The sequence below is a fragment of the Malania oleifera genome, chromosome 7, assembly GCF_029873635.1.
Source record: "Malania oleifera isolate guangnan ecotype guangnan chromosome 7, ASM2987363v1, whole genome shotgun sequence".
NCBI classification, from domain to species: Eukaryota; Viridiplantae; Streptophyta; class Magnoliopsida; order Santalales; family Ximeniaceae; genus Malania; species Malania oleifera.
In genome coordinates, this window is record NC_080423.1 from 77236149 (window position 1) to 77308237 (window position 72089).

A 72089-nucleotide genomic window follows, 5' to 3' on the forward strand; every position below is an offset into this window, starting at 1 on the left:
GACACATCAAGTCAGACTGTCCTTTACTCAAGAAGGATAAAAAGAAGAAGAAGGGAGCCATGAAAGCTACATGGGATGATTCAAGCTCAAGCGAAACAGAGAACGAGTCAAGAAAACAAGAGATAGCGAATATGTGCTTTATGACAAATAATGAAGAGGCACATTCTTACTACTCCTCATCAATGGAATTTAGTAACAAATCTTGTGATGAATCTTGTGATAGTATGCCCTCCTATAAAGAACTAAAAGCTGAGTTATTCTCTTTACATAAAAGGTTCATCAAAGTCTCCAAAAGAAACATAAACTTGAAAGAACAAAATGAAAAACTAATGAAACAACTTGAATGTTCTAAATCCATTGAAGAGGAGAAAGAATCTCATATTGAAAAGTTAGAAGAAAAAATAGAAGATATGACTCAAGAAATAGTCAAAATACAAGTAGATGATCAAAATAAAAAAGATTTAGAAATAATTGAACTTAAGAAGTCAATAGAGGATAAAGAGAAAATCATTTATAAATTTACCAAAGGTAAAGAAAATTTCTAAAAAAATGATTGGACAACAAAAGTTGCATGGAAATAGAGAAGGAATCAGATATAATGGAAAAACAAATAAAAGAAGTAAGAAGTTAATCATGGGATATTTTGTTAAAGAAGCAAAGTACTATGCTAGTACTTCCTCAACCAATATACATGAACATACTACTTGCTACATGTACAGGAATAAAGGACATATGATGTTTAATTGCCCACTCAAAAGGAAATATGTTAAAGTTCAAAATGAATGGAAAGTAAACAATGGAACTAGAAATAATTCAAAGAAAGTTAGGAAGATTTGGGTTCCTAAAACTAACACCATGAATCCTTCATTGTAAGTGTGCTTTAGGACAACACCATCAAGGGAAAAGTGGTACTTGGACAGCAGGTGGTCAAGACACATGACCAAAGATAAGACCAAGTTCACCACACTAAAACAAATAGATGGGGGATACGTGACCTTCAGTGACAATGCCGAAGGTAAAATTATTGGCATTGGTAAAATAGGTAAAGAACCCTCTCTTACAATTGATGTTGTGTTGTTGGTAGAAGGTTTAAAACATAATATTATGAGTATTAGTCAATTAAGTGACAAAGGTTTTGAAATAATTTTTAAGAAAGACAAATGCATTATTCAAAATCCTGAGAATGATGAAACCTTATTCACAACTCATGGGGTAAATAATGTATATTGTATAAATCTTGATAACCTAGTTAATCAAAATGTGACATGTTTGGCTGCCATGAATGAAACTAGTTGGCTTTGGCATAGGAAACTAGGACATGCAAGCATGGACCTATTATCTAAACTATTCAAGAAGAATTTAGTAAAAGGATTACCAAATACAAAATTTATAAAAGATAAGATTTGTGATGCATACCAAAAAGGAAAACAAATCAAGACAAGTTTCAAAAAGAAGAAGTACATATCAACTAGTTGACCCTAGACTTATTTGGTCCTACTAGAACACAAAGTTTAGGAGGCAAACAATATGCCTTTGTAATTGTAGATGATTATTCAAGATACACTTGGGTATTATTTTTAGCAAATAAAGATGAAACTTGTAACATGTTAATAACTCTATGCAAGAAATTACAAAATGAAAAAGGCTATAACATAACTAACTTTAGGAGTGATCAAGGTAGAGAGTTCAAAAGCAAAGATGTTGACAAATTTTGTGATGATCATGGTATAAACCATAACTTCTCAGCACCTAGGACTCCACAACAAAATGGAGTTGTTGAGAGAAAAAATTAGAACTCTTCAAGAAATGACAAGAACCATGTTAAATGAAAATTATTTATACAACTTGTTATGTTATAAATTGGGTGTCTATTAGATTAAGTCTAGATAAAACACCTTATGAACTATGGAAAGGTAGAAGGCCCAACATAGCTTACTTCCATGTATTTGGATGTAAATGCTTTGTTCTCAATAATAAAAATGATCTAGGTAAGTTTGATGCAAAATCAGATGAATGCATTTTCTTAGGATATTCTACAAATAGTAAAACCTATAAGGTTTATAATAAAAGAACACTTACTATCGTTGAATCCATGCGTATAACTTTTGATGAATCAAATCACTCTACAAAAGAAATTAAAAATGATGAAAGAGAAGATATCTCACAAAAAGAAGAAAATCTTGAAATAAAAGAAGAAAACAAAGATGAAACTTCAAATTAAAACCCCATAGAAAACCAAGAACTACCAAAAGAGTGGAAATATGTTAAAAGTCATCCAAAAGATCAAATTGTTGGAGAACCATCAAAAGGAGTAACCACTAGAGCATCATTGAAAAATATATGCAACCACTATGCATTTTTATCTCAAGATGAACCCAAGAACATTGAAGAAGCCTTAAATGATGATTCTTGGATTATGACTATGCAAGAAGAACTAAATCAGTTTGAAAGAAGTCAAGTATGGCAACTAGTACCTGAACCCAAAGAACATTCAATCATAGGAACTAAATGGGTCTTTAGAAATACAAAGGATGAAAATGGGGTAGTTGTTAGAAACAAAATTTAGGCTAGTAGCACAAGGTTATAATCAAGAAGAAGGTATCAATTATGAAGAAACCTTTGCACCCATAGCAAGAATGGTAGCAATAAGGATGCTCCTAGCCTATGCAACCCATAACGATTTTAAGCTATATCAAATGGATGCAAAAAGTGCATTCTTAAACAGATATATAAATGAAGAAGTTTACATTATACAACCTCCAGGTTTTGAAAACACGAAAAATCTCAATCATGTATTCAAGTTAACAAAAGCTTTGTATGGTTTGAAACAAACTCCTAGAGCTTGGTGAAAGACTAAGAAAATTTTTACTCAAAAATGATTTTTCAAAAGGAAAAATAGATAGCACTCTATTCATAAAAACTAAAAATAAAGATACACTAATAGTACAAATCTATGTTGATGATATTATATTTGGTGCAACACATGAAGAATTATGTAAAGAATTTGCTGCATATATGCAAAGAGAATTTGAAATGAGTATGATGGGAGAGTTGAATTACTTCCTAGGGTTACAAATTAAACAAGCTAAGAATGGAACATTCATAAATCAAACTAAATATATTAAGGATATGTTGAAAAAGTTTGATATGGAAGAAGGCAAACCCATAGGAACCCCCATGAGCACCTCAACAAGCCTTGACAAAGATGAAAAAAGAAAGCAAGTAGATACTAAACATTACCGAGGAATGATAGGAAGCCTATTATATCTAACAACAAGTAGATCCAACATCATGTTTAGCGTATGCATGTGTGCTAGGTTTCAATCAGCACCCAAGGAATCACATCAAATAGCAGTTAAATGAATACTTAGGTACTTGCTTGGCACACTTGATCTAGGTTGTTGGTATCCAAAGGGAATTGATTTTGAAATGATAAGCTATTCAGATGTGGATTATGCTAGGCATAAAATAGATAGAAAGAGCACTAGTAGGACTTGTCACTTTCTAGGACACTCACTAGTCTCTTGGTTTTCAAAGAAACAAAATTTCGTGGCATTATCCACAGCTGAAGCAGAATACATAGCAGCTGGGAGTTGTTGTGTCCAAACGTTATATATGAAACAACAATTAAGAGATTTCAAAATTCAATATCCAACAATTATAATAAATTTTGACAACACAAGTGCCATAAATATTTCAAAAAATGCTGTATATCACTCAAGAACAAAACATATTAACATAAGACATCACTTCTTGAGAGATCACATACAAAAGAAGGAAATAATTCTAGAATTCGCGAATACAAATTATCAATTAGCGAACATATTCACAAAGCCACTTTTTGAGGATCGATTTATATTCATTAGAATAGAATTAGGAATGATGCATGTTTGAGAAGTTTCCTGAAGAAAAGTTTTTTAAAATCTGCTTGGCAAGCGACTGCCACCTGAGTGACAGGCGACTGCCATGCTACTAACTTGGTGCCTTTTGGGTTGACAGGTGCCTGCCTCCTTATGGCAAGTGACTGCCACACGGCAGGTAAAGGGTTAAAACCCTATTATTTCTCATTTTAACAGCCCTTAGGCGCCTGCTACGTCTCCTCTCACTCGAAATCCTCTCATTCCTACTCTTATTCAAAGCCTATTTCTCCTCCAAATTCATCTAAAATCAGAATCCAAACTCAAAACCTGCATCATTCTCACCAAATTTCTAGGGTTTCTAAAATTCAAATCTCAAAGCAAACATGCCATGAATACATTCGATTGCTAACAAGGGTGATTCCTCCTCCACACACATCAACAACAATGACAGTATAAAAATGTTTAGTCACTCCTCAAGCCAAACTTCTCTATAGAAATCAAATCACTTCATCGGAACCAATTCTAGGCAAAGTAATTGATGTTAAATTTTTCAATTCTAATTTTCCTGAAATCTTAAAGCTTTTTAAATAAATTGGATGGGAAAGGTTCATCACACATCAAGCCAACCACGTATGAAAACTCTTCAGCAGTTTAATGCCTCAGATGTATTCATGACTGGTCTTTGAATAAGTTGATCTAGGGTGATCTTTGTTGGATATGGCGAGTAGGAGAGAAGATGCTAGGGTTAAGGACTCGACAACTCACAAATAAGCTGGATCCTTTGTCAAACTAGTCCACTCCATATAATTAGCGCTTGGTCCTTACAATATGTGGGATGTTTGATCATGACACTCCTCATATATGAAGAGTAAACCCATCTTTTGAGTGTTTTCAAGAGTCTACTAGTGAGGCTGAGTCAAGACGACTATTCTGTAGGTGTCCTTGGATGTCCTAGGTGTAACGAGCCATACACTTTACACAAGTCTGGTGAATCTCACTTATTTATATTTGAATTTATATGGCTACGTTAACTCTGAATTATAATTTATGGTTGACTTTATGTGAGGATATTGTTCTTAATGACTATATAATGATGAGACTTGCTTCGAAGTTGAGTGCACAGCAGAGTTGTCAAGAAATGAGCTCACGTGTAATTTGGCGATATTCTTGTATATGAAATATCATACCTGTGTTGCATGTGTATTTTCATTCTATGTTCATTGAAACTGTGTTTGTGGGTATCACTTTGGAAACCATCACGAGGCTAGAACTCGTCCACTAGGACCAACCTTGGGGTTTAAAGCCTTGTTGCATATGGTAAATGCAACCATGTTTCCCATGAAAGAGGAGGTAGATAGGATTTGGTAGTTTTCTTAGTTTTTTCTTTGCTTGAGGACTAACAAAGTGTAAGTTGGGGGATGTGATGAGTCCCTAAAATGCATGATTTTAGACCCTCATTTACCTATGTTTATCCTGATTTTATTATTTAATTACTTAAAGTTATCATTGTTCAAAGCTATATAAGGTTTGTTCATATTTTCAAGAAAAACAAGTTAAGACCAAGGAAATGGGCGTACGAGAAGCTAAAGGAGAATTTGGAGGCACACAAAGCTCAAATCAGATACTTAGCCAAACTCCTAAAGCTCCAAGTCATCAAAGGACAATAAGGCTCTGTTCGACGAAGTGGTGTGACCAGTAGTATAAAGAGGTGACTAAGTTTTTACTCGTAGGTTCATAGGTTCAAAATGAGGAAGAATTGCTGCAAGAAGCGACCAAGTCTTCGACCAAATGACTCTCTAGGGAAACCACGTCAAAATACAAAGCAAGAACTAAGATCAAAATTACCAAGAGCCTCAACGAAGTGTTTGACTAGAGAGATCATGAAGGGCAACTATGTCGAGTACCTGAGATTACCTGAAGTTTGAGATCCTGCAAGCCTCGACCATCAACTCAACTATGAAGACCCCATGGTGCTACTGAGTCAATAATGCTGAAGGTTCAAATCCTTGTTTTCCTAGGAGAATCGACCAAGGCGCCCACAAGGGAAGCATGGGAGCGACTTGGTCGAGAACAACAATCTTTTGCGCGAGATTTGTTATGAACTTTCCTAAACTGAAAATCAAACCTTGTAAACCCTAGAGTCTCTAAATGATCGCTTGAAATATAAGCTCTAGGTTACTCTTTGGCCTCTACTAGGTTAGTGACGGTCTTAAGATGTCATTGAGAGCCATTGTAAATTAGTTAGATTAGATTTCAATTTTTGTTTTGGTTTGTGTATGAAGTGCCTAACAGCTTGTGACAATCGGCGGCGTTCATGTGCTTTCCGTGTATATTACATGATCATTCTCGTGTACCTTTTGGCATTAGTGACAGACGTTCTGAATACTAAAGGGATGATCTTTTACATGCTTTCTCTTTACCGCTTTCATTTAAATGCTTTCCTTTATCGCTTGGTTGTGATGAGTGTCTGGTCGACAAGATAAGCACTTCTACAGCTTCAGTCAGGTACATGCATTAGGCTACAGTATCCAACAAAGGTTCTCATGATCGTTATGATAAATTATACTCCGGTTCTCGACCATGCTCTAGACGATTGGTGCACCCTTGCTACTCTATGCCATCGAACAGATTCTTGGATTGTTTAGTCGGGTTCCAAGTAGTTTAATGCGACAAACTCACTGAACTTAGATTACACAAATGATGAGTCCTTAAAATGCATGATTTAGGGCCCTCAATTACCTTTTTATCTATCTCCTTTTATTATGTATATGCCCTTTGTTAACATAGCTCGGAGTTATGCAAGGTTTGTTTGTGTTTCATGAAAAAAACAGGTTGAAACCAAGGAGTTAAGGATTACGAGAAGCCAACAGAGTATATGGCATACTTAAAGCTCAAATCAACTACTTAGCCAGGCTTCTAGAGCCTCAATGTACCGAAAGAGGAAAAAATACTTTGTTCGACCTTGTGTTGCGACCAGCTACTACAGGGGCGACTAAGTCTCAAGCTACAAACTCCAAAGTTCATACTAAAGAAGAAATACTGCAAGGTTTGACCAAGTGATCAACCAAGTAACCCTCAAGGGCAACCAAGTTGAGATACTGAAGCCTACTAAGCTCAAAAACACCAAGAATCTTGACCAATTGTTCGACCAGAGAGACCATAAGGGGCAATTAGGTTGAGTTTCAAAAGCTGAACTGAAGTTAAGATACTACAAGTCTCAACTAGCAGCTCAACCAGCAATACCTTGAGGTGCAACCAAGTCTAGATATTGACCATCAGCTCAACCAACAAGACCTATAGAGGTGACCAGTTATAGATCTCAACCAGCAGCACTGATCAGGTCGCGACCAGGGAAAATAGGGTGCAACCAAGTCGAAATTGACGATCTTCTGCACGAGATTTTTTCCAGAACTTTCCTATTTTGAAATTTAAACCTTGAAAATCATTTTGGATATAAATATTAGCTTTGAATATGTTCTTAGAGTTCCTCTTTGGCCTCTCTTAGGTTAGTGACAGACCTAGGATGTCATTGAGAGCCAAGTTAGAATAGGAGTAGTGTAAATTTCTGGTTTGTGCATGAAATGTCTGACGGCCTATGACAACTGGCGGTGTCTATGTGTTCTCTAGTGTATATTACATAATCGTTCATTTGTATTGTCGCGACGTCCCGGGAGCGCGTGTGCCCCGGGCGGCGAAATTACAATCATTTTAATATTTTCATGGAAAAACATGGATATCAGAGTCGCCACTAACCTTTAGTGCGGTTAGAACACATGATTACTACCCCGTTAGGGGTAGAATCGGTCTACATTACCAGAGTTGGGGCCGGGAGTTCGGTTACGCGAGGGGAAGGTACGAGCACCCCCTACGCGCCCGTTCTTACGAACGGTACCTAATTAATTTGAAATTATCCCTAAGTTAATCTAATAATTCTTTAAATTATTCCTTTTTATGAATTTATAAATACATGTAAAAAATAAATAAATAAATATATATATATATATATATATATATATATATATATTCCCTCAGAGCTTAGGGTACGTGAAGCCCAAAGGCTAATACCCCCCACAATTAAATCATAGGGGTATACCCACACAAAAATACTTACTAAAATAATACCAAAATATTATAAATAATAGATATCTCAATACAAAATATAAACATAGGATATAGTTGAGAATTCCATAAATATGTGAAAGCAATATCCCTAACATATTATAATGATAATATATTACCTGCAATAATAATACTACTATAATAATAACACGTATATATCTCATAATATTAATAACACATAAATACCAATATGATATTATAATACCACTTTAATATATATATACATCATAACATGTAAATATTAATACTATACCATAATAATACTACTAGACTAATAATACATATATGTCATAATTTCACTAACTATACAATATGATAATAATATATCTTAACAAATAAAAACCCTAACTATAAATAATCAAAATTTTAACATAACTCTAATAAAACCCTATTAATATTGACAATAAAGGAAACATGACAATAAATCAAACCCTAGAAGTTAAATATAAACAAACATGGAAACAAATAAGACGAAATTATGGCATTTATACAAATCCAAAAATAAATATACAATGATATGGAAATAATCAAACCCTAAAAAATTCAACATGCAATAAAATGGAAATAAATCAAAAATCCTTAAAAATATGTGCTAAGAATTTGGAAACATAATAAGCCCTAAAGTTAAAATGTGATAATAATATGGAAACACTCATAACCCTAAAATTAATAAACGGTCTATATAGAGGCAATCAAATCCTAAAAATATTAATAACATGCTAATTATAATAACGATGATAATAACAATAATAAACAATATGCTTGTATTTATACATAAACAATGTTCTTAATACTACCAATAATGTACAAAAAATATAATATTTATACTAACACAATTCATCTAATAGTTATACTAATAAATTAACAATGATATAACCAATACTAGTATACAAACCAATAATAATATTAACAATGCCAATAATAACATTATTACTTTCAGTGCTATACAAACAATATAATATTAACACTAACATAATAATAATATTGTGAAATAATAATATCATAACATTACTGTTGATAATAACACACAAATAAAACCATAATATTGCTAATAATCATATGCAGAGAATAATAATATTTAATATGATCAATATAAGAGAAAATATATATATATATATATATATATATATATATATATATATATATATATACCTATTAACACTAACAGTAATATATATATATATATATGTATATATATGTGCATAATATAAAAGAAAATATATATATACATATTAACACTAACAGTAATATATATGTATATTTATATATATGTATATATATGCATAATATAAAAGAAAATATATAGATACATATTAACACTAACAGTAATATATATGTATATTTATGTGTGCTGTGTGTACTATAGTGTGCGTGAGTGTGTGCAGAGAGCAGGGAGACTCACAGGGGCGGCTCACGGCTGGGTGGTTGTGAGGTTCGGCGGTGGCTCCCGAAGACGACTGCTGTGGTGGCTGCCTGCTGGGTCTTGAAGGTGTAGCGGCTGTTGCCAGCGGTTCCCTGTGCATGAGGTGAGGGTGGCCGTCGCCGGAGGACTCTGGTTCGTGGGCTGTGCGGCTGCAGGAGGTGGCTCACGGCAGCAGTGGAAGCAACGGGCTGCTGTGTTGTTCGGATCTGTTGTTGTATGCTCGTAAGAATGGAGATTCTCTGCAGCTGTGGATGGTGGTGCAGCGACCTGAGGGTGGCCGGAGACGATGGTGATGGTGAGGTAGCTGGGTCTCCGGCGGTTGCAGAATGGTGCTCGCCGGGGTTGGTTCTGAGGTGGTCGGTGATCCTGTATGGCCGGAATAGTGGCAAGATGGAGTTGCAGAGGTCGCCGGTGCTGGGAGCTCTGGAAGGCTAGGTGTTTGCCAGAAGGGTGTCGTGTGGGTGTTGCAGTGAGATACTGGTTGGAGCAAGGGCGGTGGAGCAAGCCGTGAACCTGCTGCAGCTGTAACTAGAGTAGGGGAGAACCTCTTTGCTGCTGCTGGTGTTGGAGCGGCCGGAGAGGGGTTCCAGGAAGGTGGCCGGATCTGGAGACTACTGGAGTGATCTGCTGGCTGGAGCAGAAAGGGGGCCTGCAGTTCTCGGCTGGTGATGGCAGAGAATCAGAGGGAGGAAGAAGAAGATGGTTAGGTTTTTTTGTGTGCCTCCGCGCTGCGCTGTTGCTGTGCCGCGCCCCCCCCCCCCCTAGCCGTGTGCTCCCCTTTGCCATTATATTAAAAAAAAAAAAAAATCTCAAAACCCTAAAGCAACTTCCTTCTTTGATTTTCTTTTTCTTTTTTTTTATTCTTTTATTCTTATGGTAATAATGAAAAAGGAAATAATAATAATAATAATTATCATAATAATATTAGTATCAATAAGGTAATAATAATAATACTACTACTAATAATAATAAATAATTATAGTAAAAATAAAAACTAAGATACTATTGGTAAAATAATAATAGTATTAATATTAATAAAAATAAAGTAATAATACTAAAAATAATAATAGCCAAAATAAGATACTAATGCTAATAATAATAATAATAATAATAATAATAATAGTAATATATCAAAAACAATAAAACAAATGAAAAATAAAAATAATTATAGTAAAGTAAAAATAAAATAAAGATAATCAAAGTACTAGTAATAATAATAAAAGTGAAAAATAATAATAGTAATGATAAAAATACTAGCAAAATAATAGTAAAGTACTAATAATATAGGAAAATAATAATAATAATAATAATAATAATAATAATAATAAATAAATAAATAAATAAATAAAATTAAAAAAAATATACCCAAAATAATAGTAAGGTAACACTAATTATAATACTAGTAATGAACAATAATAAATAATACAAATAATTATAAGAAAATAATAATAATAAAAATAAGGTAATAATAATAATATAATGAGAAGGGACTCCTTTGTTCTATTTGGTTAGGGCAAAAATAAGGTGTCTACAGCTGCCCCTCTTTGTAGGCTTAGTTGCTTCAATGTAACGGTAGGAACTCTCCTACGTTTTTGTAGCAACAAGCCTGCAAAGATAAAAGACACCTATTTTAGCCAAGCCATTCAACTCTCTATGGCTTTTCAGGTTAATCAAGAGTGGTTTATTTCTGCCAACCAGAGACGATCTGCACTAAATGTAAGAATCCAGGTTGAGGTACACAGGGATGGCTTGCTGCGAATGTAAGAATCCGAGCCGTAGGGATACGATGATCTAGCCATGGGACACAATGATGGCTTGCTTCGAATGTAAGAATTCGAGCCGTAGGGACACGATGATCCAGCCATGGGACACAATGATGGCTTGCTTCGAATGTAAGAATCCGAGCCGTAGGGATACGATGATCCAGCCATGGGACACAATGATGGCTTGCTTCGAATGTAAGAATCCGAGCCGTAGGGACACGATAATCCAGCCATGGGACACAATGATGGCTTGCTTCGAATGTAAGAATCCGAGCCGTAGGGACACGATGATCCAGCCATGGGACACAATGATGGCTTGCTTCGAATGTAAGAATCTGAGCCGTAGGGACACGATGATCCAGCAATGGGACACAATGATGGCTTGCTTCGAATGTAAGAATCCGAGCCGTAGGGATACGATGATCTAGCCATAGGACACAATGATGGCTTGCTTCGAATGTAAGAATCTGAGCCGTAGGGACACGATGATCCAGCCATGGGACACAATGATGGCTTGCTTCGAATATAAGAATCCGAGCCGTAGGGACACGATGATCCAGCCATGGGACACAATGATGGCTTGCTTCGAATGTAAGAATCCGAGCCGTAGGGACACGATGATCCAGCCATGGGACACAATGATGGCTTGCTTCGAATGTAAGAATCCGAGCCGTAGGGACACGATGATCCAGCCATGGGACACAATGATGGCTTGCTTCGAATGTAAGAATCCGAGCCGTAGGGACACGATGATCCAGCCATGGGACACAATGATGGCTTGCTTCGAATGTAAGAATCCGAGCCGTAGGGATACGATGATCCAGCCATGGGACACAATGATGGCATTCGAAGAGAATCCGAGCCGTAGGGATACGATGATCCAGCCATGGGACACAATGATGGCTTGCTTCGAATGTAAGAATCCGAGCCGTAGGGACACGATGATCCAGCCATAGGACACAATGATGGCTTGCTTCGAATGTAAGAATCCGAGCCGTAGGGACACGATGATCCAGCCATGGGACACAATGATGGCTTGCTTCGAATGTAAGAATCCGAGCCGTAGGGACACGATGATCCAGCCATGGGACACAATGATGGCTTGCTTCGAATGTAAGAATCCGAGCCGTAGGGATACGATGATCCAGCCATGGGACACAATGATGGCTTGCTTCGAATGTAAGAATCCGAGCCGTAGGGATACGATGATCCGAGCCACCTCAACCAGTAACAAGATATGAAAGCAAAGTTTGGAAAGTTGTTACTCTATTTTGAAAATGCTCTTGGGGTAAAATTCGAATGTCAATGAATGAATCCCCTATCTTATGGGATCTGTTGCCCCAGTCCGAAATAAATCAACGTGTGTCCGGGGTCAACTTGCCCTAGTTTTCCAAGTAAATCAATGTGGGCTTGGGGTCAATTACCCCAGCTCATAATTAAACACAACAAGAATCTCCCCATCAAGGATGTCAAATAATCATTCGAAAGCTCAAGACAAGTGTGAAGGGTGCTCTATTGCAGCTTGTGATGCTAGAATGCAATGATATGCTTCTATATGTATGCATGTTGCTAACTTGTGATTATATGTATGCATTTTTATTTTTTATTTTTTGTGTAATATATGAAATGCATAAGATGTATGGTAATGCATGAAATGCATGACAATGCATGAGATGCATGAGGTGTGTAGTAATGTGTGAAATATAGGATAATGCATGAAATGCAGGACAAATGCAAAAGATGTATGGTAATGCATGGAATGCATGGCCATGTATGAAATGCAGGGCGATGTATAAGATGTATGGTAATGCGTGAAATGCATGGCAATGCATGAAATGTATGACAATGCGTGAAATTTGAGGTAATGCATGACAATGCATGGATCTTTTCTCCCAATGACCTCATCTTTGGTCTCTACATGAAATTCGCCACATTTAAATGGATTTGTAACTGATCTTGGCTTAATCTTCTTTATTCATCCAGTCATGAAAGTGATTGACTCAACTCAAAAAAATCACAAAATCTGCCCCAGTTAAATGGACCTATAGCTGATTTTGGCCCCGCTTTCATATTCCAATCTAATAAGAAGGTGCTTGAACGGGACCTACTGAGACTCAACTCGGAATTTGCCTTAGTTAAATTCATCTGCCACCGATCTTGACTCTATTGTTGGATTCTCTTTGAAACTTGACATAACATTTGCCCCAGTTAGGCTGCTCTTTCTCCACAGGTATCTTGTTGTAGAAACTACTAGGGATTTTGAAACCTTTTGACTATCTATCCTCTTTTAACATTCTGAAGAGTAGGAAGGTTTCCTTTTTTCTTTTTTCTTTTTTCTTTTTTTTTTTTTTTTTTTTTTTTTAAGGAACGATGAATGATTATGCAACTATGACATCAACTTGCTAAATCAGAAGACCATCCGCACAAAATAAATGTTTTACCATGTTTCAATGCTATCATAGGGACAAATTCATACCAGTATTCAAAAATCGTGTAACGTTGATTTCCCAGCCTAGACGACTATCCTTCTCGTCAACTGCCCCTGTTTCATCAACCCATGCTTTGATCTCAAGATGGTCTTTAATACTCGGGACGAAACGTAGGCTTAGGGATGTAGGTTTTCAGAATAAAAGAGAAACTAAGGTTCAAAAATACCACCCCAAATAATGTTTTATGCCCCCAGTTCGAGTTGAGGCACTTTGCAAGATGTTGACCGAACTTGTTATTAAAACAAGCTGCCTACGTACCTTTTCAGGATCAGGTCATTACGTAGTTCAGACTCAGTATTGAGTCTGACAAATCATTAGAGACAACAATGTATACCAATCTGGTCAGGACTTTAATTTGGACCTTAATGTAGGCTAAGGATATGGGTTAAAGAAAAAAGGAATTACATAAAGCTCAAAAATCACCAATTTCATCAAGGGTAATTTGGTCAAAGATCACATATGTAGTAAGTCCCTTATTTTCTTTCTTCTTCCTCCTGCTTTTCTTTTCTTTTTTTCTTTTAATCTTCTTTTCCTTTTTTTCTGCAACTTCCACTTTTTCTTTTATAAAGAAATCTTGTCTTCATTTTCATTTGAACTTCAATTGGGACCAATCTTTTAAAAACTGCCCCAGTGTGGGGTGTGATCCTTCAACAGGTTAATCAAGGAATGAATTTTTCAGGCTCAAAAGGGTTGTCAAGGGATTTCTTCTTTTACTTTCTTTTGGATAGCAGAAAAATGGTCTGCCATCATTTTGGTAATGACTATTGTCTCAAATGATTTGCCAAACGCTAAGGGACCCAAACCCAGGTTGAATTCTTGGTGATCTGACTTTTAAGAAAAAGATGGTTTAACATTCAGGCTCAATTTGGTTAACAAATGATAAATCATTGTTTGGGTTCTTTTAGGGATAACTGGTCAGCCAAAGAGGGTCATCCATCATTTGATCAAAACATGAGTGATTAATTTATCAAAACAGTGCAGCCACCTTGTTGAATTCCTTGGAAAGTAAAAAAAAAAAAAAAACTTCTTCATAACCTCTGAATTCAATGATTGTTTCGTCCTTTAACATCTCTTTCTAGCTCATGAACACTGGCAATATTACTTTCCCTATTCCGGCATGAAACATAAGCAAACAAAATTTGGCAATTGGACTTATGATAAAAGTGAGATAACGAACTGCATATTTATTGAATATAGAAACTATTCCGAGACACAAGCGTCCACGGACTACAAAAAGCAAATGACAATGGAAAACAAAAGAACATCAATTGAAAAGGATTAGATAGTCAAAAGTTCGGTACTCCATCACTTTAGCCTCGGCGGATAATGACTGAAACCATTGATTTTGGGAAGCTCCCTGATATGTCAACTACTTCCTTCCTCGTGTTTGGGCAAAGGATTCACCTGGACTCCTGGTTGCTTGTCATCAAAAGCTAACCATCCTGCGTCTCTTAACGATTGCACCTTATGCTTGAAAGCCCAACAGCGGTCAATAGTATGGCCAGGAGAGTTAGCATGGTACTCACAACGAACCCCAGGATCATACCATTGGGGAGGAGGGTTCGCAACGGGCATCCCAGGGATTGCAGATACCATCCCCTTTTCCCGCAGCTGAGGAAATAATTCGGCATATGTCATGGGAATGGGATCCACCCTTCGGAAGTTTCTGGTCACAAACCTGTCTTGTGTTTGCTGATTCGGTGGACCAGAGTGAACAATCTGGGGCCTTGTGCCTGTATGCGCCGTTTGATTTATCATGGGCTCAAAATCAAAGTTTCTCTTGGGCCATTGGTTCCCACCTCTGGTATACTGATTCTTCCAATTAAACTGCCCCTGTATCATTTGTGCTTCTTCCTCCTTCTTCCTATTAGTCCACCTTTTACCTAAACTGATTTCCGAGCCACTATCCTTGACTAGGCCTGCCTTGATATCACCTTCAATTCTTCCTCCCGCAGCCACAATATCCATAAAATCATGGGGAGTTGCTCCCCTAAGGTGCGAACAATAGGGGTCTTTTAATGTGCTTGCGAACAAGGAGATGGCCTCTTGGTCACTCACCGGGGGGTCCACTTGGATTGACATATCTCTCCACCTGTAAGCATATTCTCTGAATGTTTCGGTGGATTTCTTCTCCATTTCTTATAGAGTCATTCGATCAGGTGCCATTTCCGTCACATGGCGGTAGTGAGTGATAAAGGCACTAGCCAAGTCCTTCCAAGTGCCGACCCGAGCCTTATCTTGTTGAATGTACCAACGGATAGCGGACCCGGTCAAATTGCTTTGAAAGCAATGCATCATTAGTTTTTCATCGTCCGAGTAAGCAGCCATTGCTTGGCAGTACATCACTAAATGTGTTCGAGGGCACCGGGTCCCGTCAAACTTTTCAAAGTCTGGCATTTTAAACTTTGGCGGCAGGGTGACTTTAGGCACCAAGCAAAGGTCATTTGGATTAACTGAATCGAAAGTATTAGAACCTTCCACTGCTTTTAAGCGCTCTTCTAATACGTCACAGCGACGCTCAGCCTCAGACTTGTTGATCCCCATATCAGAAGGTACTAATGGAGGAGTTCCTACTACTGGAAACCCCTGTGCTGGCATAGTAGGGATGAAAGGAGGCATATTTGGCGGTGGACCCCCCATGACACCAGGTGGCAGAATTGATGTTTGTCCATGATCTGGGGTGAACCCTGGGGGATGAGTGGGGTCCACATCTACTTCGGGATCAACATGCACTGCCTTTCCCTTGTTCATCAGTAACTCCAGAACCTTACTTATCTTGTCATTTATTTCTTCTTGTCCTTGTTCTAGACCCAGGACTCTATTTTCCAATTGTTCACTCATTTCTCTCGCTCTTCGCATGATATTGTACTGATGCGTGGTAGTCTCAATTATTGTTTTATGTTACTCAAACCACCTCTTTGATTTGGAACTGAAAACCAAAAAATTTCTTCTTAGAATCATGAATGCACAATTATGCATGAGTGAATGTGTTTTGATGCATGATCAGGGTATGTAATAGGTTTTTATGCATGGATGCAATTAATGTACTTATATATATAAACAAAGATACAAACGTGCATGCATCCTATCGTGCATGACTATGTATGAAATGAAATGCATGAATATGATGTCCTAAATTACTACTTAGCTAGAATTCTAGAAAAATCCCACTAATGAAACGGGTCAAGATTAACATGACCATTGATGGGCCACGATTTCAATTTAATTTCTCCCTTACCCATTCATTTCCTTGATGATGGTCCATGTATCTCAGATTCTATAAAGGGTCAAATTATGTTCTGAGATTGGGGTTGACCCAGGCTAGTCAACCCATTGGATTCATTCAATGTGGACTTGTGGAATTTAGTGTGCACTTGGGCCTCAAGTATTTTAAAATATGGGCTTCGAGCTATTTCATGAAGGGTTAAGGCCCTAGTTGAAAAGGAATTGGGCTTGGATTACTTGAAAAAATATTGGCCCAAATTTTTAGGCAATGAGGTTGAAGTCCTCTTTTGAAATCTGGGCTTGCACCTTTTTGAAACTTAGGCCTGGGCCGAGTTTTTGCTTAGGAAAAGGTCAGGCCCAAGTTTGTTTTTAAAGAATCGGGCCCCAGTTTGTTTTTAAAGAATTGGGTCCAAGTTATTTGGAAAGGGTTGGGCCGACCCATAAAATGCTTGAGCCAAGTTCTTCATTCTTTGAAAGGATGGGCCATGGTCTCTTTATTGGGCTTTTTCAGAATACAAGCTTAGTATGTAAGTCTAAAATGAATACATAATGCATGGTATAATACAAGGTATCTCACAACATATATACAACATGCTATACATAGAGAAGGATGTGGCTCCCTGTCCCAACCCAGGGTAGGTACGTATATACAGGGTTTTTTATGGCTCTATCCTAGTTAAGGGAAAAACTATGGACAAGTACGTGTGGGTAGGCTCTAATCCCTATTGACAAAAAGGTCCCCAATTTGAAATTTCATCCTCCCCCATAGGGGTCCGGACAAAACTCGCACTGAGCGGGGTGGTTCGCGGGTCCCATCAAGCTTAAGCTACGAAGGGACAAACGCTATTACACCCCTATCTAATCTTAGCAGGTAAAGCTCGGGTATAGAGCGTGAGAGTGTGTGAATTTAAATTTAACCTAATCCTGCTATCCCCACATTTATTCACATGCTATAAACAATATGGAAACAAGATATCTACAATTAATATATATATTCAAAAGATAAGGAAACACAATATATCCAATTAATATGTTTATTCACAACAAATTTGGAAACAAACTATTGTCAGCTAATATGCTTACTTAAAAAGAATATGGAAACAAAATATTTACGATTAATATACAAAATATCTATAATTAATTTACTTATTCAAAATATCTTACAATTAATATGCTTTATTCAGAATATTTGGAAACAAAATATCTATAATTAATATTCACAAAATTAGGAAACAAAATATTTTTAACTGATTTTGGTTATTTACAAATTATGGAAGTAAAATATTTACAATTAATCAAGGTTATTTATGAATTACTATATTTACAACATAAGGAGTAATTAAAAGATTCATTAAATTTGAACTTGGGATAATTTTCAATTAATTAATGGCTCGACTCTCTAAGTCCCCAGCGGAGTCGCCAAGCTGTCGCGACGTCCCGGGAGCGCGTGTGCCCCGGGCGGCGAAATTACAATCATTTTAATATTTTCATGGAAAAACATGGATATCGGAGTCGCCACTAACCTTTAGTGCGGTTAGAACACATGATTACTACCCCGTTAGGGGTAGAATCGGTCTACATTACCAGAGTTGGGGCCGAGAGTTCGGTTACGCGAGGGGAAGGTACGAGCACCCCCTACGCGCCCGTTCTTACGAACGGTACCTAATTAATTTGAAATTATCCCTAAGTTAATCTAATAATTCTTTAAATTATTCCTTTTTATGAATTTATAAATACATGTAAAAAATAAATAAATAAATATATATATATATATATATATATATATATTCCCTCAGAGCTTAGGGTACGTGAAGCCCAAAGGCTAATACCCCCCGCAATTAAATCATAGGGGTATACCCACACAAAAATACTTACTAAAATAATACCAAAATATTATAAATAATAGATATCTCAATACAAAATATAAACATAGGATATAGTTGAGAATTCCATAAATATGTGAAAGCAATATCCCTAACATATTATAATGATAATATATTACCTGCAATAATAATACTACTATAATAATAACACGTATATATCTCATAATATCAATAACACATAAATACCAATATGATATTATAATACCACTTTAATATATATATACATCATAACATGTAAATATTAATACTATACCATAATAATACTACTAGACTAATAATACATATATGTCATAATTTCACTAACTATACAATATGATAATAATATATCTTAACAAATAAAAACCCTAACTATAAATAATCAAAATTTTAACATAACTCTAATAAAACCCTGTTAATATTGACAATAAAGGAAACATGACAATAAATCAAACCCTAGAAGTTAAATATAAACAAACATGGAAACAAATAAGACGAAATTATGGCATTTATACAAATCAAAAAATAAATATACAATGATATGGAAATAATCAAACCCTAAAAAATTCAACATGCAATAAAATGGAAATAAATCAAAAATCCTTAAAAATATGTGCTAATAATTTGGAAACATAACAAGCCCTAAAGTTAAAATGTGATAATAATATGGAAACACTCATAACCCTAAAATTAATAAACGGTCTATATAGAGGCAATCAAATCCTAAAAATATTAATAACATGCTAATTATAATAACGATGATAATAACAATAATAAACAATATGCTTGTATTTATACATAAACAATGTTCTTAATACTACCAATAATGTACAAAAAATATAATATTTATACTAACACAATTCATCTAATAGTTATACTAATAAATTAACAATGATATAACCAATACTAGTATACAAACCAATAATAATATTAACAATGCCAATAATAACATTATTACTTTCAGTGCTATACAAACAATATAATATTAACACTAACATAATAATAATATTGTGAAATAATAATATCATAACATTACTGTTGATAATAACACACAAATAAAACCATAATATTGCTAATAATCATATGCAGAGAATAATAATATTTAATATGATCAATATAAGAGAAAAAAAAAAATATATATATATATATATATATACCTATTAACACTAACAGTAATATATATATATATATATGTATATATATGTGCATAATATAAAAGAAAATATATATATACATATTAACACTAACAGTAATATATATGTATATTTATATATATGTATATATATGCATAATATAAAAGAAAATATATAGATACATATTAACACTAACAGTAATATATATGTATATTTATGTGTGCTGTGTGTACTACAGTGTGCGTGAGTGTGTGCAGAGAGCAGGGAGACTCACAGGGGCGGCTCACGGCTGGGCGGTTATGAGGTTCGGCGGTGGCTCCCGAAGACGACTGCTGTGGTGGCTGCCTGCTGGGTCTTGAAGGTGTAGCGGCTGTTGCCAGCGGTTCCCTGTGCATGAGGTGAGGGTGGCCGTCGCCGGAGGACTCTGGTTCGTGGGCTGTGCGGCTGCAGGAGGTGGCTCACGGCAGCAGTGGAAGCAGTGGGCTGCTGTGTTGTTCGGATCTGTTGTTGTATGCTCGTGAGAATGGAGATTCTCTGCAGCTGTGGATGGTGGTGCAGCGACCTGAGGGTGGCCGGAGACGATGGTGATGGTGAGGTAGCTGGGTCTCCGGCGGTTGCAGAATGGTGCTCGCCGGGGTTGGTTCTGAGGTGGTCGGTGATCCTGTATGGCCGGAATAGTGGCAAGATGGAGTTGCAGAGGTCGCCGGTGCTGGGAGCTCTGGAAGGCTAGGTGTTTGCCAGAAGGGTGTCGTGTGGGTGTTGCAGTGAGATACTGGTTGGAGCAAGGGCGGTGGAGCAAGCCGTGAACCTGCTGCAGCTGTAACTAGAGCAGAGGAGAACCTCTTTGCTGCTGCTGGTGTTGGAGCGGCCGGAGAGGGGTTCCAGGAAGGTGGCCGGATCTGGAGACTACTGGAGTGATCTGCTGGCTGGAGCAGAAAGGGGGCCTGCAGTTCTCGGCTGGTGATGGCAGAGAATCAGAGGGAGGAAGAAGAAGATGGTTAGGTTTTTTTGTGTGCCTCCGCGCTGCACTGTTGCTGTGCCGCCCCCCCCCCCCCTAGCCGTGTGCTCCCCTTTGCCATTATATAAAAAAAAAAAAAATCTCAAAACCCTAAAGCAACTTCCTTCTTTGATTTTCTTTTTCTTTTTTTTTATTCTTTTATTCTTATGGTAATAATGAAAAAGGAAATAATAATAATAATAATTATCATAATAATATTAGTATCAATAAGGTAATAATAATAATACTACTACTAATAATAATAAATAATTATAGTAAAAATAAAAACTAAGATACTATTGGTAAAATAATAATAGTATTAATATTAATAAAAATAAAGTAATAATACTAAAAATAATAATAGCCAAAATAAGATACTAATGCTAATAATAATAATAATAATAATAATAATAATAATAATAATAATAATAATAATAATAGTAATATATCAAATACAATAAAACAAATGAAAAATAAAAATAATTATAGTAAAGTAAAAATAAAATAAAGATAATCAAAGTACTAGTAATAATAATAAAAGTGAAAAATAATAAAAGTAATGATAAAAATACTAGCAAAATAATAGTAAAGTACTAATAATATAGGAAAATAATAATAATAATAATAAATAAATAAATAAATAAAATTAAAAAAAATATACCCAAAATAATAGTAAGGTAACACTAATTATAATACTAGTAATGAACAATAATAAATAATACAAATAATTATAAGAAAATAATAATAATTAAAATAAGGTAATAATAATAATATAATGAGAATGGACTCCTTTGTTCTATTTGGCTAGGGCAAAAATAGGGTGTCTACATGTACTTTTTGGCATTAGTGACAGATGTGATGAATGCAAAGGAATGATCTTTTACATGCTTTCTCCTTTGTTGTTTTTCTTTACAACTTTGATTTACTACTTTTATTTATGGTTTAGATTTTAATAATGTTTAGTGACAAGATTAGCAGCTCTATTGCTTCAGTTAGGTACACGTATTAGGCCATAGTCTCCCATAGAGGTTCTCGTGCTCATTTGTTATAGAGTATATTCCCATTCCCGACCGTGCTCCGAACGGCTAGTGCACCCTTGCTACTCTATGCCATCAAACGCCTCCTTGGATTGTTTAGCCGGGTTCCACTTGCTTAGTATGGTAAACTCACTAAACGTAGAGTAAGCAGAACAACATCCTAAACTATACTCATGTCTAAACATTGCTTTGTAGAAGTAGAATTATTATAGATTTACATGCTTTCATTTAAATGCTTTCCCCTAGTTAGATAGAAAACAACACCAAAAATCTCATCTTTTTATTTCTTTTCATAACAAGGCTTTAGTAAACTAATTCAAAAGAGGTCTCACAACTGCACTTTAAGTCTCCATGGATCGATACCCGACTTTCCCACTTTCTACTGAGCTTGGGATTAATTAGGTTTTATAAATATTATTTTTGATAGTTAAGGACCCAAGCCTTGGCGAGCCTACTAGAAAACAACATCCTAGGTGTCATTCATGATTAAGCATTGCTTTGTAAGAGTAGAGTTAAGTTAGATTTACATGCTTTCATTTACATGCTTCCCATTAGTTGATAGAAAATATCCTAAAAACTATTATCTTTTACTCTTCTTTTACACAAGGCTACAATAGATTAATTTGGAAGTCGTTTGATAACTGCACTTTAAATCCCTAAGGATCGACACCTCATTTCCCCACTTTCTACTGAACTTGGGATTAAGCTAGGTTTTATAAAAGTATTTTTGGTAGTTAAGGACCCAAGCCTTGGCGAGCCTACCAATAACTCCAAAACTATTTTCAAATTCATAGAGGGCCAAAACAATCTTGATAGACTCCTTGGGGTTTAGAGAAGTTCTCTTGATAAATAAGGTCTCGGTTTTAATGGAATTGAAAACAAGAGGCAGAAAAATCTTTATTTAGGACATTTTGTTCATGAATCAAAATTGTACATCCCTCCTAAAAATTCATTGTGGCATGTAACATGTTTTAAATGTAAAATAAAAGACCACATTTAGTTTGACTGCTCATTTAAAAACAGATACGTTAAAATTAAGAAAGTGTGGAGAGTCAAAGGTGAATCAAGTACTAACCCCTATGGACCCATGAGAATTTGGGTACCAAAATTAGTTACCTAAATATTTGTTGCAGGTGTTCTTGAGATCATCTTCCTCCAAGAACAAGTGGTATATGGATAGCAGGTGCTCACAGCACATGACAGGTGACAAGGCTAAGTTCGCTTCCATCGTACCCAAAGAAGGAGGATTTGTAACCTTTAAGGGCAAGATCATTGGAGAAGGTAAGGTTGGTAAGGAACCTTCCTTAGTTATTGATAATGTGTTATTAGTAGAAGGTCTAAAACATAACTTGCTAAGTATAAGTCAATTGTGTGACAAAGGGTATAGGGTGTCTTTTGAACATGACAAATGCACTATGGAAAATAGATCTGAAAAATAAAATTTTGTTTACAGCTGATCGTCATGAAAATGTTTACACCACTAGTCTTGATAACTTTGCATCTCATCATGTTACATGTTTTTCTGCTATTAATGAGGCCAGTTGGCTTTGGTATAGAAGACTAGGGCATGCTAGCATGGATTTACTATCAAAGCTTGTGAAAAAGGAATTGGTTAAAGGCATACCTAAAACACCATTTGTGAAAGTTAAAATTTGCGATGCATGTCAAATGGGTAAGCAAACGAGATCTAGTTTCAAGAAAAAGAAAATTATTTCTACTACTAGGCAACTTCAAATGTTGCACTTATACTTATTCAGTCCTACTCAAGTTCAGAGTCTAAGAGGGAAATTATATGCATTTGTAATTGTGGATGATTATTCTAGGTTCACATGGGTACTCTTTCTTTCATATAAAGATGAAACTTGTGAATAATTTACTAGACTTTGCAGGAAAATCCAAAATGAAAAGGGGTACAAAATAACACACATCAGAAGTAATAGGGGAACAGAATTTAAAAATGAGGGTATTGAGAATTATTGTGACATAGAGGGTATATCTCATCATTTCTTGGCACCTAAGACTCCACATAAAAATGGTGTTGTTGAAAGAAAGAATAGGTTCTTACAAGAAATAGGTAGAACAATGCTAAATAAACATAAATTACCCAAATATTTCTAGGCCAAAGCAGTGAGCACTGCTTGCTACATAATGAATAGAGTTTTGATCAGGCCCTCTCTCAATAAAACTCCCAATGAATTATGGAATGGTCGTAGACCAAACATCTCCTATTTTCATGTCTTTTGCTATAAATGCTTTGTGCTAGGGATAATGAACACCTAGGAAAGTTTGACTCGAAATCTAATGATGGAATTTTTCTAGGTTATTCACTTGACAGAAAGACCTATAGGGTATTTAACAAAAGAACATTGACTATTATTGAGTCTATCCATGTAGTCTTTGATGAGTCTAATCTTTTTTTCTAGAAGAGCTTATGAAGATGATATTGAAATAAAAATAGGATTAAAACAACTTTCCATTGAAAATAATGTAGATAAGAATTCAGAAATTAGAGATGCATCAGTTGAGGATAGTAAAATTGAAAGTGAGGTTCAAGAACTACCTAGAGATTGGAAATTTGTAAGGAACCATTCTATGGAACAAATCATAGGTGAGCCCTCAAGTGGAGTTGCCACACATTCGTCTTTGAGGAATTTAGTGAGTCATTTTGCATTCTTATCTCAAGAAGAACCTTAGAATATGAATGGAGTCATAGAGGACGAATCATGGGTTATGTCCATGCAGGAAAAACTAAATCAATTTGAGAGAAGCAAGGTTTGGACCCTAGTTTCTAGACTTGACGATCACACAATTATTGGAGCCAAATGGGTCTATAGAAACAAAAAGGATGAAAATGGAGTAGTGATTAGAAATAAAGCTAGGTTAGTAGCCCAGGGTTATAATCAGGAGGAAGGTATAGATTTTGAGGAAACATATGCTCGTGTAGCTAAGATGGAAGCCATTCGTATTTACTTGCTTTTAAAAACTTTAAACTGTATCAAATGGATATTAAAAGCTCACTTTTAAATGGCTACATCAATGGGGAGGTATATGTAGAACAACCTCCAGGGTTTGAAAACCACTAATTCCCTAATCATGTCTATTGCTTGACTAAAGTCCTATATGGATTGAAAGAAGTTTCTAGAGCTTGGTATAAGGGGCTTAGTGGTTTTCTCCTAGAAAATGGATTTACCAGAGGAAATATTGACACTACACTTTTCATTAAATCTAAAAATGATCATATGCTCCTTGTGCAAATATATGTTGATGATATTATCTTTGGAGCTACAAATGATAAATTGTGTAATAAGTTTGCCAATTGCATGCAAAACGAATTTAAAATGAGCATGATGGGTGAACTAAATTTCTTTCTAGGCCTTCAGATCAAACAAACTAAACATGAGACATTTATTTTCCAATCAAAACATGTTAGGGATTTACTCAAGAAATTTAACATGGAAGATGAAAAATTTTAGGAACACCCATGAGTTCTTCCACAAAACTTGACAAAGATAAGCAAGGTATACCGATAAATGTCAAGCTCTACCGTGGTATGATTTGCTGTCTTTTGTATCATACTACAAGAAGGCCTAATATTATATTTAGTGTTTGTATGTGTGTTATATTTCAAGCTGCACCTAAGGAATCCCATTTGTTAGCGGTTAAAAGAATACTTAGGTACCTTGTTAGAACTATTGAATTAGGATTATGGAACCCTAAGCATACCTCATTTGAGATTGTTAGTTACATAGATACTGACTTTGCCAGCAGTAAAGTGGATAGAAAGAGTACTAGAGGCACTTGTCACTTTTTAGGACAATCTCTGGTTTCTTGGTTTTCCAAGGAACAGAACTCAGTTGCACTATCCACAACCGAAACTGAATATATAGCGGCTAGAAATTGTTATGCTCAAATACTTTATATAAAGCAACAACTTATGGATTTTGGATTGCATTATGACACGATTCCAATAAAATGTGATAATACTAGTGCAATTAATATCTCAAAGAATCCCATCTCACATGCATGAACCAAGCACATAGAAATTAGACATCATTTTATTCGTGATCATGTGTAAAAGGGGGATGTGGCACTTGAAATCGTATGCACTAATGAACATTGGGTCGACTTTTTCACAAAACCTCTTCAAGCGGATAGATTTATACAAATTAGACGTGAATTAGGCCTAATGCATAGTAGAGAATCTGTCTAGAGATAATGGAGTGCATAAACTGAGGGGGGTGCAACTTAACTTAAAATACTACAGCTTTGAAAACTTATATTTCTCACACTTTTATGTGAGAAAGGTATTTGATGTCTAAAATGAATTGGATGTTTATACTTATGAATATTGGATGTACTATCATTATTGCATGGATTTTCTTGGACTATATTAGATATTATGCATGCTCGATTTGAATGATATGCCATATTGAATATTGCCTACTCAAATAAATCAAGTTTTTGATGCACATTTTTTTTGGGAAATGCTCTACTTTCAAATGACATGCTGCCAAAATTTCATTAAAATCTTCTCAAAGTTATGTGTTTTAAAGGCTTTAGCCCTTTTGCTGATGCCAAAAAGGGGAGAAGTATGCAAAATTTGGGTAATTCTTTTGGAATAATCTATCTTAGCGTGATCTTTATTCTCTACGTACATGCTTGGTATCTAAGCATATTTTTCAAAACTTGAACTCAATTTTATTTAAGATTTCTTCTATTATGCATATGCTTGAACCATAAACGATAAATTTTATTTGAATGCATAGTCTCAGGAGGAGTCTTTTTTGACTTACCCATTTTTGCTTATTGTATTTGTCATCATAAAAAATGGGGAGAATGTTGACACTATGAGCTTGATCCCGTTTTGATAATGACAAGTCACGTTATTTCTTACTTATGCACTAAGCTCCTGAATAGGGTTAATCCTTAGCACGCATGGATGGTAAGGACATAAAAAAGTCATAAGGACCACAAAGATCATATCACATGATTGGCTCCTGAAGAGCAAAAGGGGATGAACACAAATTTTCTTTATTGTAATTGCCATTCAATTTTTGGTCTAAAATATTTATGGTCTATAATAATGCATTGCATGAATGATAGGATCTTATGCTCAAAAGACCATAGAATGACCTTAGGAACCAAAACCTCTTAAGATAAAGGTCATAGCTTATTCACACATCATTGAATAAGTTCAGAGATAAAAACAGGGTAAAATATGCATCTTCAAAGAGCCCCGGTCGATAAACTTTTTAAGTTCAAATCACCTTGGCCGACTGACGTTACTTATTGAAAATTTTTTTAAAGGGGCTCGCGTGACCATCCTATTTATCACACATCTTCCTCGTCCGACCGAATAAAGATTCCAACCCGACTCATTTGCCTCAGCAGACCAACTCTCAAGGTCTAAAATTTACCGGCCGGCCGAGCATGATCATTCGAGTAACCAAACCTTCAGATAAGCAACTGAACCTATGATGGTTTGGAAAATCACCCTGGCTCAGCCAACTAACATAGTGATTGGTCAACTGAACCCTTAAGTTCTTTCAAAATTACTGTGTCTGTTCGAGCGACCGAGCCATAGCTCTGGGCGACCGAACCTCTTGAGTTAGCATATTTTTACCGCATTAAATAGGGATTAATTTTAATTAAAATTTTTCAAAAATTCCCTCAGTGTCCCTAATGGTCCAAAATTAAGGGAATTCTATATATACCCTTCATTTTTCCAGATTAGCACAAAAATTAGCATTACAATTAGCGAAAAAAATTCTCTCTGATTTTCTTAAACTTCCATTGCTCATACTTCGTATTTTTCAAGCACATTAGTCATTCTCCTTTCACTCTTATTTGAAAAATCATCTTTGAGGAGAATTATTGTTTATACTCCTTGCTTGCAAACTAATTACAACTTGAAAGAGAGTTTGATTTCTTATTGCTATGCAGACTTTCATACATCATTCTTGAAGCTTATTACTCTCTAATCTTGCATTATCTGAAATTGATTTTTTGAGAGTAAGCTAAAGTTATTCCCGTTATTTTTTATCATTTGGGAAGAACTCTAATTTGCTTTTGAGTCTTGGCATTCTTATTTCCAGATTCAAGAGCTTGCTTGTGCTATTTGATAAAATACGTTTTTACAAGCTTAAACCCAATCCCGGTTGTGCTTAATATTCAAAAAATATTTGTTGAGATATTCGCTTAGAAGTTCAAAGTCCTTTGATTATTTGTTTTTTGAATATATTAACTTGAATCAAAGGTATCACTCTCACGTATATACAAATATATATATATATATATATATATATACACACACATTGGTTGAGAGTTGACATACAGCTTAACCTAATCTCACTTGAGCATAAATCTCTATTATCTGTGAGTGTACTGATTGTATTAGTACATATTTTCTTATTGGAGAAGCACTAATATTGTACACATCATTTGAATATCTGTTATAATTTAGGCGAGGCTTGAGGTGGGTATTCTCCACCCCTTTCAGGATAGGTTGTAAAGGTTGGGGTCAGCCCTATAAATTTGACCAAGGGTATTCCTCGCCCAATAAGGAAAGGCTTTGTAATTGGTGCTACTCTGCCTGCAAGTGAGAAAATTTTTAGTGGAAATCCTCCTGCTTGTTAGCTCAAGGTAGAGACATAGGCACTGTTGTCGAACCCCAATAACATATCTAGCGTCATCTCGTATTTTGCTTGCTTTACTTTTTGGTATTTACTTGTTGATATATATCTACTGAATTTATCTTTGAATACAAATATGAGATCAATTGAAAATACCTGAAGTGAATATTTGTGCACTTTAATTACTAATTTATTTATCTGATTTTTAAATACAAGTTTTAGACAGACCCTAGGTTGTGGTATATAGATTGCAAAATATTTGACCTAGATTTTTTTTTAAAATCTCCAATTTACCCCCTTTTGTATTTACACTAAAAACAAAAGGAAGAGCACAAGCGGCACATATCATTTCCTAGGACAATCTCTGGTTTCTTGATTTTCCAAGAAACAGTACTTAGTTGCACTGTCCACAGCCAGCGCTGAATATATAGCGGCTGGAAGTTGTTATGCTCAAACTCTCCACATGAAACAACAACTTATGGGCTACAAATTGCGCTATGACACTGTTCCTATAAAATGTGATAACACTAATGCAATAAATATCTTAAAAAACCCCATCTCACACTCATGAACTAAGCATATTGAGATTAGACAACATTTTATTTGTGATCATATGCAAAAAAGGGATGTGACACTTGAGTTTGTAAGCACTGATAAACAATGGGCCAATATATTCACAAAACCACTTCAAGAGGATACACTTATCCAAATTAGACATGAGTTAGGCTTATTGCACACTAAGAAAGTTGCCTAAAAATTACTTAAGTAATTTTTGAGAAATTAAGCCTATCCCGTGATGATGAGTAGGGTGCATAACTTGGGGGGAGCATATCTCCTTGTAATCTCATAACTCTAAAAATTTAATTTTCTTAGGTTCTTATTTATCCATAATGCACCGAATCTTTAAATTTCTTTGATGGATATGTATTATCTCTTGACTATAACATGAACTGCTTTGGGCTATACTAAATTGATTTGATATATTGGATTGCATGCTTGTATAGAATGCCATCTGCATGGCTGATGCAAAACTTTATGACTTGCATGCTAATAGTTATTTAGGAGACATGCATGCTAATTTGAATGGAATGCCATTTGCATGGCTTATGCGGAACCTTGTGTATGCATGCTAGTAGTTAACTAGGGTATTGCATAATGAATTAAATGATCATATACAGGCATACATGCTATCTAGTTGACTGAAGTTATGACTCCATAAGACTTACCTTAAATTTTGAATGTTTAACAAGTCTTATGTAGTGTCGAGCAGTGACCATGTTCAACACATAATTTTATCCTCAGTGGTCACCTATATTGATGCTGTGAACAAAATTGCAAAATTTCGTTTCAAATAGCTAGGATTGCTATCTATTTAATGTCAAAAAGGGGCAGTTCTTCTTTTAAGCTAAGGGATTCTTTCAATTCTCAAATACTTTTACACTTAACTTAGCCCTTTTTCTGATGACAAAAGGGGGGGAGAAGGTTTATGAGGAGCAAAATTGCAAATTTTTTTAATATGCCCTACTTCTTAAAAATTTCAGATAGGGCAAGTATCTAAGCTGCATTGCTTGAACTAAAATGCATGTTAAATAACAATGTCTTCCTTCTTAGATATGCTTGAGTTGCATTGTTTTAAATTTATGCATATTGTAAGGGGAAGCCTTTTCAAGCTGAACCAATCTTCGTCGTGTGTTTGTCATCATCAAACATGGGGACATTGTCAGCTTTTTTAGTCCTATCCTTGCTTTGATAATGACAAATCACAAGTATTTGATGTGTGCATTTAGTACTTGAACAGGTTTATATTTCAGCATGCACATAGAGTATAGATAAAATGGAAGCCATGAGGCTTTTAATGCTCATATCACCTAACGTATTCCATGAAAATTGAAGAGCAAAAGAGTGAAGACTTTGTTTATTTCAATTGTATTGCATTTAGTTTGTATTGTAAATTCAGGTCTTGCATGATTTGGTTTAATGCTCAATATAGAGCATAGAAAAACCTTAGGGGATCAATCTTTTCATGGAAAATCTATTTCATAAAATTCTAAACTCATAAGAAAAAAAAAAAGAAAAAAAAGGTTTGAAGTGCTTATGAGGTCAAAAAAGGGCTAAAACTCATTTTTTGTAAAGGGACAGTCGACCAAATGGTCAAGCCTAGTCGACCAAGCATATTTTCCAAAAGGGCCAGTTGATCGGACCTCTAAGCCTTATTAACCAAATTGACCAAATAGCCAAAACTTGAAATTTGTAAAGGGCCAATCGACCGAACCTTAAAGCCCAATCGACCAGACTTCACACAGCTGATGATCCAACCGACTGGATCATGTGCCCAGTCGATCGAAACTTGCAAAATTGGAAAATCGCCTAAGGCTAGTCGACTAGACCCTATGCCAGTCGACCGAAACCCTTTAGTTTTTCCAATTTCAAGCATAAAATGGTCATAAAATTCAAATTATAATATTATTTTAATAGGCCAACGGTCACTTAACGGCTAAAATTTAAAATTCTTTATAAATACCTTGCCCAACTCTCTTTAAACAACTTTTGATCATCTTGCATATACTCTTGAATATTTTGGGCATTGTTTTTCACTTATCCATTCAAAAACAAAGAAGCATGTTTTTCTCATCTACTCTTTCATTTGAAAAAAAAATCATTTTTGAGAGAAACCCTAGGTTCTCCTATACTTTTGGTTTTGAAAATTATTTGTGTAGAAAAAATTTAATACTCTTTAATCTTTGAAGAAGCCTTTATTGTGTATTTATATATTACATTAAAGATCATTTATTATCATCTGCTCTCATTTATTTCAAAATATTTTTTTAAAGAGAAACCCTAAAACTCTATTGAGCTTAAATGTCATCTTGTGAGAGTGCCTATAGATTTACATTGTACAACCTAGCTTTTTGAGAATCACTCATTTGTACACAAAAATTTCTTTATCATTTGTATCCTTGCGATACGGGTGATGAGCAGTGCTGGGCGTGGGGTATCGTCTTGAGAGGAGGGCTTCATCCTATTGAAGGAGTGTGCAAAGGGGGGGGGGGGGGCTCCACCCGAGTGAAGGAGTGTTGTAAAAGGTAGCTCCGCCTTGTTAAGGAGCGGTATAGTGAAATCCTCAGACGGGTTACCTTGAGGTGAGGACATAGGTAGAGTTGGCCAAACCTCGTAAAAAATCCTTGTGTGTGCTCTCTCTTCCCTACACTTTTTAATTTTCCACACTAGTATGTTTATGTTTAATTTATTGTGATCATCGTATATGTTTAAATATTTGCACAGTTAATTTTTGTATTTTTGATTGTTTAGAGAAACCCTAGGCTTGCGATATACTGGTTATGGTTTTCAAAATTAGGGCAAAAGTGACCTAGATTTTTAAAACTTCCAATTCACCCCCCCCCCCTTTGGGAATACACCAAAAATCACAAGTTATTTAAGTCAAAGGGGGTAGTGATGACTAATGCTTGGGAAGTGGTTTGTGCTTAAAATTTCAAAATCCTAGTATATGCATTTTCTATGCTAAGAAGTTTAGAGAATTAAGCCAATATGAGAAATTCAAATGATAAATTGAAAATGATTTTTTAGTCGTATATATCAAAATGATTGGTTAAAATATGAAACTATTGGCTATAGCATGCTAACCTTGAACTCACAAGGAATGAGATAATATATGCTTGAATGGGACATTAGTCTCCACATAATTCATATCATTCCTATGAAATGTTCAAAGTAAAGGTTAAGGGCATAACTAGCTAAAATATTTGGAACCTTGTATTTCAAAGATAAATAACATAACTTCTTGAATCAAATCTCATAAGCATGCTTTAAAAAATTCACTTCCAATGAAAATTTTTTTAAATGTTTCTTAATGCTTAATTCATGCTTATATATATGAAAATATAAAGTTAAGCATATTTTGTCCATTACACAAGTTTGAGCTGGAGCACTAATGCTTCATCAAAATTCAAGGAGATTGATAAACTCATCTCCGTGCTAAGAAAATTTAGTCTTCACTACAAATTCAGCGTATGAAGCTCTACAATGTAAATCCCTCTCAATCATAAGCATTGATCTTCATAATCATTTCTAAAGTCTATTAATGCTTGTTGAAATCTATTCATGATCAATTTAGATGCATCTAATAAGGGATTTAAGCTTCTCATTAAGCAAATTAAATTATTCTCTCTGTGCTTAAAATGTAAAAAATTCTCTAATTATAGTTCATGCAAAAGTCCTCTCTTCCATAAGGAAACTTTACCAAACCATGATCAAAGTCGATAAAGATTCATCTTTTTATTGGTTCGTTTCCTTGCTTAATATTGTGAACATAAGATGGTGATTAGTAGAGTGCATAACTGAGGGGGAGTAGTAGTTTTAAAATTCATCTGATAAACACTTTATGATATTATATTTATTATACTTTGTATGTATAATGCCCTTGTATAGCTCTAAAGGTTTACTAGCCATATCTTGCTTTATGTTTAAACATATTTTATCGATGGTTTATATTCTCTATTTTGGCCTGAACTGTTATTGGGCTATATTGAATTGTTAAATGTCATCTGCATGGCTGATGTAGACTTGTGAAATGCATGCTAGCAGTTGATTAGGTTGTACTGCATAATGGAAAAATGAACTACTTACAAACGGCATGCTGCCCAATTTTTTGTTAAAATAGATTTTTTTCTAAGAATATTCTACATTATATACACATTTTCTATCCTAGGAAAATTTAGTTCATGGGCACCACTTGGTCTAAACCTTAGATTCTAAACTTCATTTGGGACCTAAATGGTTAATCAGGCTACTTTGAATTCAACATTACATGCCTCGATTAAAGTCCATAGACTATGGGAAAATGCATAACATAAGGGAATTATTGAACCTCAATAGCATAGCTATTGCATGATTATTTGGGTATAGCATTGATGGCTATCATATGTGTCACGACGTCTCAGAGCGCGGGTGCCCCAAGGTGGCGAACTAAAAATTGTATGTTTTATTTTCGAGAAAAAATTGGAATGGAGTCACCACTAACCTTTTAGTATGGTTAGAACATTTGATTACTACCCAATTAAGGGTAGAATCGATCTACGTTACCATAGCAGGGATCGGGAGTTCGGTTACGCGAGAGGAAGGTATGAGCACCTCCTACATGCCCATTCTTACGAACGGTACCTAATAAATCTTTATAATTACTCCCTTTCGTGAATTTATGAAATACATATGCAAAGAAATTAATCACACAAAAAAAATGTACATAATATATATATATATATATATATATATATATATATATATATATATATTCCCTCAGAGCTGGGGTACGAGAAGTTTTAAAAAGCTCATACCCTTTTTTTTAAATCATTAGGATAAAATCAAGCAAATATTTGATAATAAAAATAAACATAATAATTAAATAATAATAATAATAAGTTAATACAAATATTTAATACTAAAAATAACACAATTCATGATATTAATTATAAACATATGATATAAACCAAATAAATAAAAATGAGAATAATAATAATAATAAATATTAATACCTTGATTAGTAATGTTATATTACTAAAATTAAAAAAAAAAACATTAACCATAATAAAATGCATAATTCTATATATACTGAAAAATAAGACAATATTAACATACTAGACATACATAATATTAAACATTTAAAAATAAAACATACTAGATATATTAATATACTAAAAATAGTTGATACCAAATATATTAAGATACTAAATATATTAATATACTAAAAATAGTTAATACTAAACATATTAAGATACTAGAAATAAGTATTACCAGATACAAAATATTAAGAATAGTTTATGCTAAATATATTGGGATACTAAATATATAAATATATTGGTTTTTTAAGTCCAATCTCTGTTTTGATACTGACAAACACAAGTGTTTCTTATGTGTGTGTTTTAGTGCGTGAACAGGTATTATTCAGGTCACACATAAGATCAAGAAAATATGGAAACCAAGGGAGGTCTTAAAGCTCAAATATAGCATATTCCATGGAGTCAAAGAGTAAAGAAAGAAGAAGAAGACATATTTCAGTTGTATATGCATTTATTTTTCTATATGGTTTGTAATATATTGCATCTGCATTCATGATACGTTTGGATGCTCAGTAATGCCGTAGACAGACCGTAGGTTGATCAAATGACTTCGGTCGACCAACGCTAGGTTTTTTAGGGCAAATTAATATGCATGGACCTTAAATAGACCCTAGGTCCCTGCACTTAACTTTTAACTGAAACAGGACTTAGGCTTTAGTTTGTGAGGTTTCGGGCGACCAAACCCAAGCAAGTCATATTGCCTCAGTCGACCGAATGGTTGACTGGTTAATAAGTTTGACTTGGTTCGGGCAACCGAACCAAATTGAACTGAGTGTCCCCGGGCGACAGAACCTTAGAGCGGTCACTTATCACCTTCCTCGGGCGATCGAACTTAGGACCAGGTGACCGAACCTTAGACTTTTGGAAAATCGCCTTAACTTCAAACAACCGAACTTACCCTCGGGCACCCAAACTTAAAACTTACCTTTTCTATTTGTGAGTGTTTGGGCAACCGAACCTATGGCTCGGGCGATCGAAACTCTCTGGTTGCAAATTTTTTATTAGGGTAATTAAGGTTAAAACTTAATTAAAACATTTCCAAATTTTTCAATAGGTCCCCAAAGGTCATAACTTTTAAAAAAACTATAAATACCCCTTCATTTGTCAAAATTAGAAACTTTGATTAGCCAATTTTTCTTTCTAATTTTCTTTTAATCAAAGTTCCCCCAAAACATGTTTTTAGTGCAAAAATATTTTATGGGGTAAATCTTATACTCTCCAACTCTCTCTATTATTCTTTGAAATATTTTTTTAAAGAGAGTATTTTAGTTGGACATTTTTTTTTTAAGTGTGTTTTCATTGTAAAAATCTTTTAAGCTAAAAACCCTAGTTTTCCATGAATTTATTTTTAACATCTTTACTTTAAAAAATATCTTGAGGGTTTAGAGATCTTTGAAAATTACTTATTGCATATTTCATTTTTGAAATCAAAGATCATATAAATCTTTGATGTGCTTTTCATATAAATCATTTTCAAAGATTGCAAACTTTATTTGAAAAACACCCTTACTCTACTGAGCATACATTTCATATCATACTAGAGTGTTTGCATTTAAGCTTAATGTGTACATTTCTTCTTGTATGTTTTAGAAACAATTTTCATATACAAAAATGTTTTCCATGTACTGGTTGGGTTCAGCCCGTAAATTAAAGTAGGGAGTCTCAGCCCCGTAAGTGAGACTAGTTCGGCTCAGCCTAGTAATTGAGTTAGGGATTTCCTCACCCCGTAAGAAGAGGATGTAAATGGTTTCTGATCCACTCGTAAGTGAGCAGGTATAGTGGAATCCTTGGGGTTATGCCCAAGGTGGGGACGTAGGCTGGTTTGGCCCAACCTCAACAACAAATCTTGTGTCTCTCTCTCTCTATCTTATTTACATTCCTGCACTTAAATTTCAGTATGTGTATGAATGTTTGTTTAATGTCATAATTATTTTCATACACGCATTTGATGTAAATAAAATATACTGCACACGTGTATGTTTACTTTCACTGTTAAAATTATTTTACATGTACTCGTGTACATTGAATGGGATATGATATGTGGTGAATCGGTGAAATACTTAATTTAGCCAAAAGTTTTTAAAACCCAATTCACCCCCTCCCCTCCCTCTTGGGATCACACCAATTCCAACAATTGGTATCAGAGTCTGATCACAATAAGCTTAGCCGTTATTTGCATAAAGATTGCAACAGCTCATTTTTCGGTGTATCCTTGTTTTGAGGGTCAATATTTTGCAAATTCTTTACTGCTTATATTATATAAATTTTACTCGTTTGATTATTGAAAATGCTTTAGTAAAATCCATTGATTGGAGGATTTGGAAAGTATTTGTCGAATTTATAATATCCCATCCAAAATGTTTTTCAAAATGCAAAGTTTTCCAAACCTGAAAATAATTTTGAATTTGCATGACATTGTGTTAATGCATATCATTTGAGTGTCATGCATATCTTTATCTTATGCCTTAGCCACTTACATTCTTGCAAAGTTTATGTTTTTTCTTAATGCTAAGGATTTTGGGAACCATTAGTGGTATTGAAAAATTGAGAGAGAAAATGACACCATGTTGACCTTATGGGTCATTCCCAGTTTTGATAATGACAAATACTCTGGTATTTAATGGTTGCCAAGTTTGTGTGCAAGTTCTTATTGGAAGATCATATTGATGGCGCATAGCAACTTGAGGAAAATGAAGACTCATACTATTTTTAATTGTTGCAATCTATATTTCATTTTGCTGGGTCTATAATAATAATCATCCAATGTCTGTAATAATCTGCATATCATGCATGTAGGATTATAAGCTCACGACCTTAGAAAGACCTTAGTGATCACCCTTTGGTCAACTAACGCCAGATTTTTCTGGTAGGATAGAAAGATCTTAGGTCCCTAAACAAATGTACAAACAATCCCCATATCACTTATATAATCAGGGGAATTAATTGAAGCAAAAAATTGGACTTAATTAAAAATATGTAAGATGTCGGGCGACCGAACCGAAGGAGTTCAAAACACCTCGGGTGCTTGAACTGCTAGAAAGTCAGCAAGTTGACCAGGTTTCAGGCGACCGAACCTAAAATGAATGTATCGCCCTTGGCGATCGAACTTGTGTCAGGGTACTTTTTCACCAACCTGGGCGACCGAACTTCAGAGTTCAAAATGATCATGGGCGACCAAACTTGTGAGTTCGGTTAACCGAATGTTGAATCAAGCACCCAAACCACAGACAATAGGAAAATCGACTTGGTTCAGCCAACCAATCCCAGACTCGGGCACCCAAACTTCGAAAAAGCACTTTTTTGGTTAAGTATGTTCGAGCGACCGAACCTTGGGTCGGGCACCTGAAACCTCTCAGGTTGCTTATTTTAAAATTGAGTAAATTAGGTTAATTTTCTTATATTCTTTTAAAACAAATGTAATAATACCCTATATGTCCGCAACGGTCATAATTTACCCATTCTCTATATATAGGGGCTAATTTGCAAAAATTAGTGGGGATTAGTAAATAGGATTTTCCAAAAACTCTCTCAAATTTCCAAAACTCTATTTGTTCTTTCCAACCCCATACACTCATAATACTTCCATTCCTTTGAGAAATATAGCCTTGTGAGTGTTTATTGTTTATTATATCGTGCTAGAAACCACCACTTGTATATTACACATTTGATTTTCATATTGAGGGTTGAGCTAGATTTTTTCTCCGATTTCATTTGATAAATCTTTGGTTAGGAAAAATCATATAGCTAAGTGAGTTTGCATTATCATTGCAATACTCATTTGGGCTTATACTTTTGTGTGCAAAAATATTTTACAAAGCTAAATTTCAAACAACTCTTGTGCTAGATACATTTGAGAAAATATTTTTGAGTTCGTTTGAATATTATTGCTAGTATCATTGAAACACAAATATGATATTGAGATTTGATATACTTTGCTTTCAAAGATTAGCTTGTTAGAACACTCTGCGCATATTTGAGATTATACATCTTATTGAGTGTTGATTGCATACATAGAGCACTGAGCTTATAGTTCATACATACTTGAGGTGCATTGATATATTGTGCGTAGTGGTATATATCTGCTTATGTAAGAAGCATTTATTTGTACGAAAAGTTTTATATCATTTGTATTCCAGGCGTGGGCCTAAAGAGGGAGATTAGCCCTATGGAATAGTCTCAGATTAGCTTAAACCCGATTAGGAAAACTAGGTGCACCATCCTGGTAAGGTGTAGGTTAAGGTCAACCCCGCTAATTAACCTGGTTGTAAACGGTGCCACTCCACCTGTTAAGTGAGCTTATAGTGTAATCCTTGTGCTAGTGTAGCCAAGGCGAGACGTAGGCAGTTGGCCGAACCCCGATAACATATCGTGCATGTACTTTATATTTTGGTAGCTAATTTTCCACACTTTCATTTTCAGCACATGTATGTACTCTGTTTAATGCATTATATGATTTACATGTGTTAATTGTGTTTATGATTAAATAGCTGAGATGCGTCATTATAGATCATGAATCCACTATCTCCTAATGGAATGGTCAAAACTGGGGCAATGACTAATCGCTGCTTCAATTCCTAAAAGCTCTACTCGCAATTAGCAGTCCACTAAAACTTCATGTTCTTCCTCATAAGTCGTGTCAAAGGGCCCAATAATCTACAGAATTCCTCTACGAACCGGTGATAGTATCCTACCAACCCCAAGAAACTTCTAACCTCATGCACGTTCTTTGGCCTCGCCCAATTAATTATCGCCTCTATTTTGACCAAGTCTACTGAAACACCTTTCCTGGACACTACATGTCCAAGAAATGCAACTTGTTCCAACCAGAATTCGTATTTCTTAAATTTAGAAAACAATGTCTTTTCTCTAAGTACCTGAAGTACCAGCCTTAAATGAGCTTCATTGTCTGCAGGGCTTCTTGAATAAACCAAGATGTCGTTGATGAACACAACCATGAACTAATCTAAGTACTCATGGAACACCTTGTTCATTAGGTCCATGAATGCCATAAGAGCATTAGTCAAACCAAAAGACATAACTAGAAATTCGTAATGGTCATACCTAGTGTGGAAAGTCGCCTTTAGTACATCTTCTGATTTAACCTTCACCTGATGATACCTGAATCGCAGATCGATCTTGGAGAAAACATGTGTGCCTTGTAGCTAGTCGATTAGATTATCAATACGGGATAATGGGCACTTGTTCTTTACTGTCACTTTATTGATTTCCCTATAGTCGATGCACATCCTCATCGACCCATCTTTCTTCTTTACAAATAACACCGGGCACCCCAAGGTGATACGCTCGGTCTAATAAACCTCTTGTCAAGCAGTTCCTGTAGCTATTCCTTTAATTCTTTTGGTTCAGCTGGAGCCATTTAGTATGGAGCCTTAGAAATCGGTGTCGTCCCTATAATTAAATCAATGGCAAACTCCATCTCGCGATCAAGAGGCAATCCTGATAAGTCCTCTAGAAAAAAGTTTGAAAACTCCCTTACCACAGGAATATCCTCCAGCGTAAGTTCCTTCCTTGGTGCTTCTTTCACATTCTAGGTACACCTGGCATCCCTATAGAAGTAGCCTCTTTGCCTAAATAGCTCAAACTATCTGTGGTGCAGAGCGCACACATGACCCTACAAATTTAAACTCCTACTTACCAAGAGGTCTGAACACTACCTCCTTCCTGTGGCAATCAATACTCGCGTAACTGGATGCTAGTCACTCCATCCCCAGAATGACATCAAAACCATGCATGTCAAAAACAATCAAACTAGCAGGCATCATTCTCCCTTAAGTCTCCACTGGGTAGTCTCTAATCACCTTACTACATACTACAACTGACCCTATCGGTATGACCACCCCTAACTCAACATCTAACAATTGTGTTTCTACCCCTCAAAATTTAATGAACCCCTACAGTACAAAAGAGTGTGTCATTCCTGATTCAAACGACACAATAGCTATATTTGAAAGCAAATAAATGTTACCTGTTACAACATATCCCACATTCTCGGCGCTGCCTGGACTTAAGGAGTACATCTGCGCTTGGGTAGTGCCCCTCTAGTAGTTCCCGTGCGGTGCTTGGTTACCTCCTCAATACTGATGCTATAGGGGTGCATTATTTAATGTTGCGCATCAACCCCGCACCATATGTCCGACCCTAAGGCACCGAAAGCATCCAACTGATCCGCCCCTGCACTCGCCTCAATGCCTTTAATGGCATTTGGGACAAGCTCAACGTGATGAATACTCTTGATGGGCTCAATGTCCCATCTCCTATCATTGGCTAGTAAAATTCCCAGCCCTCCTCCATGTCTCCTGACTGGTGCTGGTTTGAAATCCCTAAGGCAAGGGCTTCTTCTTTAGATGCACTACCCCCCCCCCCCCACACTCCTGTAAACTGACCTCCACTACCATGGCCTTGTTCACCAGTTCAGAGAAACTCTAGGCCAAAAATGCCACCACCATGTAATCCCTACCTCAAACCTCTCGGCATTCTTCGACTCATCTGGGACCATGTGTGAAGCGAAGCGAGATAGCTCTACAAACTTGGTCACGTACTATTGTATGTTCAAGGGCCCCTGAGTCTGATTTAGGAATTCCTCCTCTTTAGCTTCCTAGGTGGTAGCATGGAAATACCTATCGAAGAATATCTCCCTAAGACGGCTCTAAGTAATAACCGTAGGTCCCGGCCTTTGCTTTTTCACCAGCTTTACCACTCTCCACCACTGCTTAGCCTACCCCACCAATTTGAAAGTAGCAAACTGCACCTTCTGCTCATCCATGCAATGCAGCACACTCAGTAGTTCCTCTATCTCCTAAACCTAATCCTTAATTGCGATCAGATCTGCTCCTCCTGCAAATGTCGGTGGACTCATCCGAGTGAATTGCTCGATGGTGCAACCCCGATCAATCGGTGGTTGATCCTGTCCTTTGGGGTCCCTCCATATGTCCTTCCTAACCTGTCATGATATACCCTGCAGCACCGCCAAGGTATCAACATCCTCCTCACTGGAAGTCTCCACATGATTATCCCTTTCGGCATCAATGTTCTTTCCTCTGGGATCCATCCTGAAGATAGGATAGAAATAGACTTAGAACTTCCACTTTTATCATGTTTGATGCAAGTATTGAATGAAGAAGCTAATATAACATATAAGTTCTCAGGTTAAAAGTCCATTCACATGGTCCTACCATAAAACATTTGACATATTTTTTATAGAGGGTCCCAAAATTGTTGACGGAAAACCTAAGATACAGCAAGCCTATTTTGGAGAAAACTGTTGACGGTTTTATATTTCCCCTAGGAAACCATCGACGGTTTGCCTCCTGCAAACCATATTACCCCTTTTGCTTGTATATCCTCAGTCATTTCAAAGTATCAGCCCCTAATCACAGTACCGACACTACACACATACTCAACTGACCTAATGTTTCGACTCACATATCCAAGTTTCAGTCTCTCAACCTAGAAACAAAACCATCGATGGATTTACCGTGGTTTTCCTAAAATTGTCATTCCAAAAAAAAAATACAAAAGATCATCAAAGGATCTCCGCCTCTAAGCTTCTAAGCCAAAACCCAACCTAACCTACCCACTCCTATCTTTATCTTATCTCAACCTATACTCTAGTAATCATCAACAATCAAAGTCTACAGAACCTAACAAACGATCTCTGCCTCTAAGCTACTAAGTCAAAACCGAACCTAACCTACCCACTCCTATCCTTACCTTATCTCAACCTATACTTTGGTAATCATCAACCATCAAAGTCTACAGAACCTAGCAAACCTAGGCTCTAATACCACCTATAACGCCTAAGCCCACCACGTGGGACCCGAGGTACTACTTTCGTAATATCTGTATTCCTGATACCATAATCATCATATAAAATCTGTGGAAATAATTTAAACATTCTCAAATACATTACCAGAGTTCTAAACTACCATCATACATAGAGGACTCCAAATACCCATATTACAAACCAAAAAAAGAAAGAAAACTATCTCAATCCATACCAACCACTTACTACTACTACTAGATAATCGAAACTCGGCCCCCTTAGCCAGCTAAGCACGATCCTTGGCACCTCTTGAAAAGTCAAATGATCAATGGGTGAGACACCTCTTAGTAAGATGGATTAAGTTAATATCAGGGTATGGCCAACATGAGTTTTAGTAGAATCGGAAAATATTCATTTCTCCATTTAATCAAAAATAGCATTTGCATAATTGTACTCACACCTCTACAGTTGGAAATACACATTCATTCCCATAGTATAAACCAGTTCGATTAATAGATAAGACTATTTACATAAATTCACATATATGTGTAGAATACACCCCCTGTGACAAACGACATGATTAACCCCCATGACAGGTTGTGTCGCCCAAAGGCTGGACTTAGCCTGGGTAATCAACCCAAACAAAATCAAAGTAACCATCTGCAAGTACATCTGCAGGCATTTGTTAGCCCAGCTGTAGGTCCGATGGCCTTACCACTTCTTGGTCCGGACCCCAAAGAAGGTACTACAACACTTCGCAAGCCAACTGGCTGAGACCCCCTAAGCTTCCACTATAGTGTGGTTGCACCTAGCCAAAAAACTCACTAGCAATGGTACTGTACTCTCAATACAACCGATCCTTAGGGTTCTTAAACCATATCATGCAATTTAAGTAATAAAAACTATAATTTAAGTCTCATTTTCATCACTCAGTAAAAAATCTACCATATCACAACCTGGCATACTGTCGTCATATAAAAACTCGGCATAGCGCTGTCATATCAAAACCCCAGCCTATAGCCATCATATCATACTTCCAATACTTTCCATAACTAGTATAGATCCCAATGTTGTTGTAATAGCATACCAATACTCAGGTTCAGTTACACAATACAACAATGTAGATTATTCTCATGCCACACAATTTTACTATTAAAACATAATCAAATAAACAACTGGAACACATTTCATAATAGACTTAGTTTGCTTTGATGAAAACCAGGGCCTGATCATCTCCATGGTTCAATCTACTTAACATATATATATATATATATACATAGTTATAGGTTTTATAAAAATGCAGATGATCACCCCTCACTCATTTTGTTTCCCAATTTACGTGTATGATAACAAAACCTACAAATTCAACCGTTCAAAATCCTTCACAAATTACCATATGAAAATCCCATATTTACAAACTTAGTTTATACGGTTGGATTTCGAAACACCAACTGAAACCATGAATATACATACATATAAAGTAGTTTAATCAGTTCAGTTTCAATAAAAACCTGACATAACTTAATTCCCTTACATGTTCTTGAAAATAAGTCGATTGTATTCATAAAATGGGAAACCCTAGCTTTTGAACCTGCCGCCGGAAGTGAGCTGGTAAGCCAAGAGAGGAGAGAAAAATGATCGAGGACTGATGAAAAACTCCGAGTGATCTTAGAGAGAGAGAGAGAGAGAGAGAGAGAGAGAGAGAGAGAGAGAGAGAGAGAGAGAGAGAGAGAGAGAGAAATAGAGAAAGAGAGAGAGAGAGAGAGAGAGAGAGAGAGAGAGAGAGAGAGAGAGAGAGAGAGAGAGAGAGAGAGAGAGGAAGAGAGGGAAATGTCAAGTTATGAAATAAAATACATTTCTTACTACTTAAGTAAGCTTTCCTAGAGGAAAACCGTCAATGGTTTTCTTGGGGTTCCTGTAACTATCGACAGTTTGGCAGTTCAGTGCTCTCGGTTGTTTGTAGCAGTTGACGATTTTTTCTTAACTCAGTCAAACCGTCGACGGTTTGGGGTCCTACCAAACCGATTTCCTTTTTTTCTATTCTTTTTTCTTATTTTTCTTTTCTTTTATTTATTTTCTTTTCTTTTCATAGTTCGAGTCCCTACAAAGCTTATAGAGTTGGGTTTACAAATGAGTAGCAAAGGTTCTTGCAAGAGTTGTCGGCGATTGTGGGTTTGGATAAGAAGAGTGTAGTTGTGGTTCAATTTGCAAATGGTTGTCCCAAGGATGGAAGGAGGTCATGTCTGGTTATTCAAATTTGGTGAACAGTGGGGGGAAATGTGAAAATTTTGGTGGTTCTAAATGGGTATCGTTCTTTATGTTGGAGTATTGTTAATTAGAAGAGAAGCTTTTTTTTTTTTGGGTTCATTCAAAAAGTGGTCAACCAATGAGAAAAGTTAGTTGAGGAAGTTGCTACTGAAATTGTTGAACCATTGCATTTGGGGTTCAACCCACAACATGTTGAGTTAGTTGATGAAGTGAAATAGTTTTGGTCTTTGTTATTCATCTTTTGCATTTTAAAATTTGAGGTTGAATTCTTTCTGATAATGGAAAAATAATGCAGTTTGTTACCAAGAGATTATTATTAACTTTCTAATGTCAACAATACATTCGATTATTTATTTATGGTGATTTCATTGGGGGCAAATCTTTGAAATTCTAGAATATTATTGCTTAAGAAGCAAGATTTTAGGTTATTTAGGAAATTGATATTTTTGTTTAATTAGTTTGCTTAATTCAATTTCCTTATCCTCCAAGCATAAGTCTATGAAGGCCCGCATACATCATTTTTTAGGTATTGTAATGAAGAATTAAAGTTTTTGGATAATGATCCAGTATCATTGCATGTAGGAAAGTTTCTTTGCCTTAGAGTTATGTTTTCGTACCAGGGGTTTCCAAAATCTTTAGTGAGGTGATGCAAGATAACGAAGGTTTTGGATACCTTAGTTTAGGTAAGTTTTCTTTTCATATATCCTTAAATCTAATGTTACAAAATGAAGCATCTATTATAAGGGTCATGGAGGTGCACCATTTCTTTGTGTTTCAGAAGTTGAACTAGAAGTCAATGATAAGGTTTTGGTTAAGAGTTATTTTGCAAATAAACCAATTGTACTAGGGAAGACTATAAATGTGGACAGAATATGCAGACATGCATTTTAAATATTGGTGGGAATGACTTCCTAGTCAACTATTTAACATGGATATTGTGGATTATGATGTAATACTATAAATGGAGTGGTTATCTATTTATAGTGGTTATCTATTTATTATACACGTAATTGATTGTTTCTAAAAGAAAGTAGTACTCAGAGATCCAAATGGAGTGACGGTTTTCTTCCAACTAACAAGCTCTCATGTTTGATATCTTGAGTGCTTGTGAAAGGATGGAATTTGGGCACATGTCTAGGGTTTGTAATAGTAATGAAAGAAAATACACAAGTTAATGAAATCCAAACGTCTTTTACCCATAGTAATAAATTTCTAGATATTTTTCCAGATGATTTATCGGGGCTGCCTCCAAAAGGAGATTGAAATTAATATTGATTTGGTGCTAGGACCAAAGCCTATATCGACTGCTTTATATAGAATGACATTAGTTGAACTAATGCAACCTAGAGTGCAACTAGAATATCTCCTCGACAAGGAATTTATTCGATCTAGTGTATCACCATGGATTGCACCCGTGTTATTTTCTAAGAAACATAATGGGTCCTTGAGGCTATGCATTGATTATTGGAAGTTGAATCAGGTTACGTTAAGAATTGGTATCGACTTCCAAGAATTGGTGGACTGTTTGATCAATTCGAAAAATCCCAAAATTTCTAAAGATTGACTTACAATCAAATTATCACCAATTGAGATTTGGGAATTAAACATCCCAAAGATGGAATTTAGTACATAGTATGATCACTATGTGTTACCATTTGGGGTTACCAATGCACCTTACATTTTCATGGATATGATGAAACAAATTATTCAACCATACTTGGATCAATGTATTATAGTTTTTATGGATGATTTTTGATATATTCAAAGACTCAAGAAGAGCATGAACAACATTTGTGATTAATTTTACAAACATTATAGGAGTATCAGTTATATGCTAAACGGGAAATAAGAGTTATGGACAGTTAGTGTGAAATTTTTGGGTTATGTCATAATCAAAGAATAGTTATCTATTGATTCTTCTAAGGTTGATGTTGTATGAAGTTGGGAAACAGCTAAAAATGTGGCCTAAATTCATTGCTTCCTGGGTTTGGTAGGGTATTATCGTAGGTTTGTACAGAATTTTTTCTAAAATGTTTGTGCCACTGATCAAGTTGACAAGGAAAAGGTGGTTGCCTAGGGATCATGACACCTAAAGCCTCACAAGTGCAATTACCTGACTCATGACTTGGAATTAGCTGCTATTATGTTTGCATTAAAGTTGTACCGTTCATACTTATATGGAAACAAATTTGAACTGTAATCAAACGATAAAGGCTTTAAATACATCTTTATTCAGAAGGAATTTTATTTTTGGAGCTAAAGGATGATAAGGGGGTGGTTACTAGGGATCCTAACCGTATTGTAATTTGGTTATTGACTTTATAGGTACCATTTTTGAAGAAGGATTTAGAATATATTATCTGTGAGAGAGAGAAAGATTATGTTGTTGTTAGATCTTTAGGAATTGGAAATGAGAATTAAAGTTGTCGAGTGTTGGTGCTGAAGCAAGGGGTATTAAACCAGGATGTCTAATCCATCGGTTCATGTCAGTTATCAGTTTTTAATAAAGTTGTTTACAAGATTAACTCAAAACTTGTTGGGTTAACGATGGATTTTATTTGGGGTATATTCAACAAATTTCGAGGATAAAATTTCTATAAGGAGGAGAGAATGTAATGATTCCAAAAATAATATGCATGGAAATGTTAAAAAAATTATTATTATTATATTAAATTAAATTAAATAAATAAATAAATAAAATAATGATATAAAACTTATTTGTGTGTGTGTGTGTGTGTATATATATATATATACAACATTTATATATATAATTATATATATACGTAAAACTTTCCTGAAACTTCAAGAAAGTTTCAAATTGGATTTCAATTAAAGATTTGAGCCCCCAAAGCGGTACACTCCATCTCTCTTGTAGACACCCTATTTTTGCCCTAACCAAATAGAACAAGGGGTTCCCTTTTTGTTATTATTTTATTATTATTATTATTACTTTCTTATAATTATTTTTATTATTTATTATTATTATTAATTTACTATAATTATTTTGGATTATTACTATTGCCACTACTATTTTTACCATTACCTTATTATTACTATTATTATTATTATTATTATTATTTTCTTCAAAATTAATACTTTATTATTATTTTTTTATTATTTTTATTATATTTTATTATTTTCCTATATTACTAGCATATCTATTATCATTATTATTATTTTTCATTTTTATTTATTATTACTAGTACGTTTATTTTATTTTTACTTTACTATAATTACTTGTATTTTTCATTTATTTTTTTGTATTATTATTATTATTATTATTATTATGTTATCATTATTATTATTATTATTTATTACTTTTAATAATAGTATTATTATTTTATTTTTATTAGTATTAATATTATTATTATTATTTTATCTTTATTATTTTCTTACTATAATTATTTATTACTATTTACTATTTAGTAGTATTATTATTACCTTATTGATATTTGTATTATTTTGATTATTATTATTAATATTGTTTCCCTCTTCATTATTACCAAAAGCATAGAAAAATAAAATCAAATCAAATCAAAAAGGGAAGGTTTGTTTTAGGGTTGCCAATTTTTTTTATATATGAGGGCAAGGAGGAACACAGCCAAAAGGTGAGTGGGCGCACAAAGGCAGCGCAAGGGGGGACCGGAAGCCAAAAACCCGAAGATATTTTTCTCGCTGCTGTGCAGCGCTCCCGGTGGCAACGGTCCTTCCATTCTCCCTCTCTCCGTTCTTTCACTCACGGCCACCATCCAGCCAACTTCCCGGCTGTACGACCATCACCTTCGGTAACCCGCTGCTCGTGCATGACCAAGTCACGTCCGGTGAGCCTCTGCAACTTTGAACCAGTCGCTTTGGCTGCGATCCTAGGCGTTCACAACGCCCATCTCCAGCAAACCTCCACGAGACACCCAGAAGCCTTGCCGCCTCTTCCCGCCGCCACTCCCTGCTCACAGTCTCCACACCCACGCACAGCAACACCCGCAGACCACCGGTCAGTCCTCCTCACCACCGCCCGTCACATCAGCCTCCGGCCACGCACGGCAACCCAGCAGCCGCCGTCGTCACTGTCAGTCCCACCACTCGCCGTTTCCGCCATCACAGCCTCATCGCCCATCCTCCGGCCACTAGCCTCCTCTCTGTCAGCCCACGGTAAGCCTGTTGTGAGTTTCCCTGATCTCTGCACACACTCACGCACATTGTGCACACACAGACCACCCTCACTCACAGATATACACAATTGTTTTATGGATTAGTGTTAATATATATATATATATATATATATATGTATATAGGCAAGTAGGTACACATATATTTTATATTGATTATACTGTTACTGTTATCTGTTTTGTATTAGTAATATTGTTATATATATGGTTTATGTATATTTATTTTTCCTATTATTATTATTATGTTGCATATTTGTTTTATATATATTTTTACATACATATGTGATTGTTATTATTATAACCTTATATATTTATATTTATGTTATTATTGGTTGCATCTTGTAATTGTATATCTAAGTTGCATGTATATATATTTATGTAATATTATTGTTGCATTATGTATTCATGTGATATTAGTGTTTATTATTGTTATAGTCATCATGTTAATATTTAGGTGACCTTACAATATAACCGTTATATGGTTTTCATAATTGTCTTATTAAAATAGTATGTTTTAGATTATCATTATGGTTATCTCAACGTTACGTTCAAGTATATATATTTATGTAATATTATTGTTGTATTGTGTATTCATGTGATATTATTGTTTATTATTGATATAATTATCATGTTAATATTTAGTCGATCTTATTATATAGTTACTTTATGGTTTTCATCATTGTCATATTGATATTGTATATTTTGGGTTATCATTATTGTTATATTGATATTGTATATTAGGTCAGTTATATTGTTATAGGGTTTTTGATTATTATTATATATTATTTAGGTTTGATTTATTGCATTAATTTCATTAATTGTTTTAAACATATATTATTGTTTATTAACATGTTAATTTTTAGGTCGATTTGTTTCCATAATTTCAGTTATTTCCATATTTATTATTTTGCCTTTTGCATATTAGTTTTAGGGTAGATTTGCTTCCATAATTACATTAGTTGCTTCCATATTTATTATTACATTTTGTTCATTTATTTTAGGGTTCAAATTGTTTCCATAGGGATTAATTGTTTCCATATGTGTATATATCGAATATTAACTTTAAGGTTTTGATTATTTCCAGGTTGTTATTATTATATTTATCGGATGTTAATATCTTATTCTATGGTAGTGTATTATTGTCATTATTAGTATTATTGTTATTATTATTACGTATGATGTAGTATCATTATTATTATTATTCTAAGTTTAGTATTATTATGATATGAGTTACATTATTGTTACTATTATGATGCGTGTATTATTACTATCTATTAGGTTGGTTTATTATTAGGATAAGTTATTAGGTGTTATAAACAATTTATTATTATATAGTATATATAGCATATATGTATCCCTATTATTATTACATGTATTATGGTAATTTAATTTCTTAGTTTATTGTCTTATTAATATATATTAAAACCTCCCATACTAAGTATTTTCCTATAAAAATTCTATATACAATTTCAAAATTTTGGGAGTATATTTTCTTACTCATAATCCCTATGATTTAATTGCGGGGGGGTATTAGCCTTTGGGCTTCACGTACCCTAAGCTCTGAGGGAATATATATATATATATATGTATATATTTATTTATTTTTCCTATGTATTTATAAGTTCATAAAAAGGAGTAATTTAAAGACTTATTAGATTAACTTAGGGATAATTTCAAATTAATTAGGTACCGTTCATAAGAACGAGCTCGTAGGGGGTGCTCGTACCTTCCTCTTGCGTAACCGAACTCCCGACCCCAACTCTGGTAATGTAGACCGATTCTACCCCTAATGGGGTAGTAATCATGTGTTCTAACCACACTAAAAGGTTAGTGGCGACTCCAACACTTTCATCTTTTTAATTGAAAATTCAAATTGATTTTAATTTCGCCGCCCGGGGCACACGCGCCCCCGGGACGTCGCGACATCTCTCTCTCTCGCTTCAAGCGCTATCTCTCTCACTCTCTCTCTCTCTCTCTCTCTCTCTCTCTCTCTTTTAATTTCTTGACATTTCTCCACCGAATTGAAAAACGAACATCATATTTGGGTCCTAACTCCACACCTGATTGTTTTAACCAGAGTGGATTCGTCGTTTAGGCATCGTAGGCACCACTGCAGGGTTAAGGTAAAGGGAATAGATTATGTCAAACATTTTTGGAAATTTAACTAATTAAAATGAAGTCTTTGATTACAGGATTGTTATATATGATTTTCTGAATAATCAGGCTTAGGAAAAATAATAATTTGGTATATTATATATACGTGTATTTAGGAAAAGTTAGATATTTTGAGCTAAGTAAAATATTATGTCAGTTTATTTTCGAAATTGAATCGATTAAATTAAGAATATGGATACAGAAATATTATATATGATTTTCTGAATTATTCAAGCATATGGAAACTATGGTTTTTGGTGATTATATCATATTTTTGGGGAATAATTTAGAATTAAATTAAACTGCATGGATTGGACTATATCATATTATTGGGAATAATTTGGAATTAAATTAAACGGTAGGGATTAGAGTATATTGGGTTTTCTTAGAATATAATGGAATTAAATTAAATAGATGAAATTAATCATACCCTTATTTTGAGCAAAATATATTTTTCCCAAGCAGTTATTATATTATGATTTATCAATCATAGCAGACAGTTATTATATTATGATTTATCAGTCAAATCAAGAAATTATTATATTATGATTTATTAATCAAATCTGGCAATTATTATATTTTTATTTATTAGTCAAATTGTGTGGCATGAGAATAATTATTATTGTATGATTAAACATGATGGTTTTTATATAGTAATGAAATGACAGTTTAGATGGCTTTATGCGGAGTTCAGATGGCTTATGTCGAGGTATGAAATGACAGTTTTATACAGAGATATGATATAACAGATTTTATACAGAATTGTGAGCATGTCAGATTTTATACAGACCTATGAAAATGAGATCATATTATTATTTTTATTTTATGAAATTACATTATATCATTTAAGAACCCTGATGGACCAGAGATGTAAATGACGTTCGGTACCGTAGCTATAGAGATATGTTAGTGCAGTCACACTGTTGTAAAAGTGGAGGCGATTGATAGTTGATTTGGTTAGAGAATAGTAGAGTATCCTCTGGAGTCTGGACCAACTAGGTAGGCAAATCGTACTTCAGAGTATAGTATGTTTGACTTAGCCTCGTGATAGACTAGCCATGGCTAAATCCAGTCTTCAGACCGCACAACCCGATCATGTGGGGTTACTACATGATGTTATATGATTATCCATTCAGGGTGGTTCTTTTATGCATATATATGAATTTATGTACACAGGGAAATTTATTAAATCGAAGCATTTATTAAATCAGAGCATGTTTTGAGGAAAAAAAGTAAGTATTATCAAATATATAGGTGTGAGTACAGTTTTACATAATTTCACAGTTAAAGTTAAATTAATTAATGGATGTGTTTTTACTACACTAAAACTCATTTTCCACATACTAACGATAATCTATTCCGTCTTACTGAGATATATCTCACCCCATGATTATCCAATATTTTTCAGATGTCATGTGGAGTATAATAGTGATTAAAGTGCAGTGAAGCATGGATGGGATAGAAGGTCGTGTTTAGAATTATATTATTATATTTATGTTCTAATGAGTTCAAATCTTTATTGTGATAATGAGATTGATATCGTTATATTGGGATTGTTAAGTATTCTAGTAATTTGCATTTAAGGTCTTCCGCTGTTTGTATTAGTGATCATTATAATATGAAATATTCAGGTTATTACAAGTGGTATCAGAGAAATTGAATGAAAATTTTTGGGTCATCACAAGGGGTGTATCTATCTCAAATAACATCCCAAATTTCAAATTCAAGGGAGCTTAGAAAAATGGTCATTCTATTTTTTCAATATGCAAAATTTGTTTTGTCAATGCACATTTTTTACTAGGGCTTATTTTCCTTGATTAACATGCACTTAAAAGGTTCAAATTATTTTTTAGTGCCTCGCGCAACTTCAGTAGCATTTCATAGGCTCCTTAAAGCTTCAACTCGACAATTTGGGCCTTTATTCATGTTAAGCTAGTTTATTTTGGGCTAGCATGACCTCTTGGGCACTTCTAAGCACCCTCAGAGAGGCAAGGAAGTAATTTTCCATGCTCCTAGAGATGATCTAGGGATTTTGTGTTGTTTAAAGAAACTCTAATCTTGGTTTGCCTATAAATAGGGAGAGGGAAAGACTAGAGGGAGTGAGGGAGTTCTTGCTTATTGTCGCAATGTCCCGAAAGGAGTCCCGGGAGGCGAGGGAATAAAACATGTGATTTAAAAAAAAAATTTTAATTTGGAGTCGCCACTAACCTATTTTCCTTGGTGCGGTTAGAATACCTAATTACTGCTCATTTAATTGGTCACCAAACTAAACTTAGGCCAAGGAACCAGCAGTATCATTTTACATATATGAGGATTGGGATCGGGAGTTCGGTTATGCAAGGGAAAGGTATTTGCACTCCCTACACACTCGTTCTATGAATGGTACTTAATTAATTTAGAATTATCCCCAAATTAAATTTAGTAATCTTTTAATTAACTCCCTAAAATTAGCTAAACAAATAAATAAATGTATAAAATTAACAGAACATTAGAAAATTTGGATATGACTTATGAATGTCTAATAAAATCTTCAAAAGAGATGACCTTGTTAGAATAACTCCCCTCAGAGCCGATACAGGTGAGGACTAAAAATATTTCATTGCCTTTGGAAGAGAGTAAAGAGTCTTGAACTTGAAAGGAGAATTATTTAAGTCTTGTGTTTTTTGTTTTTTTTTGTTTTAATGATTTTTTCTTTTTTATTTTTTGGAATATTTTGATGAAGTAACATGAAGAGAAAATACAAAGTTAGAAAAAAAAAAAAAAAAAAAAAACTAAAAATCTCTATGAAAGATAACATGAGACCTTAAGTCACGCATTTGAATCTATAAAGTTGGAGCAGGCAAAATCAGATGAAAAAGAAGTAATTAAGTTCATATGACAATTAGAATGAAGTTGGTCCTTAAATCACTTATTTTGTCAATATATATACTCAGTACTTATTTTAAAAATAACTTGACACCACTTGTAATGTCAAGTATTTTTTTTTTCAATTAAACCTTATTATCAACATTTATAAAAATTTAATATTGTTGTAGAAAATATTTTTTAATAAGAAGTTTTAAGCTATTCTTAATTATTTTTTTATAATAAATATTTCTTTAAAGAAGTTCCATGGGATCTGGGAGATAGAAAATGGCGCCGTATGTGCTCTACTCTCATCTAATCCTAATATTTAGCCCGACGGCCACGCTACCAGCACGTTAGGAAAAATCCCTTCTGCTTCTTCTTCTTCTTCTTCTTCTTCTTTCTATCTGTCCATGTGAGACAGTCTTCTTCTTCCTCTCCGTCTATGCCAGACAGTTCAAACAGCGTTGGAAAGGCAAACTACCTTCATATATCCCCTATCCTTCAATTTGCTTAACATTATCGCAGTGTACCTGTTTGTTTAATTGCCTCCATGGCTTTCTCAGCTTCCCTGAAATGCTGCCTTTGGGCTCTCCCTTCTGGTCTAAAGCACTCACAATCTCTCTCCTTAACCTCTAAGCCCTCCAATCTCACATGTTTTGCATCTACACAAAATCACGAACAGCTCACTGCACCACTAACCTCCAGCTCAAGTCCTTTCTCCGCCGTTTCTTCATTCCCAGTTCAAGTTCTTCCGCCGAACTTCACCGCAAAGCAACTTCTCCAGGCCCTACGTCGCGAAAATGATGAAGAATCGGCGCTTCGCATATTCCGGTGGGCGTCGAAGCAGCCCAATTTCGAACCCACTTCATCCATATACGAAGAGATTCTCCGCAAGCTCGGTAAGGTGGGTGACTTCGATTCAATGAGGCGTCTTCTGCAAGAAATGAAGCTGTCCGGTTGCAAGATTAGTAGAGGTATTTTCTTGATTTTTATCGAGAGCTTTGCAAAATTGGAGTCATTTGATGAAATTCTTGGTGTTATTAGTATGATGGAAGGAGATTTCGGGTTGAAACTGGACACACTTACTTATAATTTCTTGTTGAATGTTCTTGTTGATGGAAACAAACTGAAATTAGTTGAAGTTGCGCATTATAATATGTTTAGTAGGGGAATTAAGCCTGATGTTGCGACATTCAATATCTTGATAAAGGCTCTTTGTAAAGCACATCAAATTAGGCCTGCGATTTTGATGATGGAGGATATGCCTCGGTACAGGTTGTCTCCAGATGAGAAAACTTTCACAACCCTAATGCAGGGTTTTATTGAGGAAGGGAATATGGATGGTGCATTAAGAATGAGAAAGCAAATGGTGGCAGCTGGGTGCCCCTCCACCAATATAACAGTCAATTTGTTGATTCATGGATTTTGCAAAGAGGGTAGAATAGAGGAAGCTCTAAATTTTGTTCAAGAGATGCTTATTGAGGGATTCTGTCCTGATCAATTCACTTTCAATACTTTGGTGAATGGTCTGTGCAGGGCAGGGCATGTTAAGCATGCCCAAGAGATAGTGGATGTAATGCTTGAGGAGGGATTTGATCCAGACACATTCACGTACAACAGTCTGATTTCTGGATTGTGTAAATTGGGCGAAGTTAGAGAGGCCGTGGAAGTTCTTAATTTGATGTTTGCAAGAGAGTGTTCACCAAACAACGTCACTTACAACACTTTGATAAGCACCTTATGTAAGGAAAACCAAGTTGATGAAGCCACCGAACTTGCTCGTGCTCTTAGGAGCAAGGGAATTTTGCCTGACGTCTGTACATTCACTTCTCTGATACAGGGCCTCTGCTCAGCTGGTAAGCATGGAACTGCTATGGAACTGTTTGAGGAAATGAAAAATGAAGGTTGTCAGCCTGATGAGTTCACTTACAATACACTGATTGGTAGCCTTTGTTCTAGAGGGAGGCTAGATGAAGCTTTTAGCTTACTGAAAGAAATGGAGTTGAGAGGTTGCGCGCGGAATGCAGTTACTTATAGTACTTTGATTGATGGGCTTTGCAAAAACAAGAGGATTGAAGAAGCAGAGGAGCTTTTTGATCAGATGGAGCTTCAAGGGGTTTCTAGAAATTCTGTGACTTATAATAGCCTTATTGATGGTCTTTGTAAGAGCAAGAGGGTTGAGGAGGCTGCTCAGCTTATGGACCAAATGATAATGGAAGGATTGAAACCAGACAAATTCACCTATAATTCCCTGCTTCAATATTTCTGCCGGGCAGGTGACATAAAGAAGGCAGCAGATATTGTCCAGACCATGACTTCAAGTGGCTGTGAACCCGATGCAGTCACCTATGGGACCCTAATTTGGGGGTTATGTAAGGCTGGTAGAGTTGACGTCGCAACTAGGCTTCTCAGAACTGTCCAGACAAAAGGAATGGTTCTGGCGCCACGGGGTTATAACCCTGTCGTTCAAGCACTGTTTAAACGAAAGAGGACAACAGAAGCAATGAGACTTTTTAGAGAAATGATGGAGAAAGAAGATCCTCCAGATGGTGTCACATATAAGATTGTTTTTCGAGGCCTGTGTTCCAGTGGAGGGCCAATTGGAGATGCCGTTGATTTTTTAGTAGAGATGACTGAGAAAGGATTCCTGCCAGAGTTCTTTACATTCCAGATGCTGGCTGAAGGGCTTTGTGCTTTGTCCATGGAGGACACCCTTATCAAGCTTGTCAATATGATTATGAAGAAGGCAAACTTTTCGGCCAAAGAAATTTCCATGATATTGGGTCTTCTAAACATCCGCAAACATCGAGATGCATTAGCCATGTTTGGCCGCGTCTTGGATACACGAAAGCCCCAGAAAGCATACTGATGAAGAAGAAATTTAGCTGGGCGGAGAAACCTCAAGTGAATGATGGTGTCTTCATTTCCTTGTTTGTTTATAAGAGGTTGGAATTTCAATGTCTGACCTGGGTTGTTGCACCATGTACCCTTGCTCCCTTCCCCCTGGCTTCACTAAATATGTTGAGTGTATTAAATTATTCTCTGAACCCATAAAAAAAATATTCTGAGATGGTCTCTAACCTGTGTTTGAAAACATGAATTTGTATTTAACACGACTGAATTATATATTTTTGCATAGGACTGGACATGTTGAAGCCACATAATTCATCTCTTCAAGATCAACCTTCATTTTCGTGTTTATATATTCCTTCAGTAAGATCTAAGGTGACTCAATTAGTATTCACTTCTTTCGATGAGAACGAAATTAAAGATTTTCACTCTTATATATATGTGAGTGTTTATATATATATATATATATATGCTGAAAGTTGTGTTTGATGACGGAACACTTGGAATTGTGTCCACTTCATTTTCTCCCTCTTCAGCTACTGCCTACATCTTTAAAAATTTTAACCCCCTTACCTATAGCCCATGCCTCCCAACCAAAACTCCATTATCATCCTAACTTTTGTTTATGTATTTTTTGTTAGCATTTGAATCAAGCTTCTTTTGTGTTTACCTTAAAAATACAAATTCAATTATAAAACATAGAAGATTTTCGAGTAAATATGTTTTAAAAGATGATAAGTCTCTAATACAAGAGACATGGAAGTATCAAAAATTCAGGGTTGAAGGCCCCATTAATTTACATTATACATAGGCAGCAGCATATAACTTAGATGCAAATCAGGGTAACTCTGAATGAAAAATAAATTGGCTGCTCATGGAGCAATTTATATGCACTGGGCTCCGTCATATGTTTGAAATATCCAATTTGCAATAAATCAACTAAGAGCTCAAGACCATAAAATTTCCATAAGCTCAGAAACCCAAACTGAGAATCTCAGTAGTAGAAAAATCATCTTTGGATCTTAAAATGGAACTTACATTTCTCCTTGTTGCTACAAGGAATCTGTTCCCCGCGAGGGACCCAAATCTACCTCGCCACCTTTAAAAAAATATACAATTTTTTTTTTTTTTAAATAACAATTCATATGTTATATTTTGAAAATAACATAACTTATTATATTTTTAATGTAATTATATACAACTTATCCTTTTTAGTAGAATGAAATAAAATAATATACTAATAATATTGCGTAAATTTTTTTTATAAATTTTAGTAAATTTTAGATGTATTTTCAAACGAATTAATAATATATTATTATTATAATTTATTTTGCAAATATTAAGGTGAGAATATTAAATTTTATTTATAAAAATTATAAAATACAAACGTCAACATAAGATACTGCTATGACAATATGTAAATATAGGAATGTGATAAATATATATATATTTTTTTAAAAAAAAAACATAAAATATGATATAACAAAAATACTCTAATTAAAATTTTTAATATTTATATAATATTATATATAAGAAACCAATATGTAGTTCTCCTTCTTTTTTTTTTAAATATATGACTTCTCCCCATGGAAATATTAAAAACTTTATTACTGTCTCTAAATTGTGATTTGTTACTCAAAATTTTAATTATTTTTATTTTTTGTTAAATTAACAAGTTTTTTTAATTTTATATAAATAGAAAATTTATTATTTAATAAGTGTCAATAGTCATTTTTTACCTAATATTATACCCAAATAAATATATGGTAGTAAAAAAAAAAAACAAAAGCAAAGATTATAGGGCAACTCACTAACTCCTTAATTCCCCTTCCTTAGTTTGGCACCTAGTCAATAGTGATTGATCACAAGCTGTGACCTACTAAAATTCAAAATTTTTAGTTGCTTACATATTAACTAATGGATCTAGGCAATGCCAAGTGCACATAAAGTTGTTTACAAGTCAAACATGGGACTTTCATATGTCAATTAAAAAGTAACTTTTGAAGTTCGGGTGCCTGAAAAATGGTTCGAATGATTGAGTCTAAGGCGATTTCCAACCTGCTCAAGGTTTGGTCGCCTAGGCCTAAGTTCGGTCTACCGAACTTGCCAGTTCGGTCGCCTGAGGGTATTTTGAATGTAAATATTTGGGTGCTTAAGTTGTTGGAAAAAGTCAAGACTTAGGTTCGGTCGACCATGGAAGATTAGTTCAAATTTGTTCAGTCGCCCAAGCCATAGTCAACAATTTGACTTTTCAACTGTTCGGTCCATCGAGGCTTTTTCAACGCCAAGGTTTGGTCGACCAAGGCGTTTTCAATGCCAAGGTTCGCTCGACCGAGGCATTTTCAACGCCAAGGTTCGGTCAACTGAGGCATTTTCAATGCCATGGTTCGATAGACCGAGATGTTTTCAACACCAAGGTTCGATCGACCGAGGCGTTTTCAACGCCAAGGTTTGGTTGCCCGAAGTCCTTTCAAGCTTAAATTTTGAGTTAAAATTTAAGTGCAGGGACTTAGGGTCTATTTAAGATCTAGACTTTTTAATTAAGCCTAAAAAACCTACCATCGATCGACCGAAGGTCGACTGAAGTCTGTCTATGGTCATTTGTTTTCCCTATGGTCAAACTAAGGTATCATGAGCATAAATACCTATTATGCATGATACGCAGATTGTTACAGTCCATAAATTATTACAAACCTGAATTAAAATAAATATATAAAAATACAACTTAAGACCTGAATTAAAATAAATATATAAAAATACAACTTAAAACAAATAAAGGCTTCATGTTCAGCTCCTCAGCAATTCCATGGATTGTGCCGAATGATGTGCTCGTTTAAGTGCTTCTCGACTTTCATTTCTCATCTGTCAATCGTGCTTAGAAGAATAAACATGTTCATACACTTAGCACATAGATAAGATACTATGGTTTGTCATAATCAAAACAAGAGATGGACTCAAAAAGTCAACGGAGAGGGAGAAGAGCTTAACACCGAGATTTAACGTGGGTTGGCACCAAGCCTACATCCACGCCTTGAGACCAACTCAAGGATTGTCAAATCCACTATCCACTCTCCTTTCAAGACGAAGAAGCCTTTACAAATCAAGAACCAATCCCAGCTACTCAACAAGAGCTACAATAAGGAGTTCACCAAGAACCTTCAATCTCACAATCAATCAATAGTAAGTAATTTTGAAAATGTAGCACCCCCTCTCTTCTTGAACATACCCTCATTTAAATAACTCTCTTTTTTATTCTTCTTGAACATACCCTCATTTAAATAACTCTCTTTTTTATTTGATTTTTTTTTTTTTCAAATGTCTTGCAATCCGTTGGAGGGAATCTCCAAATTAGCATTTATTTTACAATTATTTTTATGTTTGTTTTAAATGAAAAAGGATTTGGTGCCATCGAGCAAACAGTGTAAGAAGGAATATACCATGGTTAAAGGGGGAGGATAAAGTGTGGGTGAGTACATGGGAGTTTGAGTGTGAGTTCAAGAGAAAAAATTATGTGTGTCATATGCATTTTAGTGCATATGTGTATGATTAATTAGCGAAATGGGAGCTTAGGGAGTGTGATATAAGGACATTTATGTGATTAAATATGCTAAAAATGAAAATGAGTGAAATCGAGGATAGTATGTGAAATTATGTAAATAGGGGGTGTGTAGTGTGTGAAAAATGTGTGAATTCGATTCAATTTGGTGAATACAGTGTAAATTGGGGCCCAATGCATGAGTTTGGTGTCAGATTGAGTTTAAAATGTGGATTTGGTTAGGAGCTTGATTTTTGGTATTTAAGGTTCAATTAAGCTTAATTTGAAAGATTGAAGTTCAACAGGACCTTAATTTTCAAAATCGAGGCTCATTCGACTTTGACTTTGCAACTAAATGGTCAAGTGAGCCGTAATTCTAAAAACTGAGGTTCAATTGAGCTTCAATTCGAGATTTACAACTTACTTAAGCATAAATTTGAAAAATTGAATCAAATTTGGGGTAAGTGAAGTTTTGTGGTTTGAGTTTGATGTTTGTGTGAATTTTCTATATTTTTGTGCTCTATGTGAGGTTTTGTGCTTGAAATTTGATGATTTTTTGGCTAGGCGCAAAGGTGTGTAGTGGCTAAAGGCTCTTGGCACAAAGGATTTCCTTGATTGTAGATTACACAAGAGAGAGTGAGGATTTCATGAGGAGAAAGCTGCAAGCGAAGGACAGAAGATTGAATATGGGAGGGGGACTACTCAATTTGAGTTAGAATAGAGTTAGTTTAGGGTTTTTTAAGTGACATATATACCCTGGTCAAGTGTAAAATCAAAACTGAATCGACATAAACATTTCCTTGCACCTATGAACTGAACAAAACTAGTTTAATTAAAAAAAAAATCAACCAATTTAAGCTTGGTTTGGTCCACTTTCTTACACCCCTATTAATTTTCAGTTTTCGTTTCTGATTTGTATTTTCACTTTTTATATTATGAATTCTCAATTTAATTTAAATTTCTTTATGTTGATTTGAGAATATGGATTTAAGACCTTGGATTTGAATTTAGGTGAATTTAAACAAATTTCAATACAATTTTATATTACATTTTGTTCAAATCCAATATAAATCCAAATCCAACGTCCTTCCAAACATAGAGTTAAGATTTTTTTTCCCACTTTTACAAGTGATTTTGTCTATCTTAACTTTCATTTTTGTAAGTCTTCTCTACTTATCATATACTCATCTCAAGTATCCTAGTTAATTCATCATTTTTTTTAGTTAGGACACTAAATAACATTAATATCTAAAGTGGAAGACGTTTTAAAAGAACTTGTGTGCAATCTCACAATGTTTGTATTCTTATTTCATTATGACCACTGATTTTGAGGTACAATTGAATACTCAAATTTCTATATAAAAATATTTTCAAATTTTTTTATGTATTACAAATATTTGAAAAAATGTCCAACATAGAGAGGAAATGCATAATTTTTAGCGGTCACTATAAATAAAGTTTTATCCCACGGCATAGGACCTCTACTAATATATATATATATATATATATATATAAAGAGTTTTATCCCATCCCGGGCATGAGCATAGTGGAAAGGTGCTGGCATTCCAGTGGGGGAATCGCGTGTTTGATTCCCTGTGGATGCGCTCAATGATCAATTAATGGCTATGCCAGAGATTGATCCTGACACGTGTCTCGGGGACGAATTTGACAAATGCCTAACTGGCGCATGGACGCTGTGTCTGCATCTGATTAACTCGGCCGACGAACTAAGGGGGAAGATTGCTGACTCGTGAGTTTGGTGCTGTATCGAAGGATCCGAAGAGTGGCTCGTCGATGGCTGGAGTTCTCACAATAATCCAAAAATAAATAAATAAAAAGAATTTTAAGAGACTATAAGTCTCAAAAACCTCAATACTAAATTTTTGGTAATTTTGAATTAAAAAAAATTATAAAATATATCTATGCTATATATCAAAAGAAATCGTTATGGTCTCATAATCCTTCAAACCCCAAATCATAATGCCTCAAAATTTTTAAATTTTAAATTTTTAAAACCATTTTTGATTGGCTGAATTGTTATCTCTTGGATTTCTATTGGAGCATGTTATTAATTAGTATATTTTAACTCATAAAAAATATCTATTATTATATTTATATTCTTAAATTGTTGGTTGACTTTCATGTAAATCTCTCCCCCTCTTTTATTACCACAAATCCCTCCCACGCGACAACTCTCTTTCCTTTTGCAAATATAATAACATCACCTCAACCTATTAAATTACTTAACTCATACCTTTAGATTGTAACTTCATATCCATCCATTTGAAATTGAAATATGAAATTCAACTATCTGGGATGATCTTCTTTGTATATTGATATATACAACAATATGCTACTTGCCAAATTTATAATGCAATTAGTTTTAAGTCTATACTATGTATTAAAAACTTGAAATCCTAATTTATCATAATTTTAAATTTTTAAAATTTAAAACTATTTTTTGATTGTTTCAATTCTTCTCTCCTAGATTGCAATTAGATTCATATTATTAATTGGTGCATTTTAATCCATAGAAAAATATTTTTATATTTACACTCTTAAACTTTGGTCGACTTTCACATACATCTCTTTTTCTCTCTTTTATTGCTGCAAATCTCTCTAGTACTTTTAAATTTGCAATATCTCTCTTTTTACTCTCACCAAAATGCCTGTTTTAATATTTTTACAAATCCCTCTCTCCATCAACCCTCTATCTACATCTCTCCAATTATTCATTACCTCTCTCTCTTTCTCCCTCTTATCCGAAATTACTCATAAAGTTTGTATAAAAAAAATTACTCCTAATTCATCCACCTAACAAGTAAATTTCATGAACTTGAAAATAAAATTTAAGTTTGCTCATATAGAGCTCACAACTATTTCATTGTTTGTGACTCCCACTAGTTCTTAACAAGCAACGATTGCATAGAAGTGCATAGCAGAGCCCCACCTACTTACTTTTCTAAAGCACTTATTTTCTTTGCTCAATCTTATTTTTTTCATGAACTTCTTTGCTTTAATTAATAAAATTTATTAAAGAACTTCAATGAAATCCAATCAGCGGTCAAAAGTGTTTTTTCAATTGTTTCATCGAACAGTTGGAAGGGAAGAGTTTGGATTCAATATCAAGTACAAAACTAATCTTCTTGGTGACGGTTTTGAAACTAGCAATTGTGTGTGAAAAAAAAATAGATTTTAATTTTTGTTTACATGTTCTGTAAAGTTGATTTTGAAGCTGTTGACTTTTTGAGTCCTATCTCTATCTTGATGCTGACAAAGCACAAGTATGTTATATGTGCATTTAGTATGTGAACAAGTTTTTAATTTGGCATGCACATAAGACAAAGGGAAATGGAAGCCGGAAGCACTTAAAGAGCACATTCTCCTAGCACATTCCATAGGAAAATAAAGAACAAAAGAAGAAGACATGATATGTTTTTAAATTGTAATGCATTTTAGTTTTTGGTCTATAATAATGTATTGTATGCATGATGTGGATGAAAGTTCACGATGACCATAGGCAGACTTTAGGGGACCCAACACTTGCACCAAAAATCTTTTTCATAAAAGTTAAAATCAAACAAGGGTTTTAGAAATGCTTTGGGTTCTATATCAAGGCAAAATCTAAGGAATTCAATGTCCTCAGTCGACCAACCTACTCCAGTGTTAATTACCTCAGTCGACGAAACACATAGTAGGCCAGAAGTCAAGGTTTGATTTAGCTAAGTCAACTGATCACCTATTGAACTCAGTTTCCATGGTCGACTGAACCCAGAGCCTTGCCTTTTAGCATTCCTCAACCGACCAACTACTATAGTTCAAAATAACCTCAGTCGACCAACCTTTAGAGCTCAGTTAACCGGTCATTTGGCCAACCAACTGAACCTATGAAGAAATGGAAAATCGCTCTGAGTCAGCCGACCGACCCCTTGCTCAACCAACCGAACCATTTTGAAATTCAAATTCCTTATGAGAGGTTAGCCAACCAAAGCTTAGGTCTGTCGACCGAGGCTCTCAGGTTGGCTTATTTTTTAAGTGCTAATTGTCATTATTTTTCACTTAATCTTTTCTAAAATGACAAGCGTGTTCCCAACGATCATATTTTTCCCCAACTTTATAAATACCTCCATTATAAGCATAATTTGTAAGATGATTAGTTAGAAAACTCTCCCAAATATTTTTTCATATTTTCATATTCAAAGCTTGATTTTCATACTCTCTTACTATCATTCATTTCAAAATCATTTTTAAGAAAGCTTAGAGTATTTCTTTCACTCTCTTCATTAGCAAATTCTTTGCTCTTGAGGATTATTTAAGGAGTTATTTAATTGGGCATTTATTTTACATTCAAAGCATAAATACTCTCATTTACTTTTTACTTTGAAAAATATTTTTGAGAGTAAGCTTAGAGGTTTCTCCATATATTCCCTTGATAAATATTTTTGGAGAAACACATTTTTGCTTGGCAACCTTTTTTGTACATAGATTTCAAATGCTTATATTTTGTTTGTGCAAAATTATTTGAAAACTAAAACCCTTTGGTTCTCTTACACTTTATTTGAATAAAATTTTTGGAGAAAAATATTATTTGGGTTTAAATCTTTGAGCACTTATCATATATACTTTATTTAAAGATTATATTGAGAAAAATACTCATACTCACTTGAACTTCATTTCATATCTTGTATGAGTGCACTCTAATGTTTCAATTTGTAGTAACTGTGATTACTTAGAAAGACCCTAGGTTTGTGTAATACAGGCTGTAATTCTTAAGGTTGAACACACTTAACTTATGAAGATTTTTTAATACCCAATTCACCCCCCCTCTTGGGAATACACCGTTCCCATCAATTTGTATCAGAGTCTCGTTGCAGTAGACTTAAACGTTTTTGAAAAAAAATCGCAATGGCTTATATTGGTGTATCCCCATTCGGTGAGGGACAGTCTTGTTCTAGGCCTCCATTGTTTTGTGGTGTGAATTACACTGCCTGGAAATTAAAGATGAGCATATTTATAAAATCAATTAACTGGAGGGCTTGGCAAATAACTGTTAAAGGAAATTGCATGTAAATGAATGAAAATTATATTAGGTTATTGAATGCGAATTAAAATGCCATGGACATGTTATATCTTGCATTAGATTCTAATATTTTTCTTGAGATCATGACATGTAAAAGTGTGAGGGATATATGGGAAGAGCTAGAAAAGAGGTATGGAGAGACCTAGGAAAAGGAGACAGCAAGTCCGGAAGCTTCAAGCTCATATGATTAGGTAGTGGCAAATCATGGGCAAGTAGCATTAGCAGACAAACAGGTATATGAACCTCATTCTATTTCTCTTGATAATTCCTATATTGAAAAATGTTATATGTCATGCGTTGAATCATCTAATGCCTCTTTTGAAAATTCTACTAAATTTAGTAACAGTCTTACTAATAGTGCATGAATTGATTCATGTAATATTTTTTATGATAAATCCTCTATTGAATCATGTGATGAGTGTAATGATGAAAGCATGCTGTCTAATGTTGAACTAGAAAATGTTTCATTGAAAATGCATAAGATTCTAGTTAAAATGTCCAAGCAAAAAATCTTTTTGAAAAATGAAAACAAAAGGATGGCTAAATAATTAGAGGACTAAATGATTATCCTGCCATTCTAGAGTAGAAAAATATGAAAAAAATATTGAAAATAATCTGTCAAGAAGGAGAAATGGGAGATGATAAACTCTTAGAAATTAAAAAGAAAAATCTTTTCAAAAAGGATTCAGAATCATCATATAAATCCCATAGTCATGTCTCATCATGCAAACATAAGATTAGTAATCATGGTCATTCCCAAAAATTCAAAACTTGCTTACATCATAAAATGAAATGGCATATTTGATTCACCTGTCCATCTAGAAGTGTCAGAAGCTTAGATAAGAAGATGAAATGGATTGTCAGGAAAGCTAATCCCATAGGACAAGTGGAAGGAAGGGTTCCAATATAAATTAAATAATTATTAAATTCTTCCTTAGAACTTAAGATTAGCTATAGGGGGTAGTGATGACTAAATGGCTAAGGAAGTGATTCGGGCTTAAAATGTAGAAACTTAGTATATGTCCACTATTCAAAATTTTGCATACTAAGAATCTTTAAAAATTTAGCCAATATGAAAATTCAAGCAAAATATCTAACCTAAACTTAATACACACACACACACACATATAGCATAATGATGGAATAAAATGTGAGAATATTGGTAGAAGTCTACTTGAAGTTAAAAACCTACTTCCAAATGGACAAGACATCTTTGTCAGGTAAATAATTTTAAATGCTTAACTTATACTTAAATATAAACACCTTAAGCTAAGCAACTGTTGTCCATTACAAAGAATTGAGCTTTAGGGAATTTGTCTTGTCATATATCATTTATCTCTAAAGACATTCTTTGAACATAAAAGCCTTGATCAAAAACTTAGTCATCACTTCGGACGTAAGCATTGATCTTCACAAATTCCTATTCTACCTAGTGCTTATTAAAAGTACTTTTTTTTGTAATCAAATTAGAGACATCCATTAAGGGATTCATGTTTTATTGTTAAATCAAATTATTCCCTTTGAATTTCAAATGTAAAAACTCTCTAATTTTGATTCACCTTTTCTTCCATAAGAATTCTTTACGAACCACGATCACATTTGGTAAAGTCTCATTCTATTCCCTGGTTCGTATCCTTGCTCCAAATGGTGATAATATATTTTAAGGATACATCCCTATCTCCAAAGAGCTACAATCAAGAATCGTATACTCCTAAATGCTCTCCGGATAAATAGTTAGGACGTATTCGCTAGCACAAGAACATTTTAAATAATGTCCTGCAACTCCTGAATACTCTTCTAAACTCAATAGTGATTTAATTGTTATGAGTATTCATCCAAACTCCCGTCACAAGCTCTCTAACTTTAAATCAAATCATTTAGAGCTTCATATTCATGAATTAAGTTAAATGGCTAAAATGATTGCTATAGGTTTCAAGACTAAGAAACCTATGCACGAGTAATTAAAATTAAAAATCATTCTAACTCATGCCTCTTACACGTATTGAAATTCATAAGAATAGAGGCAAATGTAGGCTTATGACCTATTCATTGTGACTTTTTGGTCCTCTAAGCCTAGGTATTTGATGAGTTCCTAAAATACATTATTTGAGACCCTCATTTATCTTTGTTTATCCTCATTTTACTATGTATTTGTCCATAGTTATCATTGTTTAGAGCTATGCAAGGTTTGTTTGTCTTTTTAAGAAAAACAGTTAAAACGATGGGGTTAGGCATTTTAAGAAGTCAAGGAGGATTTGGAAGACTCCAAGCTCAAAATCAGATGCTCAGCCAAGCTCTGGAAGCTTCAGATCATTAAAGGATAAGAAGATGATGCTCGACCATGTGATGCGACCAGCAACACACAGGGGCGACTTAGTCTTCCATCACACGCTCCAAGGTTCAGAATAAGATTAGAATGCTACAAGGTTCGACCAATTCCTCGACCAAATGACTCTTCAAGGCAACCACATTGAGATACTGAGACAGAATTGAGAGCAGAATTATCGAGAGCCTCGACGAAGTGTTCGACCAAGAGACCTTAAGGGGTGACCATGTCGAGTTCCTAAGATTTCCTGAAGATTGAGATCTTGCAAGTCTCGACCATCATATCGATTAGAAAAACCCCAAGGCGTGACGTAGTCAAAGATATTAAAGATTCGAATTCCTGATTTCTCGCGAGTCTCGACTAAGGCACGCACAAGAATGACAGAGGGGCGACTTAGTCAACAACAAGATCTTTTGTGCGAGATTTGCTGCAAACTTTCCTAACTTGTAAAACAAAACTTGTAAATCCTAGAGCCTATAAGTATTCGCTACGAATACAAGCTATGGGTTCCTCTTTGGCCTCTCTTATGTTAGTGACAGACCTAGGATGTCATTGAGAGCCAAGTTAGAATAGGAGTAGTGTAGATTTCTGGTTAGAATAGTACTTTTAAATTTGCAATATCTCTCTTTTTACTCTCACCAAAATGCCTGTTTTAATATTTTCACAAATCCCTCTCTCCATCAACCCTCTATCTACATCTCTCCAATTATTCATTACCTCTCTCTCTTTCTCCCTCTTATCCGAAATTACTCATAAAGTTTGTATAAAAAAATTACTCCTAATTCATCCACCTAACAAGTAAATTTCATGAACCTAAAAATAAAATTTAAGTTTGCTCATATAGAGCTCACAACTATTTCATTGTATGTGACTCCCACCAGTTGTTAACAAGCAACAATTGCATAGAAGTGCATAGCAGAGCCTCACCTACTTACTTTTCTAAAGCACTTATTTTCTTTACTCAAACTTATTTTTTCATGAACTTCTCGGCTTTAATTAATAAAATCTATTAAAGAACTTCAATGAAATCCAATCAGCGGTCAAAAGTGTTATTCAATTGTTTCATCGAACAATTAGAAGGGAAGAGTTTGGATTCAATATCAAGTACAAAACTAATCTTCTTGGTGACGGTTTTGAAACTAGCAATTGTGTGTGAAAAAAAAATAGATTTTAATTCTTGTTTACATTTTTTGTAAAGTTGATTTTGAGGCTGTTGACTTTTTGAGTCTTATCTCTGTCTTGATGCTGACAAAGCACAAGTATGTTATGTGTGCATTTAGTGTGTGAACAAGTTTTTAATTTGGCATGCACATAAGACAAAGAGAAATGAAAGTCAGAAGCACTTAAAGAGCACATTCTCCTAGCGCATTCCATGGGAAAATGAGGAGCAAAAGAAAAAGACATGATATGTTTTTAAATTGTAATGCATTTCAGTTTTTGGTCTGTAATAATGCATTGTATGCATGATGTGGATGAAAGTTCACGATGACTATAGGCAAACTTTAGGGGACCCAACACTTGCACCAAAAATCTTTTTCATAAAAGCTAAAATCAAACAAGGGTTTTAGAAATGCTTTGGTGTCTATATCAGGGCAAAATCTGAGGAATTCAATGTCCTCGGTCGACCAACCTACTCCAGTGTTAATTACCTCAGTTGACCAAACACATAGTAGGCTAGAAGTCAAGGTTTGACTTGGCTAAGTCAACTGATCACCTATTGAATTCAGTTTCCATGGTCGATCGAACCACCCAGAAGCTTGCCTCTTAGCATTCCTCAGCCGACCAACCACTATAGTTCAAAATAACCTCAATCGACCAGCCTTCAAAGTTCGGTCAACCGGTCATTTGGCCAGTCAACCGAACCTACGAAGAAATGGAAAATCGCTCTGAGTCAACCGACTGACCCCTTGCTCGGCCAATCGAACCGTTTTGAAATTCAAATTCCTTATGTGAGGTTAGCCAACCAACACTTAGGTCTGTCGACCGAGGCTCTCGGGTTGGCTTAATTTTTAAGGGCTAATTGTCATTATTTTTCACTTAATATTTTCTAAAATGACAAGTGTTAGACCAAGTTGTTAAGGGTCTTTCATTCCTACCATGTTTTGATGACAACAACCCATTAGCAGTTCTTAAGGCTACTAACGTTTCTCTCTAAGTCATGTTTCAACTATACAGAGCATCTGAACCAACAAACAGTCAAAGTAACTCATACCATGACCAAAAGCACAAGCCTCTCAACGCATTCATGGACAATACACAATATACAAAGTCATCTGAAGGATGAATGTGAGAATAAGAGAGAGACTATCTTGTAAATATCTTGTATATAGAGTAAAACTCAAAACTAAGAGCAAGAAATATGCATATCACATAGACACAACAACAATACAAGTAAAGTTATTTAAAAGTGTGAAAAGAAACCACCAAATGGACAAGGACCTTCTTTGTACTTAAAAGAACAAATCGTAAGAAGAAGGAACTCGTTGACGAACACAGAACTTTGTCGACGAGTGTAACACAAACTTCGTCCACGAACACAGGGTTCTCGTCGACGAAAATATACTGAGAGTCATCTAAATTCAAAGCCACAACTCGTCAACGAACACAGGGCGTCGTCGACGAATGTAATGAAGAACTCGTCGACGAACATAGGGTTCTCATCGACGAAAATATACCAAGAGATACCGGAATTCATAACCAGCAACTCGTTGACGAACACAGGGCTTCGTCGACGAATTTATTGAAGAGCTCGTCGACTAAGTTCAGGCTTCATCGACGAACGTCGGGTAGCAACGAACATTAAATGCTGCAGAACGGCTAGTTTGACCCTTGTCTCATATTCATAAATGTCCAACAGCTCTCCAGCATTCCCCTCGCCCATTTGGTATTTAAATAGGAGTAAATAGCATTTATTCCTCACCGAAAGAGAGTTGATATTGTAAGAAGATCATTCATTGGTGTTTTTCTAGGGTTTGCTCATACACTCACTTGCCCTCTTCTTGCTGCTCTTAGTCTTGCTTCTACTCTATTGACAAGAGGACATTGAGTAAGGATTTTATTGTTGTAATCAGCTCAAAGGGAGTATTCAAGTTTACATTTATTTCTCATCTACTTCTTGTAAAGAAATGCTCTTTGTGAGCTATTATTGGGTGTCTCTAAGTGAGCACCTTGTTGAAAGCTCTTTGTAAGCTGCTGTGTATTGGTTTCTCCGCCCGAAGGAGGATTATAGTGGATTTTGGGAATCCTTGAGTTGGTCTCAAGGCGTGGACGTAGGCAGGGTTCCGAACCACGTAAATATCTTTGTGTTCAGCTTTTCTTCTCTCATATCTCATTTATTATTATTGTAATTTCCTGCATCTTTACACTGCAACTTTATACACTTGCTCTTGGTAAGATTTTTGTAGTTGTAGAAAGTTAGCACATCCATGAAGAAAGTCTATTCACCCCCCCCCCCCCCCTCTAGACATTCAGCCGGGCCAACAACAAGCATGTCCCCAACGATCATATTTTTCCCCAACTTTATAAATACCTCCATTATAAGCATAATTTGTAAGATGATTAGTTAGAAAACTCTCCCAAATATTTTTGTCATATTTTCATATTCAAAGCTTGATTTTCACACTCTCTTACTATCATTCATTTTTAAGAAAACTTAAAGTATTTCTTTTACTCTTTTCATTAGCAAGTTCCTTGCTCTTGAGGATTATTCAAGGAGTTATTTATTTGGGCATTTATTTTACATTCAAAGCATAAATACTCTCATTTACTTTTTACTTTGAAAATCTTTTTGACAGTAAGCTTAGAGGTTTCTCCACATTTTCCCTTGATAAATATTTTTGGAGAAATACATTTTTGCTTGGAAACCTTTTTTGCACATAGATTTCAAATGCTTATATTTTGTTTGTGCAAAATTATTTGAAAACTAAAACCCTTTGGTTCTTTTACACTTTATTTGAAGGACATTTTTGGAGAAAAATATTATTTGGGTTTAAATCTTTGAGCACTCATCATATATACTTTATTTAAAGTTTATATTGAGAAAAATACACATACTCACTTGAGCTTCATTTCATATCTTGTATGAGTGCATTCTAAAGCTTCAATTTGTAGTAACTGAGATTATTTAAAAAGACCCTAAGTTTGTGTAATATTGGTTATAGTTCTTAAGGTTGAACACACTTAACTTAGGAAGATTTTTTAATACCCAATTCACCTTTCCTCTTGGGAATACATCATTCCCATCAATTGGTATCAGAGCCTCGTTGCACTAGACTTAAACGTTTTTGCAAAAGATCGCAATGACTTATATTGGTGTATCTCCATTCGGTGAGGGACAGTATTGTTCTAGGCCTCCATTGTTTTGTGGTGTGAATTACACTACCTGGAAATTAAAGATGAGCATATTTATAAAATCAATTAACTGGAAGGTCTGACAAATAACTATTAAAGGAAATTGCATGTAAATGAATGATAATCATATTAGGTTAATGAATACGAATTAAAATGTCATGGACATGTTATATTTTGCATTAGATTCTAATATTTTTCTTGAGACCATGACATGTAAAAGTGTGAGGGATATATGGGAAGAGCTAGAAAAGAGGTTTGGAGAGACCTAGGAAAAGGAGATAGCTAGTCCGGAAGCTTCAAGCTCATATGATCAGATAGTGGCAAATCATGGGCAAGTAGCATTAGCAGACAAACAGGTATATGATCCTCATTCTATTTCTCTTTATAATTCCTATATTGAAAAATGTTATATGTCATGCGCTGAATCATCTAATGCCTCTTTAGAAAATTCTGCTGAATTTAGTAACAGTCCTACTAATAGTGCATGCATTGATTCATGTAATAATTTTTATGATAAATCCTCTATTGAATCATGTGATGAGCGTAATGATGAAAGCATG

At 34.8% G+C, this 72089-nt stretch overlaps 2 protein-coding genes across 2 annotated transcripts; one reads left to right on the forward strand and one right to left on the reverse strand.

The window, feature by feature from the left end:
• Positions 1 to 9390: 9390 nt before the first annotated feature.
• On the reverse strand, positions 9391 to 25633 carry LOC131160900 (extensin-like). Its single transcript, XM_058116775.1, has 5 exons — positions 25629 to 25633; positions 20645 to 20828; positions 20159 to 20532; positions 9881 to 10064; positions 9391 to 9768 (listed from the first exon to the last, which is right to left on the reverse strand). The coding sequence occupies exons 1-5, from the start codon at positions 25631 to 25633 to the stop codon at positions 9391 to 9393; spliced, it is 1125 nt and encodes a 374-aa protein (XP_057972758.1).
• Positions 25634 to 53660: 28027 nt separating this feature from the next.
• On the forward strand, positions 53661 to 56482 carry LOC131160593 (pentatricopeptide repeat-containing protein At3g53700, chloroplastic). Its single transcript, XM_058116425.1, has one exon. The coding sequence runs from the start codon at positions 53939 to 53941 to the stop codon at positions 56255 to 56257; it is 2319 nt and encodes a 772-aa protein (XP_057972408.1). The 5' UTR covers positions 53661 to 53938; the 3' UTR covers positions 56258 to 56482.
• The last annotated feature ends 15607 nt before the right edge of the window (positions 56483 to 72089 follow it).

Bases quoted from the DNA above. Each gene is read 5' to 3' on its own strand.
- LOC131160900 (XM_058116775.1), bottom strand. The intron at 20,533-20,644 runs GTATCTCACTGC...CCGGCCATACAG, and splicing joins CACCGCCCTTGCTCCAACCA to GATCACCGACCACCTCAGAA. The intron at 10,065-20,158 runs GTGAGCCGCCCC...TGCCATCACCAG, and splicing joins AACCTCATAACCGCCCAGCC to CCGAGAACTGCAGGCCCCCT.
- LOC131160593 (XM_058116425.1), top strand. From the start codon at position 53,939: ATGGCTTTCTCAGCTTCCCTGAAATGCTGCCTTTGGGCTCTCCCTTCT.